The 60948-nt window shown below is 42.4% G+C and overlaps 1 protein-coding gene across 1 annotated transcript; it reads left to right on the forward strand.

The window, feature by feature from the left end:
* The first annotated feature begins 36953 nt into the window (after positions 1-36953).
* Positions 36954-59007, forward strand: SLC45A3 (solute carrier family 45 member 3). The gene is made up of 4 exons (XM_082244549.1): positions 36954-37307; positions 53227-54045; positions 54240-54505; positions 58571-59007. Exons 1-4 carry the CDS (start codon positions 37136-37138, stop codon positions 58964-58966), a joined length of 1653 nt encoding a protein of 550 aa, XP_082100675.1. The 5' UTR covers positions 36954-37135; the 3' UTR covers positions 58967-59007.
* The last annotated feature ends 1941 nt before the right edge of the window (positions 59008-60948 follow it).

A 60948-nucleotide genomic window follows, 5' to 3' on the forward strand; every position in this document is an offset into this window, starting at 1 on the left:
TTGGACAGACGGTTATGAGGGACAAGCTGTCTGACATTTATGAGAAAGCTGTCAATGAAGATGACAGAAACGAGAAGGAGCGAAATGATGCCAAAAATGCAGTTGAAGAATGTGTATATGAGATGAGAGACAAACTGTGTGGCATTTATGAGAAATCCGTCAATGAAGATGACAAAACAGTTTCATCCGGAAGCTTGAGGATAATAGGAGGCTTATCAGTGAGTCAGCAGTGCCTGACACATGCGTGCCTGGAAATATGTGTCCCAACCCTAGGGTTGAAACAAGAGGGGGGGGTATGTGACAGGAAGTCAGCTAAATCTGGGAATGTAGTCACAGGAAGGAGATACATTTCCACCTGATTGAGAAGTCCATTAATTAATTTAGGGTGTTGGCTACAGAGCTAGCCAGCAGGAAGTTGAAAGGCCTTCACCTGTTCAGAATGAGGGAGTTAAGGCTCTATAATTTGTTCAGAGAAATTCCTGTTGTTTGCTGCCTCCAGAAGCTGCATCCTGAAGCCATGTGGGCTGGGAGCAGGAGGACAGTCAGCGTGTGCCTCCCGACAGGATGTGTGGGCCTGGGAGAAGACCCCCCGGAGTGATGTGTGCCCGGGACGGTAACCAAGGGTGAATACGTCTCAAAGGTGAGAAGACGAAGTGTTTCTGTGTGAAAGAAACAAAAGGACTGTGTTGCCCTGTGAAGCTATAGGTCCACTGTAGGACAAGGAAGTCTGCCCGACGGTAGGTTGGAGACAGACACTTAGGCAGGTTCCAGTTGTGAGAAGGTAGCCGCCCACAGAGGCAAGGATTTATTTTCTGTTTTATTTTATTTTGGATGTTTTGCTGCATACAGCCTGGTGAAGAAAACACCATTTAATAAACCACACTGTTTGTTTGCAAGCACTTGTCGGCTACCTCTCTGGGAAAAAACACCCCCCAAGGGGTCATCCACACCCGCCACCGAGCTAATCCCTCACAATATATATATATATATATATATATATATATATATATCACAGAACAAAAACAATTACACAAATACCAGCCCTCAAAAGGGCTTTTGGGGACAATAGATATATATATATATATATATATATATATATATATATATCCAAAAAAAACTCAAATACCAGCCCTAGGAAGGGCTTTTTGGGGTGCTGTCCTTACAGCAGGAGTGTACCAAGAATTAACAAGACCGGGAACTGTCCCCAGCTATAACAGCAGCAGCAGCACCAGCACTTTCCCTGCTCTCAGTAACACAGAAATGATCTAAGATGGATGCTGCCCTTGCTTATTTATAGGAGGTGGGAGGGTGTGGGAGGGAGGTATGCTGATTGGCCTGGAATGTGTCTGCTGACTGTGATGTTCAGGGTCAAAGTTTGCCTCAATGATGATGTATAGGAGGCGGACCGAACATCGCATATGTTCGCCCGCAGCGGCGAACGCGAACATGCGAAGTTCGCCGGGAACTGTTCGCCGGCGAACAGTTCTGTACATCTCTATTTGAGGGTTGCATTCTTTCTCTTGACCACCAATGCAAGGGGCATTTTCCCATTTGACCCCAGATGAATTGGTTTTAGTAAGGGTTCCTAAAATTATTTTAGGGGATCCTGTAGGATAAAAAGAGAAAGGCTGGCCTGGACTGTGGCATTTTAAAAGATATATTTGTTGAAGGAGTAGGTCCATCTAGCAGTATGCAGAGGGGGTTAGATACTGGCCACACTCTTTTCCCCACCTGGGACATAATCTAAGTGGGATGAACAGTGTGCGTGTTGTAGTGTGTGTATTGTGTAATGCCTGGTACACGCTATCAGTTTTTTTTTTTTTTTTTTTCAACCCAGCAGGCAGGAAAATAGAAGAACTCTGGACATCTGATGTTAGTACAACAATCTCCCTGCTGAGCTATTGTGTTCTGCCAGGGGGACTGCCATTGGCTGCCTTTGCTGATCGCATGCTGGTTTTCCAGCAAGCCCATTCAACATAAGCCGGCCATTTGGCTTGCTTCTGTTGGACAGGCTGGTGTACACACGGGCTGAATGTTGGCCAGTTTCTGTTGAACCAGCCGATATTCGGCCCGTGTGTATGGGGCTTTTGAGAGAAACTGCATGCAGGCTATCCTATAAACATCTCCAATGATTATTTCTTCTCTGTGATATAACTGTCCCCATTGCTATGTTCATACATGTGGGTTGTAGCAAGGTGTCAGGCCCCAAACCTCTTTAATGTTGAGAGATACTAATGACTAGGGATGGGCAGAAACCCCCCCCCCCCTCCCCTCCTGTTCTGTTGACAGCAGAACTCCTGAACAGGGGAAATGTTCTAACCCGAACAACGAACCCCATTGAAGTCTATGGGAGCTAAACAGGAAAAATCAAAAGTTCCTATTTTGAAGGCTTATATGCAAGTAATAGGCCATACAAGTGGGGGTCTGGGTACAGCTCTTGGGGACATGGATCAATTAAAAAAAAAAATTATAAAAAACATCTTTTTTCAGGAGCAGTGATTTTATTGATGCTTCAAGTGCAACAATATAAAGGAAAAAATCCTTAAATATAGTGCCTGGGGGTTCCCCTTCATGTGCCTGTAAAGTGGCTCATCTGTAGCATGCATTAAACATGCTACAGCAAAAATGAAATTTCTAAAGAAAAAAAAAAACAAGTCAAATCCCATTTAAAATTACTTGTGGTTACAATTGCCGGCTAAAAGAAAAAAAAGGCATGGGGTCCCCCACAAAATCCATACCAGACCCTTATCTGGGCATGTAGCCTGGCAGGTCAGGAAAGTGGAGGGGACAAGCGATATCTGCCCCCCCCTCCTTAGAGCACCTTGTCCCCATGTTGATAGGGACAAGGGCCTCTTCCCCACAACCCTGGGCTATGGTTGTCAGGATCTTCGGGTGGGGGGGCTTATCGGAATCTGGAAGCCCCCTTTAACAAGAGGGCCCCCAGATCCCACCCTATGTGAATGGGTATCGGGTACATCGTACCCCTACCTATTCACCAAAAAAGTGTACAAAAAAAAATAAAAACAGGTGACAAGTCCTTTATTCAAAAATAGTGTCCCCCGATGTAAATCACCACAGGTCCACAGGTGACGTGGTCCCGCCCCTTCGTGACATCATGGACTGGTGCATGCTGGGTCGGTGATGTCACAAGGGGCAGGGCCGCCAGGTGACGCCCATCACCTTTATAAGAACTGTTAAACTGCGAATGGGCAGACCGCGGAAAGCGTTCCACGAGAGCGGAGCTTTTTTTTTCGACTCGGCGGGTGCTTTGGGCAGCATGATCGATTTATATTGGGGGACACTATTTTTATTTTTTTAATAAAGGACTTGCAAAAACTGCTTTGTGTGTTTATATTTTTTGTACACTTTTTGGTGAATGGGTACCGATAAGGGTCTGGTGTGGATTTTGGGGGGAACTCCCACCATTTATTTTTTTAATAGCTGGGAGCCGGCAATTGTAACCACGAGTTATTTTAAATGGGTTTTGACTCATTTACTTTTGCTTTAGAAAGGTCATTTTGCTGCAGCATGTTTAATGCATGCTACAGATGGGCCACTTTACAGGCACATTAAGGGAAATCCCAAGCACTATACTTAAATACATTTTTTTTTTTCTTTTTAACCGCTACCTAATTTTTTGTGTTCAACTGTAAGCTGGAAAACCCATTGACAGCTGATGACTCGTCGGTTGTTAAGGACACCGTGGACGGCCTCCTGGTCCCGCTTCTTAACAACTAGTTTATACTGCGCCCTGTTTTTTAATTAGTTACAGTGTCAATTAGTGTCAGTGTCAGTGTGTTTTAGGTAGGCTAAAAAAAGCAAAATGCGCACTATTGTTTCTGAGCTGTACTACGGGTACAAACAACAACTAACATACACATATGTGGTATCACTGTGATCATCAGGAGCAGAAAAATTTATTTTGGGTTGTTTTTTGGTGGTAGGTTATAGTAGTAGCAAGAAATATTCAGCTACATTTAAAAAAAAAAAAAACAGTTTTAAAACTTTTTTGGGCCAGCTTTCCTTAGATGATAAAAAAAAATCAGGAGATATCCATTACCATTTACCACATAATAAAAACCCATAAAAAAACAAAGTATAATACACCTGGATGCACAAAGTAGTTGTGATGGTATGTACGGTTTTACTAACACATGTCCATGTTGTTCTTAGGCACGAAGAGGTTAACTACCTTTCTGTGAGTTCTGCATTTGAAGCTGGTCCCTACAATGTACATAGACTTCAATAGCAGATTACTAACGCACCCTATTTTGGGTGTTTGGAAAAGTTTTCAGGTTCAGATTGTTACTGTAGTTTACTTGCAGCAAAATCTTAAATTTTTTCAGCTTTGTCAAGGGTATTGATAGTATTGTGTTTGCTTTTAACTTTTGCTGTGCTTTATTGTAGGTCACACTACATTTATCACTGACTATGCTCAAACATGGTTCATACTTTTTACACATATATATATGTATTTATGTGAACAAGCCCCTTGTAACAGCTTTTGGCATTGACAGGCACTCTTTATTGTGACATTAGGGGTCTATTAGACCCCTTATATCTCTCCTGTCCTTCACAGCATCTGATCAAATACAGATCATGCCAGCCAGGGAATGACAGCACTGAAACTAAAATTGACTAAATCCTTGTCGCTTCTGGCTTCCTCCATCTTCTATGTGGGCAGCTGACCCAAGTGCTTACACTGCAGGGGTGTCCAAACTATGACCCTCCAGCTGTTCAGGAACTACAATTCCCATGAGGCATTGTAAATCTCTGACATTCACAGACATAACTAGACATGATGGAAATTGTAGTTCCTGAACAGCTGGAGGGCCATAGTTTGGACACTCCTGGCTTACAGTGATCCCAGGCTGCCCAGTTTAATGGAAGCATGCAGGAACAGAAGCGGAAGGGTGAACCCCCTTCTGAGCATTTTAAAAGTAATCGGGCATATGTAAAGCTGTAGCCCTGACCCTGGTATAACCACTTGCTGATGTTGAAATATGTACGCTGGGCAGCAAGCACTTATTTAAAGAAAATATATATATATATATAATGCATTTAACATATTTTATGTATGTTATTTACCTATATGTGCCTTCTGTAGACATCCAAAAGCTGTGAGACTGCTGCTGGGTGCTGTCATCATGGATTTAGGGAATTCAGCTTATCTTTAAAAAAGAAGTTCATGAATGAAAAAAAAACATTTATACTCACCTATACAGTACTTACATCAATCTAATGCTGCATCTGTCCCTTGCTGCTTCTACAACGAGAACTGAGCGATCAAAGACCGCTGATTGCTCGGTTCTCAGTGTTCAATAAGCAGAAAGCTGGTTAGTGTCAGTCACTGGCTCTCTGCTCTGCCCCTGTGCAGGGACAGTGCAGAGGGTGGGAGCGGCTGGTTGGCTGGAAGCAGTTTGCTGAGAGGCTGAGACAGCTGCTGGTCCAGGTATCTGGGTGGATCCTGACATTAAAGTTGGGATCTCTCTAGATTTTGGATGGCTGTTGGCTGAATACAAATCACAAGAGTGCACTTGGGTTTATATCCCCAGGAGAAGTAGGACCAAAAAAGCTTTGGCCCTACTTCTCTATTAAGCAGGATTCCAAGGTTATATGCCTGTTCTCACTACCAAAACCTTTATTACACCCAGGTAGTATATATTTATTAAACATAAGTTTCTATAGCAGTGGCAGAACTACTGTGGCAGATGTGGGGCCTGGACCTTGGAAGGCCCCATGGCTGAGGTGCATTGGGCACCTATGTACCTAAATTCCTTATTCAGACCTCTGTCAGTAAAGAACTGCTGAAGCAGTGACAACTCAGGCAATTGGTGCTGTCAACTTTAAACAAAGAGCTGGCAGAGAAGTGCTTCCACTACTTGCCACCTTTGCTGGGCTGTGCATTAGATGGTGTCATCAGTCAGAGACCAGCAGATGAAGTGAGATTGGAAGCCCAGTGTACCTGGGGTGCACTTTGTACAGCAATGATTAGCCTGTTTCCACTGACTGCCATTAACATTACTGTTTCGTTACTCACTACTGACCCCTGCACTCTATGCCCTGGGTTGTACATTACATACTTCTAGACACTGCACTTTATATGCTTGATTGTAAAATACATACTCCTTACCACTGCAATCTACACAATGACATCACTACATTTTTCTTTTTTTAGCCCTTAATCATCTCCTCTGATAATTAAGGTGTTGTACAATGGTGTTTTTTTTTCAGTGGGGGGGGGACTTAAAATTTTTGCTATGGGGCCCTGTGCTTTCTAGCTACACATCTGTTTTAGAGCACTGTAAAGCAGGGTGACAGTATAGAGGCTCTTAGCTGGTCTTGCACTAAGAAATCACTGCCTTGTTCAATGGCTAAAAAATATGTAGGAAAAAAATTTACATTAGTAAACATTTAACGTAAATACGATAGATTGTACAAAGTTAAAGGCTAAGTTCACTTTTGGACCATGTTACACGTTACATCTTTTTTTAGAGTAAAATATATAACATGCTCCAGCACCTTACCCTGCACACCCCACCTTGACAGCAGGCAGGGGCTCCTCATCCCAACACTCACTGTCACAATCAAAATGGGCTTGGCTGTGCTGGACTCCGGGGGAAAATAATAAATGCATATCTTTTTCTGCAAAAATATGTGCGTTTATTATTTTTTCCCCAAAGGTAAACTTGTCCTTTAAATCATATATATTAAAATTCACAGAGGTCTGGTCAGTAACATTTTCTTTCTGCAAAGGTCCGAATCTCATTTTTGTTCTATGACTCCTTTACATCACTGCTCTGCTCCACCCCCCTTTAGATCAGTGTATTTAGTCCTCTTCTTCAAATCATAATCCCCTTTCACATCACAGCTCCCCCCCCCCCAACACCCAATACCCCCATTAAACCATAGTCCCCAATGCAGTTACAGCTCTTCCCCCTTCCTAGTTCTACCACAGCACAGCAGGGTGGAATCCTCTTATGTATACTATGTACTCGCCTGCCTGCTGATCCTGCTGTTAAACTCACATTATCTGGGAGATAAGAAAGATCTGCACTGGGGGTGGGAGCTGGCCAACTCTTTTTGTTAACAAGTGAGTGATTGGTTGTTGGGACTGCCTTGTGTCCTAGCAACCCCTCACTCGCTTGTTCATTTAAAAGGTTGGGTAGCTCCCGCTCCCCCCGTAGACCTGTCATACCTCCCACCTTCTTCCCTGCTCTGAGTTTAACAACAGTGGTGGCGGTAGGCAGGGGAGTACATACAGAAGGGGAGTCCACTGTGCCGTGCCTCCCGCCCTCTGCCATGCTGTGAGTTTTAACAGCAGTCGCGGAAGGAGAGGTATCAATTGAGGCTGCTAAGTGGTGCCGTCGCTGTCTGACCAGGACTGTCATTCAGTCCATGACTGGACCGCAGTCCGCCATTTAATGTTTTACAGCTTGCTTTAAATAGAAGGCTGAGATGGAAAGAAAGATAGATAGATAGATAGATAGATAGATAGATAGATAGATAGATAGATAGATAGATAGATAGGAATTACATCTGAGGCTTTCTTTCTACTGTGGAAGACCAACAAAATGCCTCCAGCAATGTTTGTAGGTAGATACATAATGCTGGTCTTGTCATAATACCTGGCTTTAGTAATTTAGTCATGTAATGCTAAAGGTATCTGGAATGCATGGTATTATCTTTCCATGGGAGGAGAAATACCATAGGCCAGCCCAAAGCTTGAATATCTTTTTCGTTATAGAATGCTCTGTTAATAAGTTTGCTATTATGTTGACAAAACTAAGATTTTCACTGAATTTATTGCTAATATACAGTCGTTACATTTTAGTTTTTGATTCCAGTTTGTATACGAGTCAGTTCACACTGAGGCGACACGACTCCTTACTACTTCGGGGGCGACTTGTGCATTACATTGCACCACGACTTCGGAGCGACTTGCAGGGACTTCACACAATGGAAGTCTATGCAAGTTGCTCCGAGGTCGCCCCGAAATAGTACAGGACCCTTTTTCTAAGTCGGAGCTCCTATTAGAACGGGTCCTGTAGCGGTCAATGGACCGCGAGGGAGCGCGACTTGTCAGGCTGACAAGTCGACTGACAAGTCGCGCTAATGTGAACCGGCTCTTACTGTATTGAGATATAAAAAGGACCAGATCTTCCAGGTGCTATAATGGCATACTTTTACATGTACTTTGGGAGCCATAATAAAATAGTTAATGTAACTGAAATTAGTGGTAATAGTTTGAGAAGGCAAATTAGGCTTGCGTGTCATTTTTTCAGGCGGACCTGATCGGAAGGGCCATGGAGCTCTATGGACAGGCAGATGTAAATGATTTGTGTCCTCCATGTGGAACAGGCCTAAGGTGGACTTTCCCTCTTTTTGTAATCTATTTTTGATCACATTTCATTACATTTTTGTATATGTTTTACTGTATTATGCATAAATTGCTGTGGCTCTGTTTCTAGTAATATTAGAAACTTGAAGAAGAACTTTAGGCAAACATAAAAAGATGTTTGAAAATATATTTGTGAATCGGATCCCGGAACAGGTTTTTTTTATTTTAAATAGCTAGGCATCAGATGAACCTTGGGAATCTGCTACACCTATTTGTATGGAGAGAAGCAGCTTGATAATCCCCATGATTTCACAGAGCGCCATTTAAATATCGTTCTGGTAAGATGCCATCTTGGTTTCTGCACGTATGGTGAAGAGCACGTTTCTTTTGTGTGGTCACAAGGAGTGGTTGTTTGTAAGTAACATTATATATTTTGCACTTACCCGCCCGGTAAGGAGGAATTTCACCAGGTGGAGGGATTTCAACATTATTATTTGAAGCATCACCTTAATTCACACCTGTTTTTGTGTCACCATATTTTATAATCAAAGGAGTTTCATCACTTTGGACTTTGGGACTTTATGATTATATTTGCTTTGGTCACATTAATTTGTTTATGTTTTATTGGATTTAGCGCACCATCCATATTCACAAATAGCTAGGCATACCATTTCTTGATTCCGCATTACTGTTCCCTGAGATGCTTGCCTGCTAATTGGACATTGGTGGAAATGTATTTTTTCCTGTGAACTAGCTGGAGGGGGAGAGAGGCAGAACTGGATGCTACAAAGCTAAATCAGCAAATAAGGTTGCTATCTGCCTGGCTCTGCAAGGTGTCAGGGCCACGTAAATTATAAGACAAGCTGAACAAAATCATATGATGAACCACAAAGCTCAGGCAGCAGCAGGAGAGGTCCATGTGTGAGAAAAGGAATCCAGAAGCACACGGTATGTGTGACAATCCCTCCACCACTAAGATGCTTGCTCGCTCACCTTAAGGAAGGGACTCCTGAACTAACAGAGAGTCAGTGGTGCGTGTCCCCTTTGGGGTCATTTAAAACCAGTGCAGTCAGCAGCAATCTCCCAACAATCCACACAGGCACATGTAATAAAGAAAGACTGCATTTGAGGTTTTCTGATCACCTTTAAGTGTTCAGCTGGCAATCCATTTTTTTATCAATATTTGTAATTGTATATTACTTATCAATAATTATGTGTCTGCGCTAATTGATTATTATTTTTTATTTAAGCTGAACAAAATAACGAAACCTCTGGAAGATAAAACAGTTCTATATATTTGAAGTGTATATTTAGCTATTTGCCTTTGAGTTCTGCTTTAAAGCATAGAATACTTGTGCCAGTAATTAAAACTTACCTTTGATTTTCACTTGTCTCCTTCAAGATACACCGTTTTCCAAAAGTACATTTTCCTGTTTAGGTTTTCTTTGTTAAACCTTGTATACACATAGTTTAAAAAGGGCTTGGCACACATTCCTTACAACCAAAGCCAGCACTCCTTGTATCAATAGTGTATTAGGCTAAATGGCTCAGTACACACAAGCCAAGTGTAGACGTACACTGAAATGTTAACGAAAGGTGTTAAAATTCTTTATGTAATGAAACCTCTATAACCTTATAAGCTGGTCACATAAACTAGTTCGATATTTGCATGTTTCACCTGCACATATTTCCTAAACAGACACCATGAACACTAGTGTTTTCCTAGTTGTTAGCCATTTAACTCCATTTTGTTGATGTAGTTAGTCAAGTTGAAAGAAGACACAAGTCCATCTGGCTCAACCAATAAAAAACAAAGAAAAAACAGTATTGAAAACCCAACCATACAATCCTATATACACAATCCTATACCCGCAGTTGATCCAGAGGAAGGCGAAGAAACCCCAGCAAAGCATGATCCAATTTGCTACAGCAGGAAACAAAATTCCTTTCTGATCCCCCAAGATTCCGTGTATCAACTTTACCTATAAATATTAGTACCCATTTATATTATGTACACCCAGGAAATAATCCAGGCCCTTTCAAAAGCAATCTAGTGAGCTAGCCAGAACCACCTCTGGAGGGAGTCTATTCCACAATTTAGCCCATAGGATGATGGGCTGGTTGTACTATATCTACTTATCTTCTTATGTGGTTTTACTATTTACCTTTCCTTTCAATGCAGGCCATAGACATAAGATTACAGGCACTCAATCCAAAATTCGGAAATTATTTCATGTGTGCGTCAGCATCCAACAACTCCCTGCCAACTGGCCTCAGCAAGTTGGATCTATATCGTTCACTTTCTTCATAAGTGGCAGCAGAAATGAATAATGTAATACACTCCTTTTTCCCTGGTTAAAATATACACACGGGCAAACTAAGTGTGCATTATAGGAGGACCTGCTAGATTTTGTTCCGGGTGTTCGCACTGTGGCTACACAACCAACCACCCACACTATTAAAATCAGAGATGCAAACAGACTTGTGTGATGATTGCAATGGATTATTATGTTGCAGCTACCAGAGGCTCTCCAGGAGAGTTTATTTCCTCACTCACCCACATCTGTTACCTGTAAATCTTTTGCATATCTAGTAGCTGTGAACTTTGCTACTGCAAACAGAAAATGGATAATGCACGAGGAAAACAAGGATGGGCAGGGAAGACGCGTTAAATTATAAAAAAATAAATTGTTTAAACCACACAGATTCACATTGTAGAGTTTACAGTCAGCAGAAGGAAGAATGCTGTGTATTCATCATTGATAGGTAAAGGGTATCTAAACCATAGAACAAAAATGTAATTTATTGAAACTTACTAATCTGCAGATGTGATGGCTGCATTCATTTTCAGGCTTTTTTCCTTTGATTTTCACCTGATGATCCTGCCAATAACAGACTCTCTGCCAGTGGAGGTTGGTTCTCCATCAGTTGGGGGGGGGGTCGGCGGGTGAACCCCCCCAATCACTTCAGCCCGCACCACCATATCCCCCCGTGCCAGTTTATTACCTTGCTCCGCGGGACTGAGAGGTGGCTTCCCCCTCAGTTTCTATGTTCCCTCTCGGCAGCCGTCTCCTCCCTCCTTCTTGGCCAATAAGATGACTTCTTCTTTCGGCCAATCGGGAAACAGGTTTCAGGACCCGCTTCCTGATTGGCCGGGAGGAGAATCAGTGTGGCAATATCGACTATTCATTCGCTTTTGTCACACAACTGGGTGGGCTCAGGGCGCAGTGCTCTGCGCCCCGAGTCCACCCTTTTTTAAAGCCTATTAGAGCCTCTGGCTCTAATCACGTGCTTCAATAAAAAAATGCATGTAAATTAGGGGGCCAGACGCATGGATGGACATGCCGCCACTGCTCTCTGCCCTGAGGTGACAACACTCACATATCTATGGAGGAGCAGCGTTGTCAACCAAGGCTGCTTACTCCTGATTTAGAGTATAAACACCTCCGACTCCCTCAGGAAGGGGGGACGGAGGTTCTGAAGTTCATAAAAAACTGTAAAGGCTGCTAACATTGTTTATTATATTTATTATTATTATTAGTATTATTATACAGGATTTATATAGCGCCAACAGTTTGTGCAGCTCTTTACAACATGAGGGCAGACAGTACAGTTTCAATACAGAAGAAATCAGAGGGCCCTGCCTTTTTAAGCATTCAGTTCAGTGCGCAGAAGGTTACAAGGACACTTGATTTCTATGAGGATTAACATTTTTTATCTGGACTTGCAGAAAATGTACTTAGTCTTAAATAGGAAGAAAAATGCAACTACCACATCTAAGGACTTGTAAGCTGCAATATTTTATATTTTTGTTGTTGAGTTTAGATACACACTTATCAAAAAAATTAAAGGTGGCCTGCGGCCCAGCTCCATCACTTTCTTCAATCCTTGCCAGCCCCGGACCTCTTTAACCGGGAATTAACCCCCTATGAGGTTCTGTGTGAAGGAGAGGGGGACCTGCCCCACACGCTATCTCAAACTTACCGTCTCCTGGTGTCCCCAGAGGACGAATTTACTCCTCATTTTCTTTCCAGATGGGAACGGGACCTTCAAATATTATTTACCCCGACGCAGAAGCTAAACCTATGCACTATTGCACTGAAAACACCAACCTGTACAAAACTCCAGGAATCTAACTATAAACTTCTCACGAGATGGTACAGGGTACCGTCCCTATTGAGCAAGATGTTTCCAGGGACCTCGGACGCCTGCTGGCGGTGTCAGGAAGAGAGGGGTACCCTTCTCCACATATTCTGGTCGTGCCCTAGGCTTCGGGACTTCTGGTCCGTTGTGGGCTCCCTGCTACGGGATCTCACTGATCATGCTATTCCAGACTCGCCAGCCTTCTTTCTTTTGCAACTGTCCAGCATACCGCTGAAAAAATACAAAAAATCGATTGTCCCACACGTCCTATGCGCGAAGTCTTGTATTCCGTTGTATTGGAAAACATCCCGGTCACCTACCATCAAGGACTGCATGCAGAGATTAGTTGAGATAAACAAACTGGAGGATCTGACTCTCACAGCACTCCACAGACATGATAAATACGAGAAGGTCTGGGGATACTGGAAGGTTTTCGTCCTCTCTGATAGAGGGGAGTCCCTGCTGTGTTCCTGAGCCCAGGTGCTGTGACTGCTTGGGGGGGGGGGGGCGCGGGGCCCGACACGGAACTGTTCTCCCTCCCTTTTCGCCCCTTTTGTCTACCCTATCTTGTCCGTCCTTATTTCCCCTCCTTTCTACTCTCCCTACTCCAGTTGCGCCATATGCGATTACAATTGTGGGTTAATTGCGAAGAACCTAATTTTATCATAAATGGTGCTTCCGTCCGGGTGTTTACATAAGCACCTTCGAGTGCCTCAGATACGACTTAGTGCCTTTGACACTTAAGCTGAGTTTGCTGTTATTTCAATGAAGTTGATGATGCTACAGTTTCTAATGGACTTTCTGTGTTGGCATTTTCCCTACACGAGGTTGTAGTTTCTTTGATTGGTGAATACCTTTGTAACTTGCCTGTTTTGATTACCCTTTACTGTAATTGTCTTTTGTTCAACTTTAAAATAAAATATTTGAAAAAAAAAAAAAAAAATTAAAAGGAACACTTTTTATCAGAGTATAGCATCAAGTCAATTAAACTCCACTCAACTCATAGGATATTGATCTGGTCAGTTAAGTAGCGGAGGGGGTTGTTAATCATTTTCAGCTGCTTTGGTGTTAATTAAATTAACAACAGATGCACTAGATGGGCAACAGTTAGACAACCCCCAAAACAGGAATGGTTTTACAGGTGGAGGCCAATGAAATTTATTTTCCCTACTCATTTTTTCGGACTTTTTTTCACTAGTTTTGCATTTGGCTAGGGTCAGTGTTACTACTGATAGCATGAGGCCATACCTGGACCCTATGGAGGTTGCATAGGCAGACCAGCTCCTCCAGGATGGCACATCAATACGTGCCATTGCCAGAAGGTTTGCTGTGTCTCCCAGCACAGTCTCAAGAGCATGGAGGAGATTTCAGGAGACAGACAGTTACTCTAGGAGAGCTGAACCCATCAGCAAGACTGATATTTGTTCCTTTGTGCACAGAGGAACAGGATGAGCATTGCCAGAGCCCTACAAAATGACCTCCAGCAGGCCACTGGTGTGAATGCCTCTGACCAAACAATCAGAAACAGACTTCATTGGGGTGGCCTGAGGGCCCGATAACCTCTAGTGGGCCTGTGCTCACGGCCCGGCACCATTGAGCTTGATTGGCATTTGCCACTGAACACCAGAATTGGCAGGTCCGTCATTGGCGCCCTGTGCATTTCACAGATGAGAGCAGGTTCATCCTGAGCACATGTGACAGACCTGAAAGGGTGTTGAGAAGCTGTGGAGAACATTATGCTCCCTGTAACATCCTTCAGCATGACCGGTTTGGTCGTGGGTCAGTGATGGTCTGGGGAGGCATATCCATGGAGGAATGCACAGACCTCTACAGGCTAGACAATGGCACCATGACTACCATTAGGAAATCCTTGAAATCATTGGACCCATTGTCAGACCCTACGCTGGTGCAGTGGCTCCTGGGTTCCTCCTAATGCACGACAATGGCTGGCCTTATGTTGCGAGAGTATAAAGCCAGTTCCCAGAGAATGAAGAAATTGATACCATTGAATAGCCCACACGCTCGCCTCACCTAAATCCAATAGAACACCTCTGGGACATTATGTTTCGGTCCATCCGAAGCCACTAGGTTGCACCTCAGTCTGTTTAGGAGCTCAGTGATGCCCTGGTCCATATCTGGGAGGAAATACCTCAGGACACCATCTGTCATCTCATTAGGAGCATGCCCCGACATTGTCAGGCATGCATACAAGCACGTGGGGACCATACAAACTACTGAATACCATTTTGAGTTGCTGCAATGAAATTTCAGCAAAATGGACTAGCTTGCTGCATCATTTTTTCACTTTGATTTTTGGGGGTGTTTTTGAATTCAGTCCTCTGTAGGTTGATAATTTTCATTTTCATCAAACCATGTGGCTTCCTTCCATTCCTAACACATTGCCCAGTCCATATCAGTGTAGATATCCAGCATGATATCTTTCCCCATTGAGATCTGATGTGTTTTGGAAGTGTTCTTTTAATTTTTTTTTTTGAGTAGTGTATTTTAAATCCCATATATTAGCCATCTTACCATAATCAAAGACATATTGTCTCTGTATGTTTTATGATGCATGATGGTATGTACTTAAACTGAGCCTAGACTGACATAAAAATATATTAAACAACATTTCTTGATAGTAGAATGTGTCGGGACATACCATTAGCATCACCAATTGTACCTGTATAGCATCACCAAGAGCATCCCAGATTGGCTTAACAAACACAAGTTATCTCACATGGCAGTGCAAGGGCCTCTTGATAGATTCCTCAGTTCTTGTTAACCACTTGCCGACTGCCGCACGACTATTTATGTCGGCAGTCAGCCCCTCACAGGCAAAGCGACGTAGGGCTACATCGCTAGCCTGTAAGGGTTTTGGGAGCGAGCGCGCGCTGCCGGATGTGCGCTCCCGCTCGGTCACGGACCCCCCCGCGCGTGTGCCCGGCAGGCCCGATGTCCGCCGGGCACTCCCGATCGTCCGTGACAGCGGGAGAAAGGCAGGCGGCTAGTGTAAACAAAGCCGCCTGTCATTCTCCCCTGTGTAAGAATGGAGATCAAACGGTTCTGCTATGTAGGACCATTGATCACTGTTCTTACACATCAAGCCACAGCCAATCACAGTTAGAAACACACCCCTAGGGACACACTTAACCCCTCCCTCTCAAAAAAAGTTAACCCCTTCACTGCCAGTGTCATTTTTACAGTAACAGTGCATATGTATAGCACTGATTACTGCAGTAATGTCACTGGTAACCCCAAAAGTGTCAAAAATGTCAGTCAAGGGTCCGATCTGTCCGCCCCAATGTCGCAGTCCCATAAAAAAAAAATCGCAGATCGCCGCCATTACGCGTTAAAAAAAAACAACAAAAATGACAAAAATCTTTCCCTTTGTTAGTAAACGCAATAACTTTTGCGCAAACCAAACAAAATACGCTTTTTGCGATTTTTTTACCAAACATATGGTAAAAAAAAAAAAAAAATTGGCCTAAAATGTTAAAAAATTTAGATTTTTACATTTTTTTTGGGGAATTTCATATAAAAAAAAATGTGAAAAATATTGTTATTTTTGCAAAATTGACGCTATTTTTTTGTTTATAGCGCATGATCAAAAAATCGCACAGTTGATCAAATACCACCAAAAGAAAGCTCTGTTTGTGGGAAAAAAAGAAAGCCAAATTCGTTTAGGTACAGTGTTGCACGACCGCGCAATTGTCCGTTAAAGTCACGCAGTGCCGAATCGCAAAATAGGCCCTGGTCAGGAAGGGGGTAAAATCTTCCGGGGCTTAAGTGGTTAATGGCATTGTGGCCAGGAACATGCTTATGCACCTGCTAATAATGAAATCACTATTAAATAATGTACTTTCTCCCTGGGTACTCGAAGAAATTTTTTTTGTCTGCTGTAGGGGTAGATGGTGAGAAAACCATCTTGGATTCTCTGTCAAATTTTTAGACAGGAACCGATAAACCAACTGGCATGTCTTTGTAGTGTGGGAGGAACCCAGAGGACAACTACACAAGCAGAACATGGAAATTCCATACAAACAGTGTGCTTCATGGGACTCAAACCAAGGATGCAAAGCAGAAGTGCTAACCACTAAGCCACTGTGCTGCCCTTTTATGAGCTTCTTACGACAGCAGACTGGATTTGGCTGGTAATAAAACAACAAGGACAATAAAGGTTATATTAAAGTAAATCTAAACTCTAAGCCCCCGTTCACATAGGGGCGACGCTACTTCGCACCGCGACCTCCGAGGTCGCGGTGCGAGCAGCGTGCCGCGATCTCGGAGCGGCCGCCACGGACTTCATAACATTGAAGTCTATGGCGGTCGCCTCCTGGTCGCCCCAAAGAAGCTCCGGACCCTTTTTCTAAGTCGGAGCGATTTGTGTCGCTCCTATTAGAACGGGTCCGCAGCTTCCCTATGGGAGGCGTCCTACGGCGACCTGTGAGGCGACCAGGTCGCCTCACAGGTCGCCTTAGTGTGAACGGGGGCTAAATGGATGACATATAGACAAAAATCGAAAAAGGAAGTTAGTATAGTTATAATGCCAAATATAAACTATAGTTATAGTGCCAAATTTTAATATTCTAAAAAAAATATGAAAACAAATCTTCATGATGTTCAAAACTCAATGGGTAAAATGTTAAAAAAAAAGTCCAATATATGTTAAACTAAAGTTTCCAAATCCACCATGAAAAGTGCAAAATAACGCACACTTGTGGCACCACCTCTTAGAAAGTAGTTCACTGTATAATTTTTATCTCCATAAATAGGTATGCCTAAATCCACTTAAATAAAAACAGGACGACGATCCAAAATATAGAATTTTAATAGTTGGTGTTTTTTCCATGTCTGGATATACACAACAGTGAAATGCGATTTGCAAAATGTATTAACCACTTCTGGACCGGAAGGATTTTCCCCCTTATTGACCAGGCCATATTTTGTGATTCGGCACTGCGTTATTTTAACGGACAATTGCGTGGTCATGCGACGCTGTACCTAAATAAAATTGATGTCCTTTTTTTCCCACAAATACTAGTGAATACTATTAAAAAAAAAAAAAAAAAAACAATAAAAATGACAAATCTTTCCCGTAGTTTGTAAACGCGATAACTTTTGCGCAAACCAATCAGAATACGCTTATTGTGATTTCATTTTACCAAAAATATGTAGCAGAAAACAAATTGGCTTAAAATGTTTAAAAATTTTGAATTGTACATTTTTTTGGGTAATGTTATATAGCAGAATGTGAAAAATATTGTTTTTTTTTTTCAAAATTGTCGCTCTTTTTTTGTTTATAATTAATAAATTAAAAATCGGCAGGTGATCAAATACCATCAAAAGAAAGCTCTATTTGTGGGGAAAAAAAGACATCAATTTAATTTGGGTACAGAAATAGATGGTTGGAATTGAGGCCCCACCCAGAGAACACAGTGATTACTGCTAGTAGCTAAAATCGACCCCTGGCTGGAGGAATGAAAAATCGCTCTATCTATGGCCTGCTTTTTTTCTGTGCTGCAATTCTGTAACACTTACAGGTCTCCTCCCCACCCCTTACTTATGATTTGACATGGAAAGGAGAAGCATCAGACTGAGGAGCTCCTCTCTCATGACTGGCCATGCAGAGAGCCGCCAATAGCTGTGGCACTCGGTGACCTGTCATTATAGTAAACAGGGTCAGCGGCTGCACCTAGCCGCCCATATCTGCAGCTGTAAACATAAGATTAATGCCGCTACAGTTCATGTGAATGTAGCCTAAAGCCTTGTACACACTTCTAGTTTCCTTTTATTCAACCTAGTGGGTTGAAGAAAATAAAAAATGACAGCTCAGGTCAGCGCTGCTGTACTAACAATCCGACATTAGTACAGCAATCTCCCCTGCTGTGCTATTGTGTTATGACGGGATTGGTTCCCCCGCCAGAACACTCCGGTTAGCCTTTTTTGGTCATGTTTGGTTGTCTTCCGTCAGGTGTGGCCGGCTTCTGTCGGACCACTCCAGTACACACGGGCCGAATGTCGTCTGGTTTCTATTGAACCAGCCGATGCCGCCCAACATTAAGCCTGTGTGTACTAGGCTTAAGGATGTCATTTTGAATACAGAACTGCATTCATTTGTGAATTTTATATTTACATAGAGTTCAGCATTTGGACCACATGCATACAGCTCTAAGAATGTTACTGATCATATAGGCAAGGTTTTTCTGGAACAAAAGTTGCGTAAATGATCAGTAAACATTTTTTTGCCTTTAGATATGGTTTTAACCACTTGCCGACTGCTCACAGTATATTTACTGCGGCAGTCAGCCCCTCACAGGCAGAGCGACATAGTACTACGTCGCTAGCCTGTGAGGGCTCTGGGGAGCGAGCGTGCGTCGCCCGAGGCGCGCTCCCACGCCCGCGCGGTCACGGACCCCCCCGTGCGCGTGTCGGCGATCGTCGGTGGAGAGGGAGAAAGGCAGGCGGCTGATGTAAACAAGCCGCCTGTCATTCTCCCCTGTGTAGAAACAGTGATTATACGGTTCTACTATGTAGGACCGTTGATCACTGTTCCTACACCTCAAGCCACAGCCAATCACAGTTAGAATCACGCCCCTAAGGACACACATAAACCCTCCCTCTCAAAAAAGTTAACCCCTTCACTGCCAGTGTAATTTTACAGTAACAGTGCATATTTATAGCACTGATTACTGTAGAAATGTCACTGGTAACCCCAAAAGTGTCAAAAATGTCAGTCAAGGGTCCGATCTGTCCGCCGCAATGTTGCAGTACCGCAAAAAAAATCGCAGATCGCCGCCATTATGCGTTAAAAAAAAACAACAAAAATGACAAAAAACTTTCCCTTTGTTAGTAAACGCGATAACTTTTGCGCAAACCAATCAAAATACGCTTTTTGCAATTTTTTTTACCAAACATATGTAGCATAAAACAAATTGGCCGAAAATGTTAAAAAATTTTGATTTTTACATTTTTTTGGGGGGGAATTTCATATAAAAAAAATTTGAAAAATATTGTTATTTTTGAAAAATTGCCGCTTTTTTTGTTTATAGCGCATGATCAAAAAATCGCACAGGTGATCAAATACCACCAAAAGAAAGCTCTGTTTGTGGGAAAAAAAGTACGTCAAATTTGTTTAGGTACAGCGTCGCACGACCGCGCAATTGTCCGTTAAATTCACGCAGTGCCGAATCGCAAAATAGGCCCTGGTCGGAATGGGGGTAAAATCTTCCGGGGCTTAAGTGGTTAAATGCACACAATTTTAGTTCTACTGTATATCCTCCTGATTTTTTTGCAATCCCAGAATGCACTTTTTGCAACTCTGTATATGTATAAATATGCGTTCACACGCATTTACATGCATATGCACGTGAAGTGCATGTCCTCAGATGCATTTTTTTTTATTTTTGTTTACGGATCTGAACGCAGTGCATGTTTACGCGCTTGTGTGCATATCCATGTGGAAATTCTGCTTTGGTTCATACTGTAATCAGTCTTTATCATTTCTGATACTGCAAAATGTATTGTACCATGACTTGAGAAAGACGACATCTTAAAATTTCCTGCTATGGTTTCCTGCACTTGTCATAGTATGACATACAGTAGGTGTGTTTGGGAGTAAAATTTCTTTAAGTGTTAAATAAACATAGGTGCAGTTATAGAGACATATAGAATGACTGACATTAGTATTGTGAATTTCAAAGGGAAAAAAAAAATCAAACATGCATGACTAGAAAAGTAACTAAGATTAAAAGAGTGATTTGTGTTATAGAAAAGCTTCCTCCTCTCCAGCAAAGTTTAAAGAACAGACTGGGCGATATGTGCATGGCAGAGGAATGCAGAAATACCTGCCGCTCTAAAAAAGAATAGAACAATGCACCCTCCCTTTCAGGTTCAGGTGCTTTGTCACATACACCCAGAGAAAATGGCAGCTGACCTGCCCTGAGCCTTTCTGTATTATAGGGCTCAGGGTGACATAGCAAATGTATTCAATAGATAAGCTATTGTGTGATGTGAACAATTCAGTAAGGAGCCTGTGCCAAAGTAATAGATCCTGGAGTGTAGACAAAGATATTTACTTTTCTCTCATCCTGGAAAATCAGTGAGGTGTTTCTAAGCACAGACATTTAATAACACGTTTTTTCCTCTGAAATATATTTTTACCAGTGGAACAAACTTCAGTCTCATATGATGAAATATGTAGCCATTCCGCAAGCAGTTGTAGATCTTTAGTAGAGAATTACCAGATGAAGCCAGTCATATAGTCTTCTATCATAAGGCTTGCTGAGGCATACAAAAAAGTGAGGTCGTTTTTTTTTTTTTTTTTTTTTTTTTTTTTACCAAATCAGTCGATTTTCATTTAAATGATGACTTTTATCAGTTCTGGTTTCCAAAGGATGGAAAACCACAGTATTGTTGCCAGTGTTGGGGTAGTTACTAAAAAAATGTAACTAGTTACTAGTTACTTCTGTAAATTGTAACGAGATTACTTTACCAGTACTGTATTCAGGCATAGGCCAACAAGGCCCAGGCCTAGGGCGGCACTTTGCAGGGGGGCAGCAAAAAAATATTTAATTATTTGTATAATGACTATGGGCTTCCTATTTAATATACAAATAAGTGAAATAATCCTATAATTACAATCAGTGGCAGCAAACACAAGTCCAAATATCTTAAAAGAGTAATGTTACTAATCCCGTGACATAAGGCTGTACTAATGGGCACTGATAAGGCTGCACTGGTGGCCACTGATGGGGCTGCACTGGTGACCACTGATGAGGCTACACTGAAATGCTGCACTGATGGGCAGTAAACAGGTGGCACTGATAAGGCTGCACTGATGAGGCTGAACTTATGGGAACTGATGAAGCTACACTGATGGGCACTGATAGACTGTGGTTATGGTCTGTGGTTTACAAATGACAGGGTGGGTCATAATCAGGAAAGGGTGTGGCCTTTACAGGAAGGGGTGGGTCATATTTAAATTAGGGAGTGCACAAGTTTAGTCAGGCCTAGGGCAGCATAAAACCTAAATACGCCACTGTACTTTACTAGTTGCTGCATTTGAAAAGTAACTTCACTACTTATTGCTTTAGAGCCTGTTCAGACCTCGGAGCGACTTGCATAGACTTCCATTATGTGAAGTCCCTGCAAGTCGCGCCGAAGTCGCGGTGCACAGCGGTGCACGCGACTCCACAGGTCGCCCCCCGAAGTCGGATCGTCTCAGTGTGAACCGGCTCTTACTTTCCTCTTTTTTAATTGACCGTGTAGAAGAAGATACATGACATTCTTTCTGCATAGAGTTTATTGTATAAACACAGGCTTTGGGAAACATGAGAACAAAACCTGAAAAAACAGAATAAAACATAAAGTGCAACAAAAAGTCATAAACTTCATCCCTCTCTATTCTTCGAAATAACAATTGTATCGCACAGCTTGGGTAACGCAGGAAAGCTACATAGTTACATAGCTAGTGAGGTTGAAAAAAGACATCAGTCCATCCAGTTCAACCTATGATGTGTGTGTGTGTTTGCTTTTAACCGTACATTGTATACCCCTGTATGTTGTGGTCTGTAAGGTGCCCATCTAATAGTTTTTTGAAACTATCAATGCTCCCTGCTGATACGACTGCTTGTGGAAGAGAATTCCACATCCTTACCGCTCTTACAGTGAAGAACCCCTTACGCACTTTAACCACTTGCCGACTGCGCACAGTATATTTACTGCGTCAGTCAGCCCCTCACAGGCAGAGAGACGTAGGTCTACGTCGCTAGCCTGTGAGGCTCTGGGGAGCGAGCGCGTGCCGCCGGAGGCGCGCTCCCGCTCCCGCGCGGTCACGGACCCCCCCGCGGGTGTGACCGGCGGACCCGATGTCCGCCGGTCACTCGGCGATCGTCGAGGGAGAGGGAGAAAGGCAGGCGGCTAGTGTAAACAAGCCGCCTGTCATTCTCCCCTGTGTAGAAACAATGATCACACGGTTCTACTATGTAGGACCGTTGATCATTGTTCCTACACCTCAACCCACAGCCAATCCCAGTTAGATTCACGCCCCTAGGGACACACACAGCCCCTCCCTCTCAAAAAAAGTTAACCCCTTCACTGCCAGTGTAATTTTACAGTAACAGTGCATATGTATAGCACTGATTACTGCAGAAATGTCACTGGTAACCCCAAAAGTGTCAAAAATGTCAGTCAAGGGTCCGATCTGTCCGCCGCAATGTCGCAGTACTGCAAAAAAATCGCAGATCGCCGCCATTACGCGTTAAAAAAAAACAACAAAAATGACAAAAATCTTTCCCTTTATTAGTAAACGCGATAACTTTTGCGCAAACCAATCAAAATACGCTTTTTGCAATTTTTTTTACCAAATATATGTAGCATAAAACAAATTGGCCGAAAATGTTAAAAAATTTTGATTTTTACATTTTTTTGGGGGGGAAATTCATATAAAAAAATGTGAAAAATATTGTTATTTTTGCAAAATGACGCTCTTTTTTTGATTATAGCGCATGATCAAAAAATCGCACAGGTGATCAAATACCACCAAAAGAAAGCTCTGTTTGTGGGAAAAAAGGACGCCAAATTCATTAAGGTACAGCGTCGCACGACCGCGCAATTGTCCGTTAAAGTCACACAGTGCCGAATCGCAAAATAGGCCCTGGTCAGGAAGGCGGTAAAATCTTCTGGGGCTTAAGTGGTTAATTTCTTATTTAATCAAGGCTGTAGCAGACAAGAGAGCAAGGGCAGCACAGCTGTTCCTTTTAGGAGAGCTTTCATCCAATAAACTGGCAAATACAGTTACACTTGAATGTTCTTCAAATCCATTTCTGAACAGTGAGGAACTATTAATAGCACACATGTGTTCAAGACAAGGATATAGTTCTTATGTACAAAGCCTTCACAAAGCATACCCTCCTTAATCTCTTGAGAAACTGGTTTGATTTCCAGACATAACCTTGCTAATAACTGAACAGCTCTTCTGGTGGGTGGCAGTAGAATAGTCCTCTCATAAGATATCCAGCACCTCAACTCAGAGTTCCCAGGACTCCAACCTGCTCTCAGCTGAGGGGATGAGACCTAGCTATTCCTAACAAATGGCTTCTTGTTCCTGTCCACTTACTTCCCAACCCGGGGCCCTTTTATGATGAAGATTGTGCTACTTTTAGTACATGTGCACCCAAAATGTCCACCAAAATCTCACAAGAGTTCAATATCTAAACTAGGCAATGGCTCTCCCAAGATGCCAACCAGAGCCCATGACAGAGGACACATTGCTTCCCTTAGTGCTAGTAGTACATAGGAAGGAAAAGGGAAAGTGACTTGAACTCAGTGGATTGCTGCATCACTTTCCAACAGTTAACCCGAGGGAGCTATTTCTTCACTGCTTGAGTATAGCGATAGGCCGAGTCCGAACCCTGCCTACATACAAGGCTCAATTTTATAAAGTATAAACTCTTTATTTTATCAACAAAAAGTGTTCCCGTTTAGTCCCCGTTCACATTAGGTCGCTCCGACTTAGGGGGCGACCTGTGAAGCCACATGCAGCGCGACTTCGGCGCGACTTGCACAGACTTCACATAATGGAAGTCAATGCAAGTCGCCTCCAGGTCGCCCCGAAGTAGTACAGTTCCCTTTTTCTAAGTCGGATCGACTTGTGTCGCTCCTATTAGAACGGCTCCTGTACTACACAGTGGGAGCGGGAGGACCACGACTTGTCAGGCTGACAAGTCACCTGACAAGTCGGATCAATGTGAATGGACTCTTAAGAATATTTTGTTTTTGTTTTTTAGAAATATTGTTCATTTGTTGACATTTAAGGAGGGGAAAGTAAATTGTGCTTATTTTTTCATAAGTTGATTTTTAGTTAGAAATACAGTTATGATCATAAGTTTACATACCCTGGCAGAATTTATGATTTTTTGGCCATTTTTCAGAGAATATGAATGATAAAACAAAAACCTCTCTTTCACTCATGGTTAGTGTTTGGCTGAAGCCATTTATTATCAATCAACTGTGTTTAATCTTTCTAAATCGTAATGGCAACAGAAACTACCCAAATTACCCTGATCAAAAGTTTACATACCCCAATTCTTAATACAGTGTATTGCCCCCTTTAACATCAATGACAGCTTGAAGTCTTTTGTCGAATTTGTGGATGAGGCTCTTTATCTTCTCAGGTGGTAAAGCTGTCCATTCTTCCTGGCAAAAAGCCTCCAGTTCCTGTAAATTCTTGGGGTGTCTTGCACGAACTGCACGTTTGAGATCTCCCAAATGATATTGAGTTCAGGAGACTGAGATGGCCACTCCAGAACCTTCACTTTATTCTGCTACAGCCAATGACAGGTATGCGTTCCTTGATGAACCAATCGAGGGCGAATACTGCTGTGCAAGATGTGAGCGACTTGTTGCTCTGGTAGACCAGATCCTGGACCTACAGAACACAGTGGCAACACTGCGTGGCATCAACAACCTAGAAAGGAGCTTGGACATTACCTATCAGGCGCTGGCAGGGGCCAGCATAGAGGAGGGAGGAATAGAGGGGACGCAAGCAGCAGAGGTACGCAGCTGGGTGACTGTTAGGAAGGGTAGAGGGAGGAGTGCCAGGGAGGCCAATCCTGAGTTGATAGACCCTAACAAATTTGCCGAGTTGCAGGTTGAGGGGGATATCAAATCAGGGGTGGCAGAGCTGGAGCATGCACCCTCCCCCAGCTGCCAGGGGAGGGACGGCTCCAGGAAGAAGGGGGGCCGTAACTCAGGAAAGGTTAGAAAGGTTGTGGTAGTTGGGGACTCAATTATCAAGAGGACAGAGAGGGCAATCTGTAAAAAAGATCTCGTGAACCGAACAGTATGTTGTTTACCGGGCGCCCGAGTTCGGCACATCGCAGATCTGGCAGACAGATTGATGTGGGGGGCTGGGGATGACCCAGCGGTCATGGTGCATGTGGGCACTAATGACAAAGTTAAAGGTAGGTGGAGGATCCTTAAGAACGATTTCAGGGACTTAGGTAATAGATTGAGGAAAAGGACCTCCAAGGTGGTTTTCTCTGAAATACTGCCTGTACCTCGAGCCACACAGGAGAGGCAGAAGGAGATTAGGGAACTTAACAAGTGGCTGAGGAATTGGTGTAGGAAGGAGGGGTTTGGGTTCCTGGAGAACTGGGCTGACTTCTCAGTCGGCTACCGGCTCTTTAGTAAGGATGGGCTGCACCTTAATGGGGACGGTACAGCTCTTTTGGGGAGAAAGATGGCCACCAAGTTGGAGGGGCTTTTAAACTAGGAGACGGGGGGGAGGGCTCAGAAGTAGAATCAGTCAGGAGGGAGCAGAGGACTGAAGGCAGTTGTAGGGTCAGCAGCGACAGTAGGTCCACAACGCCAATCGGTAGGTCTGTGCGGGAAAACCTCAGACCAAACAGGAATAAACATAACCACCAATTGCGCTCAACTTCCGTAAAAATAAGAGGGGTATATGCTAATGCCAGGAGCCTAGCTAATAAAATGGATGAGTTGGAAATATTAGTACATGAGGAGGACATAGACCTTGTGGGAATAACAGAGACTTGGTTCGACCCCTCACATGACTGGCTGGCCAATATCCAAGGGTATTCGGTTTACCGGAAGGACAGGGTAGGAAAAAGAGGGGGAGGGGTATGTCTCTATGTCAAGAACAATATAAAGGTGATAGAAAGGAGTGACATTACGGAAGGGATGAGTATGGAGTTAGAATCGGTGTGGGTTGAACTCCATAGGGAAGGAGAAAAGGGGAAAGTAATTGTGGGGGTTTGCTATAGGCCACCTAACCAAGGGGAGGAGGTAGAGCTGGAATCCTTAGCACTAATGAGTAAAGTGGCAAAATTGGGATCAGTCATCATATTGGGGGACTTCAATTATCCTGACATTGACTGGGATGAGGGGACTGCACACTCACAGAAGGCCCGCCTATTCACAGAAACCTTACTGGATAATTACATGTCACAGTTGGTGGATTCTCCGACTAGAGAAAATGCAGTCCTGGATCTATTTATCACTAATGACCCAGACATAATCTCGGAGGTAGTAGTCCAGGACAATCTGGGCTCTAGCGATCACAGGATGATCACATTTAGTATAAATAACAATATAACAAGGCAAGTGGGGATCATAAGAACCCTAAACTTCAGAAGGGCAAACTTTCCAAAATTGTACTCATTGATGGAAAGGGTAAACTGGGACCAAACCCTGGGATCCCTGACCACAGAGGAAAAATGGGAATGCTTTAGGAACATATTAGGCAAAGGCATCTTGCAGTGCATTCCTATGGGAAATAAATTTAGAAGAGACAAAGCCAAACCTGGCTGGCTAAACCGTAGCGTTAAAAAACTTATTAGGGGAAAAAAATTGGCCTTCAAGAAATATAAATCAGAGGGCACTGTATTGGCTTTCGAGCAATACAAGGAGGCAAATAAGAAAAGTAAACACGAAATCAAAATGGCTAAAATCACTTTGAGAGACAAATAGCGGAGGATAGTAAAAAAAACCCAAAGAAATTCTTTAAATATATCAACAGCAAAAAAACTAGGGCAGAGCATATTGCACACATAATTAGCGATGATGGGGGGAATGAATGCTTTTTTCTCGTCAGTCTTTACACAGGAAACGGAGGGATACACTGACCATGACTGTATGGTTAGTAGTAATACACAGGACTTGCAACTATGGCTAACAGAGGGTGAAATCAGGGAAAGGCTGGATAAACTTAACACAAACAAATCACCAGGCCCGGATGGCGTACATCCGAGAGTACTCAAGGAACTCAGTAAGGTTATATCCAGACCACTGTTCCTGATCTTTGCTGACAGTATTAGGACAGGAGATGTACCAGGGGATTGGAAGAAAGCTAACGTGATTCCAATATTCAAAAAGGGCCAGAGGCATATCCCGGGAAATTATAGGCCTGTCAGTTTGACATCAATAGTATGTAAACTTCTGGAGGGGATGATAAGGGACTATATCGTAGAGTTTGCTAAAGACAACAACATCATCAGCAGTAATCAGCACGGGTTTACAAATGGGCGTTCTTGTCAAACCAATCTCTTAGCATTCTATGAGGAGGTAAGCTGTGAGCTAGATAGGGGCAGACCAGTGGATGTGGTGTACTTGGATTTCGCTAAGGCGTTTGATACAGTTCCCCACAAGCGCTTAATTTATAAATTAAGGTCTGCAGGTATCGACAGCAGAGTTTGCTCTTGGATACGGAATTGGCTTAAAGGGCGTGTCCAAAGGGTGGTAATAAACAGCGCATACTCAGACTGGTCTGAGGTTGTAAGCGGGGTGCCCCAGGGCTCAGTCCTGGGACCAACCTTGTTCAATTTATTCATAAACAGCATTGAGGACGGGATCAGTAGTGCGTTATCAGTTTTTGCAGATGACACAAAATTGGCCAGGGCAATAACTGCACAGCATGAAGCAGATATCCTACAGAATGACCTGGACAAAATTACAGAGTGGGCAACGACATGGCAAATGAGGTTTAACGTGGAGAAGTGTAAGGTTTTGCACTTGGGGACTAAAAACATAAAAACACAATACACGTTAGGAGAGGAACCCTTGGGGGAATCAAAAATGGAGAAGGATCTGGGAGTCTTGGTTGATGATAGATTAGGCAACAGCATGCAATGTCAAGCGGCAGCTGCCAAAGCCAGCAGAATATTAGCATGCATAAAGAAAGGGATGTATTCCAGAGATATGACTATAATCCTTCCACTTTATAAAACTCTGGTCCGACCGCATCTGGAGTATTCTGTCCAGTTCTGGTCGCCAGTCCTCAGGAGGGATGTGTTGGAGCTGGAGAGAGTCCAGAGAAGGGCAACTAAACTAATTAGGGGATTGGAGGACCTTGACTATGAAGAGCGTCTACAATCGCTCGATTTATTCTCCCTGGAGAAGAGACGTCTGAGGGGGGACATGATAGCAATTTATAAATATCTTAATGGGGATCCCAGCTTAGAAAAAAAGCTGTTCATTCGAAGGGATTGCATGAGGACTCGAGGGCATACAATGCGATTAGAGGAGAAGCGTTTTAACCACAGGCAACGTGGGGGGTTCTTTACTGTTAGGGCTACAAGATTGTGGAATTCTCTACCACAAGAGGTGGTTTCTGCGGGTAGTATGGTGGCTTTCAAAAGACTCTTAGACTTACATCTCAAGGATCAGAACATTCAGGGGTATGTGAGATGAGTACAGCCACACTCACCTACACAGGTTGAACTGGATGGACTATTGTCTTTATTCAACCTCACCTACTATGTAACTATATGTAACTTGGCCTTGTGTTTAGGATCATCGTCATGTTGGAATGTTCAAGTAAGTCCCATGCACAGCTTCCGGGCTGATGAATGCAAATTTTCATCCAGTGTTTTTTGAGAACATACTGCATTTATCTTTTCATCATTTCTGACCAAATTTCCTGTGCCTTCGTAGCTCACGCATCCCCTAAACTTCAGTGACCCACCTCTGTGTTTCACAGTAGGAATGGTGTACCTTTCATCACAGGCCTTGTTGACTCCTCTCCAAATGTAGCATTTATGGTTGTGGCCAAAAAGCTCAATTTCGGTCTCATCACTCCAAATTAGTTTGTGCCAGAAGGTTTGAGGCTTGTCTCTGTGCTGTTTGGCGTATTGTAAGCGGGATACTTTGTGGCATTTGCATAGTAATGGCTTTCTTCTGACAACTCGACCATGCACCCCATCTTTCTTCAGATGCCTCTTTATTGTGCATCTTAAAAAAGCCACACAGAGAGTCCTGTATTTCACCTGAAGTTATTTGTGGGTTTTTCTTTGCATCCCGAACAATTTTCCTGGCAGTTGTGGCTGAAAATTTAGTTGGTCTACCTGACCGTGGTTTGGTTTCAGCAGAACCCCTCATTTTCCACTTCTTGATTAGGGTTTGAACACTGCTGATTGGCATTCTCAACAACCTGGATATTTTTTTATATTTCTTTCCTGTTTTATACAGTTCAACTACCTTTTCCCGCAGATCCTTTGACAGTTATTTTTCTTTCCCCATGACTTAGAATCCAGAAACATCAATGCAGCACTGGATGAAAGATGTAAGGGTCTGTCAGGAGTCCAGAAATTCATTGACCTTTTATACACACACACTAATTACAAGAAAACAGATCACAGGGGAGGATGGTTACCTCTTAAAGCCATTTAAACCCATTTGTGTTAACTTGTGTGCATGTTATCAGGCCAAAATCACCAGGGTATGTAAACTTTTGATCAGGGTCATTTCGGTAATTTCTGTTGTCATTATGATTTAAAAACAGTAAACACAGTTGATTGATAATAAATCACTTCAGCCAAACACTGACCATGAGTGAAAGAAAAGTTTTTTGTGTTAATATTCAATTTCTCTGAAAAATGGCCAAGAAATCATAAATTCTGCCACTTATGAGCACAACTGTATGTGATGGGGTGGAAGAGACTGCAGAGGGAGAATCTGCATGCTAGAAGAATAAACTTCCATTTGCTTCGAAGGAAGCTTGTGCTGGGACAAATGAAGAGGTTGCCATTCATAATCTATTTCTAAAAATGTTATTTTCCTGATAACCATGAATATCCTTAGTATTAGAACCCAAATTAACCCTAAGCCCAAATATAAAAAATTGAAATCTGCGTTTAGCAAAATCAACCCCCCCGGTAAGTCAGACTTGTAGCTATTCCATCAGCAATGCTTGTAAAACGAGGAATTTGGAGAAGGCTGAGAGCAAAAGAAGGTACTTTTTCACTTAAAGCGGAGTTCCAGCCATTTACTCACCTGTCCAACGGTCCAGCGATGCGGCCGCCGGAAGCCTCGATCCTCTCCCTCGGCGCCGGCATCACTGCTGTGGGCACCCGGCTGTTACAGTTTGCGGCTTCACAGCCGGGTACCCACTGCGCATGCGCGAGTCGCGCTGCGCGCCGTGATTGGCCGGCAATCTTCTGGGACCTCTGACGTGTCCCAGAAGATTGCAGGGAGGGAGGGGGAGAGGAGAACTTCCGCTCAGGGCGCCGCGGCGCTCCGAGCGGAAGTGGGAGCGGGTACCTGTCAAAACTAGGTACCCGCTCCCCCCCCCAAAAAATGACATGCCAAATGTGGCATGTCGGGGGGTCAGGACTCCCTAAAGCGGAAGTTCCACTTTTGGGTGGAACTCCGCTTTAAAATATAACTAAAGGCAAAACGTTTTGAATATAAGGGAGAGGGATTAGAATGTTTGTCAGTTTTGTATTGCTGTCCGTGTCCCTGTTAAGGAGATTTACCCTCTCTATTTGTCCTGTTTATCATTCGCATTAAAATTTAAAGTAAAAAAAAATCCTAACTTTTTGGGTTGTCCCTAGAAAAGTAATAGAGGGACACTAGTTCTGGTGACCTGGGGGGTCCCAAAGAAATTCCATTAATTTGCAGATTTCATCTAACTTCCTGTTTGGCTGTGGAATAGGAAGTGAAGGGAAATCTCCGCTATAAGACACAGATGGCGAAAAAAATCTGGCAGGGGTTATAACTGTCCTTTACTCTATCCAAAGTGAAAAAAAAAAATTGCCTATAGTTCTAATTTTTTTAACCAGTTTAGTGTCACTTTAATGATGTACACAGATACACACACACACACACAGTCAACTGCTGGATTGTTGATCATTGATATTACCTGTATAAATAATTAAAAAAGCATTAGTATACATCTTCTGGCACCAAACTGCATTACTTTTATGGCTGTTATCTGGAGGATCACCACTAGGAGGCAGTTGTTCACTTTGCAGCACACAGGTTAGAAATACTTTGAAAAGGCAGATGTGAATGGAAATAATATAAAACAGGAAAAGAACAGACTTTGCCCATAATAATGGCTCAGGATTAACCACTTAAGCCCCGGAAGATTTTACCCCCTTCCTGACCAGGGGGTTTTTTGCGATTTTTTTACTGCGTGACTTTAACGGACAATTGCGCGGTCGTGCGACGCTGTACCTAAACGAATTTCACGTCCTTATTTTCCCACAAACAGAGCTTTCTTTTGGTGGTATTTGATCACCTGTGCGATTTTTTGATCATGCGCTATAAACAAAAAAGAGCGTAAATTTTGCAAAAATAACAATATTTTTCACTTTTTTTTATATGAAATTCCCCCCAAAAAATGTAAAAATCTAAATTTTTTAACATTTTCGGCCAATTTGTTTTATGCTACATATGTTTGGTAAAAAAAATCGCAAAAAGCGTATTTTGATTGGTTTGCGCAAAAGTTATCGCGTTTACTAACAAAGGGAAAGATTTTTGTCATTTTTGATGTTTTTTTTTTAACGAGTAATGGCGGCGATCTGCGATTTTTTTGCGGTACTGCGACATTGCGGCGGACAGATCGGACCCTTGACTGACATTTTTAACACTTTTGGGGGTACCAGTGACATTACTGCAGTAATCAGTGCTATACATATGAACTGTTACTGTAAAAATGACACTGGCAGGGAAGGGGTTAACTGTATTGGACAGGGAGGGGTTAAGTGTGTCCTAGGGGCGTGATTCTAACTGTAGTGGGACATGGCTACTAGTGTAAAAACAGAGATCAACGGTTCTACATAGTAGAACCGTCTGATCTCCATTTTTACACAGGGGAGAATGACAGGCGGCTTGTTTACATAAGCCGCTCTGCCTTTCTCCCGCTCTACCGACGATCGTAGTGTGACCGGCGGACATCGGGTCCGCCGGTCACACGCCCGCACTCCTCCGTGAACGAGCCGAGGCGGGCGCGCGCTTGCCCGCTATTGGCTCAAAACCCAGTGATAGGCGAGCGACGTAGAGCTACGTCACTCTGCCTGGCCGGGGCCAGTCTTTATTTTTTGTCTGTGGTGGTACCTGGCCTTATTATTTGCCATAGGGACTATTGCCATCATTTTCAGCAGTCACTGGAACAGGGGGTAGAGAGGAAATCTCTAAGTGGCTACTGGAAGATTTTCCCTTGCAGTGACAATTGTCAAAGCAGTGATTTCGCAACACATGAAACTTCCACTCAATCGCTGTGGCCCTAGGCCGTGTAGATTGGTTTAAAAATCTAAATGCCAGCTACTCACCATCTAATCATCTTCAAAACCACTTCCATAATATGAAGCTGTCCATTGATTGGAGGCTTCACATACACAGTGGCCCAGATCATCCCTCTGTTCCATATCACGTCCTACCTGTTGTTTGGGACATAAAAACATGCAGGAAATCTGTCACAGCATTAAAAAGCTACCCATACATGGTTTGATTTTTATTAATTAGCCCATAAAAGCTAAAGCTATCTCCTACAAGGAACTTGTTTGGGATAGCATGATGGCAGGACAATATCTTCATTTTGGTGAAAAGAAGACATCATCCTAGGAAAGAAAAAGGACATTATGTGAAGCACAGCTTGTTCTTATGCAAAACCAAAAATGGATGCTAGCAAGACAGGACTATCTAGGAAAGAATCAACAAAGTGATGTCAAGAGGGCTGTATATAGAATAGGGTCCAGTTATCATCTAAGGCCAGATGAACTAGGCCTGTTTACCAACCCAACAACACCGGAATGACCAGAATCCCTTTGACTTTGACTCTGCAGAGCATTGTGGCTAGAAGCTTTATCGGAGAAAAAGCATAAATCAGAGATTAACAATCCCAAAGAGACACCAATGCCTTGTTGCCCCTGCCCAGGGATCCTTAGTCCTGGCTACAAATCTGTCCACTGTGCTGTTAAGGCAAAACACAATCACGTATGTGCGACTATCCCCACCACAGACATAATTAGAGAAACATTTTCTAGTGGAGAGACCACTCTACTTGATCTAGGCCCTGGGAACTTAGATGGTCATACTGCCCAAATTTCATACCTACATTGCATAACATGGGAGGAGTGATTTTTATACCCAGTGTAAAATGCCTACATCTCCAGGGATGCAGTCACCCTTTGTTCCTCCATGCTGGTTGATGTACACCACCACCATGGTGTTGTCAAACTTCACCTATACTGGATGTCCTTCCCAAGGACTTTTCCAGTGCAGTGGTGACAATCTGATTGCACACTGATAGTAAAGTGAGCCTCCCTCTGAGACCAGAGACTCTTAATAAAGAGATGATCTAGTACACCTTCCCAACCTAGTGGTCTGGCATCCATCCTCACAATCTTTCATCAAAATGGAAGGCAGGCCTTCCCAGCACTCAGCAGCGGTGAGCAAAGCCACCAAAGTGGAGATGCATTTGATAATATGGTAGAAAACTTGGCTGATCTCCCTGTTCAGGGAGTATGTAGACTTGTTCCACTTGGAGAAAATCTCCCTGATAGATTCTAGTGCGGAGTTGTGTTTACGGGTTTGCCTTGAACAAAGAGACCATGAGACTCAGAACTTGCATGCATCAATAAATAGATGTCAACCTACCTACGTTCAGGAGCTGAACTTCAGACTGAAGCTTCTCAAAAAGGAGAAATACTTTGGCCAACCTGATAGGCAGGAGCAGATCCATGTACATGCATGTGACAAGAACAGATTTCTTGAAAAGCCAATTCCCCAAGGTCCAATGAATCGTGAGTTTCATTCCAGGGCTAAAACAGACTCGAGATATTATATCTTATATATATTTTCGGTGAAGCCAGAGCCTGGGTTAACACCTTGATTATTATCCAGGGGTTAGACATCAAGGTAAAAAGAAAGACCACAATCTGATCATAGTCCTCTCCATTGCAAAATGGAGGATGCACTAGTGACCGGGGCAAATGAGTACAGTCAATTAACCAACCTTGAAGCTGATTAGGGCAAACAGGTCCTCCTGATGAAGAAAGAGGCCACCGCCGATCAGACTCTATCCTGAGTTTGCGCACTCTAATGAAGTAGTTGAGTCCTTTGAGGTCCAGGAAGGGCCAAACCCAATAGGCACGTTACTCTGTGTCTGTCATCAGATAATTTACATCTTCTTGTCATCATCTTTTCCTTTGTCCTCTTTTCTCCCTCTCCCCTCCCCCTCTATCTCCCCAGCAATTTGGTGGCTACACACATCCCCCCTTCAATCTCACATGGCCTGCTCTGCTCTCCGGCTGGCTGCACAGATATCCTCATTCAGTCTCACATGTCCCACTCCATCTTCCCCACTAGCAGCACACTCATGTGGACAGCTGACCCCAGCTCCGATGTCACCCCCTCTGATACTTATGTGAACAGGCTCCCCTCCCTTTGCTATAGTGAATGACAGCCCCCTTCTCCAGGGGAGCCTGCTTCAGCACTTCTGGGTTCTACAAGATATTCACAGCGTTAGTGAGCGTTGGCTGGCGCCGGCTGGCGTCAAGGAAGCGCCAACGGGCATTTTCAGGAGTAACGTCCCACATGTAATTAGTTCAAGCCTCAGTGCCTGTTCACACTTCCGCGTGTGCGGCGATCGCATGTAATATCGGAGCCCACTGCTCCTTCATTACATGCGATCGGATGTGCAGTGCAAATTCAGCCATACACTTTGTATGGCTAAATTCGCACCGCACCCGCACAAAAGTCGCACATGAGGCATTTTTTCAGCCGCATCAGGATCGGATCGCACAGTGGTTCACACTTGTGCGATCTAATCCTGTGCGAACTGTCAGATCGCACTGCGATATGCGATCAAACTGGGGGTGTCGTTAACATTTCATTGACACCCCTAGTGTATTGCATATGGCAGTGTGAACTGCCAGATGTGCGTTTGCGATGCGGGAACAGGCTGCGAATTCGCAGCCTTCCCGCATCGCACAAGTGTGACCCGGCACTCAAGGAGTATCCCACTCATTCCCTTCTCCCATCCCCTTTAAACCAAATAAAAAAAACAATAAACAAAGTTGCCGGAGTTGTCGCTGCTTCAGTTATCTCACCGAGGGTCGCAGCTCACATGGGCTGGAGAGAGTTACGGTACTAATGGCAGACCCACATCAGGTCACAGGCCTGGAAACCTTGCTACATGTATATTTGTTAATTTTTTGGGGTTTTGGTTGAACTTGCATGTTTATGGTTTGAGCAGACATCCATGCTTTAGGCCAGTGCCATATTAAACTCTGTGGAGGCCCTAGGCAGTCAAAATCTTAAAGATTCCTTGCAGGTTTTAGGAGGTTTTTGAGCTTTTTATGCTCTAATGAGATAACATTGGATTAAGTAGTATGCACGTCAGTCACTAGATGGAGATGACTATCGCTACTGTACATTACACGTATGTAGATTGCATCAAATTTTTTTTTACAAAGTTACAGCTGAAAGTAGATGAGCTTTTAAGAGACAAATTGTAATGTCAACCTGATGTGTATGGTTTATTACTGTAAGTTGTTATTGGGTACATTACATTAATACAGTATTTTCTCTATAGTCTTTAACGTAGAATTTTTGTTTCTTTGAAATGATTCATTTTTTCTATCTTTTGTAAACAATTTAGGAAAGTTTTGTTGTAATTTTATTTCAAGATCAAAAAGTATTTTGATTTGTTGTTGTGGAGCCCTTAAACAGTGTGGAACCCATAGGCCAATGCCTGCTTTTCCTATTTGGTAATCTTGCACTGCTTTGAGCAGACATTTATTATGGAGAAGAAACAACAACTGTTCTAGAAATGTATTCTGTTCAAGTGTTTTTCCCCAGGATTATTCAGACATAATGCAGCTGCAGAGCCTGCAGTGCTTCCATAGACCCATAGACATGCATAGACATTTAATCTGAATGAGCAAATAGTGGTACTGCTGCCAGGCTGTGTGGATGGCTGGTTCATGGACCAGCTTTGGGTGCAGAAGGTTCAACAGATACACATCTTACTCCTGAGAAGCACAAAGCACGAGATGTGGGCTGCACTACTGATGTTGGTGTGATTTCAACAATAAAAAATTACTAAAGAAAATAAATGGCAAAAGTGCAGCCTGCAGCTTGTATCTAAAGCTGAAGTTAAGGTATGGATATTTTTAAATAGCTACATTGGTCCAGCTTGAACTAATGTATTTAGGAACTGTTTGCGCCATACCTGGCCAATCGCTGTGGAAGCTACAAATTACTGTAGTAGACACTGCTACAACAGTGGTAGCTGCTAGCTTCCAGTTCATGAGTTGCCCTGACGCTTAGTGAACACTGGATTCTGCTCCCACTACATGAGCGCACATTTCTGAATGAATGCAAAACGTCCTCTGATTAGACAAAGTGGAGAGATGGGGGCAGTGACATCATGATCTCCACCCCATCTAATCAGAGAATACTTTGCAATTACTGAAAAAATGCAAAGCGTTCTCTGAATGGCATCGTATCAAGCAGCTGCCATGCTACATAATAACCACTGGGGGGTCACTCACTCAGCATGGGTTGGCAATAGTCAGAAAATGATCATCTCATATTTACACTGCATTATTTAAAAAACTGGCATATCTGTTTTTGTGAAAAACATATAGAAAGTTTACAGTTATAAGGTTTCTCCTTCTTTCTTTTTTTTCAGGTGATAATGTTGCATATGAGCTTATGAAGATTTGCAAAAACGTCTCACTTCAGGATGGTAAACTGCATAAGAAACAACCAACTTTTAATGTGTGGATTCCTGCATTAGAAATGGGGTTATATCAGGAAGAACACAGCTGCAGAAGACTTGTGAGATGTGTATTTAGGGCTCTAAGCAGAATTAACATGTAAAAACCCCCTACGGTAGAAGACATGATGCATATGCCGGGTTTCAGGGACTACCTAAAGGGTCCTCAAGCACAACTATTTCTGGTGAACTCTCTAACATGTGGTCTGGAAGTTTGTTTGGCAGCTGGGGTCTCCTTTGTGCCACCATTGCTTCTTGAAGCTGGAGTGGAGGAAAAATTCATGACCATGGTACTAGGTATGTATACCAGGTAACCTATGCACAATTTGTAATTGTAGAGTGAAGTCACACCCACCTTGGACAGGCGTTATCACAATAAAAAAGGAGGATTTGTTTGGGACTTTTTATGTGTTATCTCAAGTAGATAAAGAACATTCTTCTTGTTAACCAATTACTTTTCACTGCTTATTAGCTACAACAATAAACAATGAAAATGCAAAGTAATGTAAATGAAACATTAAAGGGGAGTTCCAGACTCAAAACGAAAATTTGACATCCGCTTGCTCTAAGCAACCTGAAAAAGAATTGGATAATCACGATTTTTTTTTTGCTTTACTTACCTTGTTTTTGAAGAAATTATACTTACCTTCCTTCCTCTTCCTCCCTCTGCGGCGGCGCCGTGACTTCCTGCTTGCATTGACTCCTGGGAGCTGAACGTCATCGCTCCCAGGAGTCAATGCGCCTGCACCGGCCCCGCTCGTCACTTCCGGTGCAGGCGCGTCATTCCCTGCTAAATAGCTTCTGGGCACGCCCAGAAGCTGTTCAGGGATGACGCGCCTGCACTGGAAGTGACGAGCAGGGCATTCTGGGACTCCGACGTCACCGAAAAGGACGCTCTGGCTTCAGCTGCCCACACCTGAGATGGCAGTGCTGAAAAAGACATTTTCAAGGTAAGTATTTCTTCTAAAAGGTAAGTGAGCCCGGGGACGGTTCAGAGGCTATCATTGTGAAATGCACTAGCCCAGACTGTTGCGGGGCTTTTTTATCGGAGAAAATTTTCTGAGGCCGGAACTCCGCTTTAAACAGGTCCAAATGTTGCAATCTACATTCATTGACACTCAAAATCCAGGTAAAATGCAAAAGTTCCTTAAATAAAGATTAAGCTATCCTTATCATACTTAGAAATCTCAAACTTGTAATTTCTAGTTAAATTACAAGTCTGCACAGCAGAACGTTACCGATTCCTTTCTCGTCATTTACCTATACAAAAATCCTGTATAATAATAATCATCACGTCACTGTGTCCAACTTAGCAGAGGAGTTGTTGGCCAACAGATACTTTACTTGCTGCTTTGCCGCTACTCCTAGCCTCTCAGCATCAATAGATCCTGCCAACTGCCCCCACAAGAAGAAGAGTAATAAAGGTTTCTGTGCTCACGTGGCAATAATGAATGGATTCAAAGTTATTTACAAGGGTTTTCTATATGTAAATCATGGATAGCTGAATACCAGTACAAATTGCAAATTTAGTGATATATTGATGGAATGGAGTTTGTAAAAGCCTATCTTCTACTTTAACTACTTTAGTCCCAAAAGGTTTTGCCCCCTTAATGACCAGGCCAATTTTTGCGATTCGGCACTGCGTTACTTTAACGGACAATTGTGTGGTCGAGCAATGCTGTTCCCCAATAAAATTGATGTCCTTTTGTTCCCACAAACAGAGCTTTCTTTTGGTGGTATTTGATCACCTGTGCGATTTTTATTTTTTTCACATTCTGCTTTTTAACATTCCCAATAAAAAAAAAATGTAAAAATCAAAATTTTTCATCATTTTAGGCCAATTTGTATTCTGCTACATATTTTTGGTAAAAAAAATCCCAATAGGCTTATTATGATTGCTTTGCGCAAAAGTTATCGCGTCTACAAACTAGGGGAAAGATGTATGTCATTTTTATTTTATTTTTTTTTTTTTTTACTGGTAATGGCGGAAATCTGCCATTTTTTAGCGGGACTGCAACATTGCGGCAGACGGATCGGACCCCTAACTGACATTTTTGACACTTTTGGGGGGACCAGTGACATTACTACAGTAATCAGTGCTAAAAAAATGCTCTGTTACTGTAATAATGGCACTAGCAGGGAAGGGGTTAACCCAGGGGCCTAGGGGGTGTTTTCTAACTGTATGGGGGAGGGACTTGTGGATCCAGCACAGAGACCTGTGATCCTAAATAGGAGGATCACAGGCGCTCTGTGTTCATTCCAGAGAGAACAATGGTCTGCTGTGTTTACAACAGCAGACCGTCACTCTCTCTCCATAGGGAGTGATCGCGGGTGCCTGACGGCAATCGTGGCCACTGGCCCTGTGGATCGGCTTCCCCGCTGCCTAATGGGGGCGCGCACATGCCCTCAGGAGCGCTCCCGCGAACCGATGTACCTATACGTCGGTTCGCACAGCCGAGCCAGCCCGCCGCAGTATATCTGCGGCGGGTGGTCGGCAAGTGGTTAAATAAATGATTTGCTGACTGTTTGTCTATACTAAACTACTTAATGTGTTGTTTTATACATGGAGGGGTTAATTTACTATTCTTTTAAACAAACTGATTTTAATATATTGTGTGATAAAACTATGAATTTACTATACATTACAATGATTCAAACCCCTAATACTATACAGCATCACACCAACAGGGCACACCAGCAGGCATTCATTACAAGCAAACTACTTTATGAATAAAAGCAAAAAGTACTATTTTCTCCTTTTTCAATTTGGGTCACATGCCTTTTTTTTCCCCCTGCAGCACAAACCAGCTTGGGGCAGGGCTAAGCTAAAGCGGGTCAAAAGTCTTGCAATGTCACCAGGTTCCTCCCCAGGCCATGCAAATCCAGAGTGGAAGTTGTCAGTCAAGGAACTAATCCACCCACCATTGCCTTACGGTGGTGAAATTCTTGACTGACAGTTCCAATCCACTTTTCACAGTCTGGGGTGGAGGGCCTGGTAATGTCACAGGACATGTGACCTGCTCCAGCTTAGCCCGGTCCCCAGCTCGGCAATTGTGAAATGCAGTTAGTGGATTTTCTTACTAATTTAAAGAAAGGAAGAATGCAAACTAGCTGTGGCAACGGCCGCTCTACACAATCACAGGCTGCCGAAGGGACACAGATGGGTGGGAGGGACAGCAAACGGCATGATCAACAATTTTTTTGCAGCATAGAGAAAAATAATTCTCTAGTACCTGAATGAGTATGAACAGAATGTAATGCAGCATATATTGACAGTCTTTTATTTATTTGGTTTTATTGACACTTTAACCACTTGCCTACAGTGCACTTTCACCCCCTTCCTGCCCAGACCAATTTTCAGCTTTCAGCGCTCTCACACTTTGAATGACAATTACTCAGTCATGCAACACTGTACCCATAAAAAACTGTGTCCCTTTTTTCACACAAATAGAGCTTTCTTTTGATGGTATTTTTTCACTACTGTTTTTTTCTTATTTTTTGTGCTATAAATAAAAAAAGACTGAAAATATTGTGAAAAAACTAATTTTTTCTGTCATAAAATTTTGTAAATTAGTAATTTTTCTTCACAAATTTTGGCCAAAATGTATACTGCTACTTATCTTTGGTAAAAATAACCCAAATAAGTGTATATTATTTGGTCTTTGTGAAAGTTATAGAGTCCACGAGTTATGGCGCTAATCATTGAAAATTGATCACACTTGATCACACCTGATTTACTGTACTCATTTCTTGAGACACTAAAAAGTCAGGAAAGTACAAATACCCCCAAATGACCCCTTTTTGGAAAGTAGACATTCCAAGGTATTTAATAAGGGGCATGGTGAGTTTTTTGAAGTTGTAATTTTTTTCCCACAATTCTTTGCAAAATTAAGATTTTTTTTTTTACAAATTGACGTATTAACAGGTTATTTCTCTCACACAGCATATGTATACTTGCAACTACACCCCAAAACACATTCTACTACTCCTCCTGAGTATGGCAATACCACATGTGTGAGACTTTTTCACAGCCTAGCCACATACAGAGGCCTAACATTCAAGTAGTACCGCCCGGCAAATGACCCCATTTTGGAAAGCAAACACTGCAACGTATAATTTTTGAGGCATAATGAGTCTTTTGAACGTGTCATTTTTTTCCACACGTTTTTGGAAACTGTGGAAAGAAAATGAAAATGCATTTTTTTTTACACAAAGTTGTCCATTTATGAAATATTTTCAACACATAGCATGTACATAGCAAAAATTGCACCCCAAAATACATTCTGCTACTCCTCCTGATTATGTCAATACCACATGTGTGAGACTTTTTCACAGCCTGACCACATACAGAGGCCTAACATCCAAGTAGCACCGTCCGGCATTCTAGGAGCACAAATTACACATATAATTTCCTGACAACCTATCGCACTTTTGAAGGCCCTGTAGCACCAGGACAATGGAAACCTCCATAAAATGACCCTATTTTGGAAAGCAAACAGCCCAACGTATAATTTTTGAGGCATAATGAGTCTTTTGAATATGTCATTTTTTTTCCACTAGTTTTTGGAAAATGTGGAAAGAAAATAAAAACGCATTTTTTTTTACACAAAGCTGTCCATTTATGCAATATTTCTAACACATAGCATGTACATAGCAAAAATTGCACCCCAAAATACATTCTGCTATTCCTCCTGAGTATGGCGATACCACATGTGTAACACTTTTACACAGCCTAGCCACATACAGAGGCCCAACATCCAAGTAGCACTTAACACAAAGTTGTCCATTTATCCACTTTAAGACTGGGCCTATTTTTGACACTTGGTGTTTACAAGCTAAAATCAATTTTTTTGCTAGAAAACTACTTAGAACCCCCAAACATTATATATTTTTTTTTAGAAGAGACCCTAGAGAATAAAATGGAGATCAAAATAATGTGGGTTTGTGGCGCGCTTCAGAAGTGAAAATATAAATTATTTATAAAACGATGTGAATATATATATTTAATAATTGGGTAAAACCGTGTTCTTTTTTGCTGGGAGTAGGTGGTCACTTAAAAGTATAAACGTGATTATATATAGTGCAAAATATAAATAAATAAATCCAATATGCCTCTATATTGTGTTGACTATATATGACAAAGTGCTGGGTGCTTGTATTTCTTAAAGATGTCAATAAATAAATAAAAAAAATGTAAATATTTCTTCAGAATCAATCAAAGGTGCTGTGTGCTTTCACTCTTCAATCTAAATATTTATAAATTAATAAAGTGCAGTGTTCATAGTGTCCATATAAAAGAATCCGAAATAAGGTGCAATTCCATTCAATGTCTTCAAAGGGAATAAAAGTGCTCTCATGCAAAATAAGGGTGTTGTGACTTGCTGCCTCTACCAGGTGTCACATCTAGGTGTTCTAGACTCTCACCTTAATAAGGTGTATATTGCGCCTGTTATATAGCTTAGCCTCCGGGTAAATGGTTAAGGGCTTTCGCTCATTCCGATATCCTGTTATAGCCTCCGGGTATTTCCTGTCCTGTCCGTTGTTCCCTGAGGAAGTCACGTGACGTGACGTGACGTAACGCGTAGGAGGAGCCGTCAGACTACCGGAAGTGACGTTAGAGATCGGAGCGAAGCACTCCCAACGCTGCATTTGTACATTCTTTGCGAACAAAATACCTGCTAAATGTAAGTGCAACTAACTTTTTTAACAATAAACTGGTTTGATATACTGCACCATGATGTCCCTTTATGCTTACTGAGCCCGAGGTACGATAAGGAGTTAAGGACGCCATAAAGTGTTAACACCCCAGAAACGGACAGGACAGGAAATACTACCCGGAGGCTATAACAGGATATCGGAATGAGCGAAAGCCCTTAACCATTTACCCGGAGGCTAAGCTATATAACAGGTGCAATATACACCTTATTAAGGTGAGAGTCTAGAACACCTAGTAGAGGCAGCAAGTCACAACACCCTTATTTTGCATGAGAGCACTTTTATTCCCTTTGAAGATATTGAATGGAATTGCACCTTATTTCGGATTCTTTTATATGGACACTATGAAAACTGCACTTTATTAATTTATAAATATTTAGATTGAAGAGTGAAGAGTGAAAGCACACAGCACCTTTGATTGATTCTGAAGAAATATTTACATTTTTTTTATTTATTTATTGACATCTTTAAGAAATACAAGCACCCAGCACTTTGTCATATATAGTCAACACAATATAGAGGCATATTGGATTTATTTATTCATATTTTGCACTATATATAATCACGTTTATACTTTTAAGTGACCACCTACTCCCAGCAAAAAAGAACACGGTTTTACCCAATTATTAAATATATATATTCACATCGTTTTATAAATAATTTATATTTTCACTTCTGAAGCGCGCCACAAACCCACACTATTTTAACCTGTATTAACTGGTTCCTGGTACCAGTACCGTGGTGCAGCAGTAAGAAGAAAAATACACACTACCTCAGATAGCGCAGGAACCACCCATACATATAATAAAATGGAGATCGTTTCAATATTTTTTATCACACTATATTTGCGAAGCAGTCTTCCAAATGCAAAATAAGGGTGTTGTGACAAATGCAATTTTTTTGAAAAAAATTCACTTTTTTTAATTAAAAAATAAGAAAACAGTAAATTTAGCCCAATTTTTTTCCATAATGTGAAAGATAATGTTACGCCGAGTAATTAGATACCCAACATGTCATGCTTTAAAATTGCGCATGCTCACAGAATGGCGCCAAACATTGGTACTTAAAAATCCCCATAGGCAACATTTTAAAAATTTCTACAGGTTACCAGCTTAGAGTTACAGAGAAGGTCTAGGGCTCAAATTATTGCTCTCGCTCTAACGAACGCGGCGATACCTCACATGTGTGGTTTGAACACCGTTTACATATGTGAGCGAGACTTGCGTTTTCAGTCGCTTCTGCGCGTGAGCTAACGGGGACAGGGCGCTTACATTTTTTTTTCCCCTATTTATTTTATTTATTATTTTTTTATTTTTACACACTTTTAAAAAAAAAAATGTTTTGATCATTTTTATTCCTATTACAAGGAATGTAAACATCCCTTGTAATAGCAATAGGCATGACAGGTCCTCTTTATTGTGAGCTCTGGGGTCAAAAATACCTCACACCTCACAGCTACACTAAAAAAGAGAAAAAAATTGTTGAAAAATAAAAAAAAAAAATTGCCCTTTTAACTGGTTGCTAGGCAATGACTTTTGACGTAGCTCCGGTCCTCCAAGACCATAGAGTCGAGTGAGGGCCATCTTGCCCTCACTCGACTTCCTGTCTCTGAGGATCCGGGTCCGGATAGTTTTCCCCGCTGCCGGCGGGTCCGGTAAGCTGAGAAAACATCTGGGACGTGGCGGGAGGGGCACCTTTTCCCCTGCACCGTAAAGGTAATTCCGCGGCGAATCCGCCACTGGGACCACCCTTATCTGAAAGCCGACCGCCCGCCGTTTAAAAAAATACCGGGGTTATGGCAGCTATCTGCTGCTATAACCCCAGTATTTAGCTTTTAATGGCCAACGTATATAGTCGTTAGGCGGTCGGTAAGTGGTTGCATGTATATAGCAAAAATTGCATCCCAAAATACATTCTATAAAGGAAAGTGTACAGGAATAGTCCGAGTCCATCTCCGATCCGCTACTATTAGCGATTTCAAATTCCGTATCGGATTCGGAATTGGATTCGGATACTGATGAGAGCTCCCCGGTGCTCTCATCAGTCATGGAGAGGACCTGAAGGGCCTCCTCGCTGCTGTACATCCTTTTTGACATGCTGGCTGTGATGGCCTGTGCGACGGGTGACGGTTGACTGCGGATGATCACTGATGGGTGGAAGGTGACTGATAGGTGGCAGGTGACGGGCACCTAAAGGGCTGACAGATGACGATGACTGATGGGTTGACAGATGACGATGACTGATGGGTTGACAGGTGACGATGACTGATGGGGTGACAGGTGACGATGACTGATGGGGTGACAGATGACGATGACTGATGGGGTGACAGATGACGATGACTGATGGGGTGACAGGTGACGATGACTGATGGGGTGACAGGTGATGATGATTGATGGGCTGACAGATGACGATCACTGATGAGGTGACAGGTGACGATGATCGATGGGGTGACAGATGACGATCACTGATGGGGTGACAAGTGACGATGATTGATGGGGTGACAGATGACGATCACTGAAGGGGTGACAAGTGACGATGATTGATGGGGTGACAAGTGACGATCACTGATGGGGTGACAGGTGACGATGACTGATGGGGTGACAGGTGACAGTAATTGATGGGGTGACAGGTGACGGGTGATGGTCACCGATGGGTGACAGGTGATGGGCGATGGTGCACGGCGGTACTGATGGCAGTCTCTGGTGACAGGTGCACTTTAGGCTACGTTCACATGTGAGCGTAGCGATCGCAGGCAGAATAACTGCGATTCTGCCCGCGATCCGGAAATCATTGTAAATCGTGGGACGCCTGTGCGTTGCCCGTGATTTGCAATAGCACCCCAAACGCTGTGCGATGTTGCCGCGATTTCCGCCTGCCAAATCGCAGTAACATCGCGCAAACAACGCATGATGCCCCAAAGAAGCTCTTGTACCTTTTTTGAGCATCATGCGTTGTTTGCGCGATGTTGCCGCAATTAAGGTTAATAAAAGGATTATATTTATTATTTGTAGAAAATAGTTTGTAGCAGCCTTCTAGTCAGGTGCCAGATAGGCAGTATAGTTTTTGGTTCTGGCTGCTTATAAGCAGAATAACAGCCTAAAGGTATGTGCTTTCTGCTTATCAGGGAGCAAGATTTACATTTAGGCCTGTTCCATGTGCCCTGTGTGGGATTCAACTGGGCTGAGGGAGTGTCCCCACTGTGTCCAATAGTAAGGCACGTTGGACAGTGGAGGAAACCCAACCAGTGACACAGGCTTTAATATCTATCCCATGAGGGATAGGGTAATAAAAGCCAAGGGCACATGTGGCAAGGCGTCTTTGGGCGGAAAGCCAGGTCCCAGAAGGAGGGTGACTGCTGTCTCTCCTTCTGTAGCTGTAGATGGTGGTCACAGGCAGTCGGTCTGGTGAACCAGAGTGTAGGGCTGAATCCAGAGGTCCAGAAAAGCTGACTGGTGGAGTTGGAGGCAACAGTGACTCTGGAAAAACAGTGTCCGTGAGTACAGAACAACTTGCCCGGGGGTCTGCCCAGGAAGGGGACCACTCCAGAGGATAGAGTCAGTGGACGGGTGTCAGCACACACAGTGAGAGAGAAAGGGGTGCCGAGTTTAGAACCCTGAAGAGAATGGGGGGAAAAGGGGATATGCCTGTATTAGGCTCCCCTTTTCCTTATGGGATCGTGGCAGTTAAATAATAAGATGATAACTCAGGTAGTTAAAGGTTTGAAAATAGCAGTATTTGATTGGCTAAATTTAATTACTAGTCTAGGATAGGGCATTAAGAATTAGCCAATAAAATCCCAAAAAATTCCAATAATTTCCCTATAAATATGGGCAGCACTCCAACGGTTTTTTCAGTTATCCTGGAGAGGACATCACATCAGCACTGCCTACGATCCCATTACAAGCAGGAACACTTAAAGTATCTTCATTTCAGTGCAGAGTGAAGCAGCAGCCTTGCCGCATCTTAAAGTCAGTTGTCCTAAATACTGTGAATAGTTATTAGTTGGAGTGTCTCACTCATCCCTTCTCCTATCCAAGTTCTAAATAAAACTACAAAACAACATCCCCTGGACTGATCATTGACTGAGCAAAGTACCTAAAGTGATACGTTTCTGCAACCAGTTGCTACGGGTAAGCCAGGGGAATCCAGAAAGTGTTATATCCAGCATTTCTTTAGGGGGCAGTGCTACATAATAATACATTTATTTTCCAGATTCATCCATAAATATATTTGATACTGTTCCTTATATTACCCTGACATAGAAGCTGACAATGCAAGGACTAGGGAAAAATCCAAAATGAGTAGTGATCTTCCACCAGCAAGGGTACTCAGTTTATTGAGTCTAGTTGAAAAAGTAATATCGAGTTTTTACTGATAACACAAAATAAAACAAACGTTTTACAATTTAAAAATGTCTAAATAGGTAGTTAAAAGGCAAGCAAAGTGAATGTTGAAAAATGTAAGCTTGTGCATCTTGGTCACAGTATATAAAGTAATCCGATATGCATTAGATAAAATACAGTTAGACAAAAAACCTTGAAAAACTGGTTAGAAGTTAGCTATGCACCACCGCTTACTATCAAGTAACAGCTGCAAACATAGACAAAATAATAAAAAGATATAAAATATAAAGATAAGCAAAATCAGTCATGGATTTTAATTTGAAAATATGTCCCGTTGGCTGGTTTTGATTTGTTCTTACAAAAAAAAAAAGCTATCAACTTTTTTTTAAGTGATTGTAGAGTCTCTGTTGTTTTTCATGTTATAGTTACCTGCTCTGTGAAGTTGGTTTTGCACAGAGCAGCCCAGATCCTCCTTTTCTTGAGTTCCTAGGCTGGCTCTCTTGGCCCCTCCCTCCTATCGAGTGCCCCCACTGCAAGCAGCTTGCTATGGGGCACCCGAGCCGAGCCACAGCTCTGTGTGTCCAAACACCTTCACCGCAGCTCCTCTAAAAGATCTGGCAGAACAGCACATAAAACAAAAGAAGAGGGTGCAGATTCAAATGTACTATACTCGAATATGCACCTTCTTCTTTTGTTTTATGTCATCTGTACCCTGCCAATCATTAGCAACTGAGGCATTCACCATCCCGGAGCCACATACATAAAGAGTATGTGAATGCTGCCCTGAGACACTTATGATTGGCCAGATACAATAAATCCTGGTGGGATCTCTCAAGTGGGTTTGGAATCAGATCTGAACATGTCTGAGCTCATCCCTACTAACCAAATACACTTAGGTTACCTCCCGGCTCAGAACCTGTGACTGAACAGTTTAAGGCAAAGTTTACATTTTTACCATGTTCAGGAAGGAGAGGGGGGAAGGGGTCAGTAAATATGTCATGAACGACATACTTAGTGTTCAGTACCGATCAACCACTGTTTTAATTTATAACTGAAGCATAGAAAACTGTGTTTACTATGCTTTAGTTTGTTAATAAAGCTGTGTACAGAGCTATTCCTGTTTATTAATTCTGTGCACCTGTGTCCTCAATCTCCTTTCTCTGTCTCAAAGGTTCTGTTTACACACCTGATATCCCACCAAAGCCCTCCAAATTGTAAAAAAACATTATTTTAAAAAATTAAAATAAAGAACTACTGACACTACCCTCTGCCCTACTAACACCAACCTCTGCCCTACTAACACCAACCTCTGCCCTACTAGTAGCATCCACTGCTCTACTAACATCATCCACTGCTCTACTGACTGACACCATCCACTGTCATACTGATATTGTCAACTGCTCTACTGACACTGTCCTCTGACCCCACACACCATTCACTGCCCTACTAAACACTGTCCACACACCATCCACTGCCCTACTGACACTGTCCACACATCATCCACTCCCCTACTGACACTGTCCACACACCATTGACTGCTCTACTGACACTGTTCATACACCATCCACTGCCCTACTGACACAGTCCACACACCATCCACTGCCCTACTGACACAGTCCACATACCATCCACTGCTCTACTGACACTGTCCACACACCATCCACTGCCCTACTGACACAGTCCACACACCATTCACTGCCCTACTGACACTGTCCACATACCGTTCACTGCCCTACTGACACTGTCCACATACCGTTCACTGCCCTACTGAAACTGTCAACACACCATCCACTGCCCTACTGACACTGTCCATACACCATCCACTGCCCTACTGGCACCATCCACACACCATCCACTGCCCTACTGACACTGTCCACACACCATCCACTGCCCTACTGACACAGTCCACACACCATTCACTGCCCTACTGACACTGTCCACATACCGTTCACTGCCCTACTGACACTGTCCACATACCGTTCACTGCCCTACTGAAACTGTCAACACACCATCCACTGCCCTACTGACACTGTCCATACACCATCCACTGCCCTACTGGCACCATCCACACACCATCCACTGCCCTACTGACACTGTCCACACACCATCCACTGCCCTACTGACACTGTCCACACACCATCTACTGCCCTACTGACACTGTCCACACACCATCCACTGCCCTACTGACATGGTACGCACACCATTCACTGCCCTACTGACACGGTCCACACACCATTCACTCACTGCCCTACTGACACTGTCCACACACCATTCACTGCCCTACTGAAACTGTCCACACACCATCCACTGCCCTACTGACACTGTCCACACACCATTCACTGCCCTACTGACACAGTCCACACATCATCCACTCCCCTACTGACACTGTCCACACACCATTGACTGCTCTACTGACACTGTCCACACACCATCCACTGCCCTACTGACACAGTCCACACACCATTCACTGCCCTACTGACACTGTCCACATACCATCCACTGCCCTACTGACACTGTCCACACACCATCCACTGCCCTACTGGCACCTTCCACACACCATCCACTGCCCTACTGACACTGTCCACACACCATCCACTGCCCTACTGGCACCTTCCACACACCATTTTTATTTTACCAAAAATATGTAGCAGAATACAAATTGGTCTAAAAGGATGAAAAAATAAGATTTTTACATTTTGGAGGGATAATATATATATTAGAATGTGAAAAATATTGTTTTTTTTTTTCCAGAAATGTCGCCAATTTTTGTTTCGAGCGCAAAAAATAAAAATCGCACAGGTGATCAAATACCAGCAAAAAAATCTCTATTTGAGGGGGGAAAAAACATCAATTTTATTTAGGTACAGCGTCGCGTTATTTTCCGTTAAAATAACGCAGTGCAGAATCACAAAAAATGGCCTGGTCATTAAGGGGGCAAATCCTTATGGTCCAGAACTGATTAAATAAAAAAGAGGTTTATACCTACAGTATCTCGCAAAAGTGAGTACTCCCCTAACATTTTTGTAAATATTTAATATATCTTTTCATGTGACAGCACTGAAGAAATTACACTTTGCTACAATGTAAAGTAGTGAGTGTACAACTTGTATAACAGTGTAAATTTGCTGTCCCCTCAAAATAACTCAACACACAGCCATTAATGTCTAAACCACTGGCAACAAAAGTGAGTACACCCGTAAGTAAAAATGTTAAAATTGGGCCCAATTAAACATTTTCCCTCCCCGGTGTCATGTGACTCGTTAGTGGTACAAGGTCTCAGGTGTGAATGGGGAGCAGGTGTGTTAAATTTGGTGTTATCGCTCTCACTCTCTCATACTGGTCACTGGAAGTTCAACATGGCACCTCAAGGCAAAGAGGATCTGAGGATCTTAAAAACAAATTGTTGCTCTACATAAGAATATATAAGAAAGTTGCCAAGACCCTGAAACTGAGCTGCAGCACAGTGGCCAAGACCATGCAGCAGTTTAACGGGACAGGTTATACTCAGAACAGGCCTCGCCATGGTTAACCAAAGAAGTTGAGTGCACATGCTCAGTGTTATATCCATGAGTTGTCTTTGGGAAATAGACAAATTAGTGCTGCCAACATTGCTGCAGAGGTTGAAGGGGTGGGAGGTCAGCCTGTCAGTGCTCAGACCATATGCCGCACACTGCATCAAATTGTTCTGCATGGCTGTCGTCCCAGAAGGAAGCCTCTTCTAAAGCTGATGCACAAGAAAGACCGCAAACAGTTTGCTGAAGACAAACAGAATAAGGACATGGATTACTGGAACCATGTCCTGTGGTCTGATGAGGGCAAGATAAACGTATTTGGTTCAGATGGTGTCAAGCCTGTGTAGTGGCAGCCAGGTGAGGAGTACAAAGACAAGTGTGTCTTGCCTACAGTCAAGCATGGTGGTGGGAGTGTCATGGACTGGGGTTGCATGAGTGCTGCCGGCACTGGGGAGCTACAGTTCATTGAGGGAACCATGAATGCCAACATGTACTGTGACATACTGAAGCAGAGCATGATCCCCTCTCTTCGGAGACTAGGCTGCAGGGCAGTATTCCAACATGATAATGACCCCAAGTACACCTCCAAGATGACCACTGCCTTGTAAAAAAAGCTGAGGGTAAAGGTGATGGACTGGCCAAGCATGCCTCTATTGAGCATCCTCAAACGGAAGGTGGAGGAGTGCAAGGTCTCTAACATCCACCAGCTCCGTGATGTCGTCATGGAGGAGTGGAAGAGGACTCCAGTGGCAACCTGTGAAGCTCTGGTTAACTCATTGCCCGAGAGGGTTAAGGCAGTGCTGGAAAATAATGGTGGCCACACAAAATATTGACACTTTGGGTCCAATTTGGAGGTTTTCAATTAGGGGTGTACTAAGTTTTGTTGCTAGTGGTTTAGACATTAATGGCTGTGTGTTGAGTTATTTTGGGGGGACAGCAAATTTAGACCGTTATACAAGCTGTACACTCACTACTTTACATTGTAGCAAAGTGTCATTTCTTCAGTGCTGTCACATGAAAATATATAATAACATATTTACAAAAATGTGAGGGGTGTACTCACTTTTGTGAGATACTGTACCTGCTTTGTGTACTGGTATTGCACAGAGCGACCCCAAACCTCCACTTCTTGGTTCCCCACTGGCGCTGTCCACTTCTTCTCTTTTGTCTCAGCTGCTATGGGGGCAGACATGCGGGCTCACTCCCTCCATAGACAAACAGAGCACAGTTCAGCCCTGAACGCCACTCCCTCCCTACTGGATTTAATTGACAGCAGCAAGAGCCAATGGTTCCCACTGGTATCAATCTGCCCTGTGAGACTAGGGAGAAAGAGCAGTGCGCTGTAGACAGGCACAGCGCTGGATCAATAAAGGACTCAGGTTAGTATTTAGGGAGGGAGGGAAGCAGACAGCGAAAGGTTTTTTACCTTATGGCATGTTTTGCATTAAGGTAAAAACCTTGTGAATTTAGAAGCACTTTAAAGCGACCCAACCACTCTAAAAGTAACTCTGAGGGATACACATAAAATGTTAATAAGACAACCTATAATGTCAGTTATGTTTGGATTGACTGCCTAAATTTAAAGTTCGTTTAAATTCAAAACCCTTTTTTTTTTTAAACAGCGTGGGAGGGATTAAACCCATGTGGTTTTTTTTTTCCTATCCCATTGGGAAAATTTCTTATCACTTCCTGTACTTCTTGAGCCAACTCCTTTGTTGCCTTGGCGGTATGTTTTGGGTCATTTTCATGAGGAAATACCCATCCAGGACCCTACTTTAGAAGAAGGTTCTCATCCAAGATTTTACAATACATGGCCCTGTCTATTGGCCCCTCAATGCGGCAAAGTCAGGCCTGTACCTTTAGCAGAGAAACAGCCCCAAAGCATCATGTTACCACCACTGTGCTTGAGTGCAGGGATGCTGTTCTTAAGGTCATAGTCAACATTTTTCTTCCTCAAAACAAAGAGTCGAGTTAATGCCAAAGAGCTTAATTTTGGTCACATCCAACCACAGCGCTTCCTCCCAATCCTTCTCTGAATAATTCAGATGTTTATTGGCATGACTGTGCAAGTGAACTCGACGTGTTTGGAGGAAGAAAAATGCTGATTATGACCCTAAGAACACCATCCCTACAGTCAAGCACGGAGGTGGAAACATTATGCTTTGGGGCTGTTTCTCTGCTAAAGGTACAGACTATTGTAAAATCTTGGATAAGAACCTTCTTCCCTCAGCCAGAACACTGAAGATAGGTCCTGGATGGGTCTTTCAGCATGACAATGACCCAAAACAATGACAGCCAAGAAACCCTAAGGATTTAGAGAAGATCTGTAAAAAAGAGTGGAACAAAATCCCTCCAGAGATGTGTGCAAACCTGATCACCAACAACAAGAAACGTCTTACCTCTGTGCTTGCCAACATGAGTTTCTCCACCAAGTACTAAGTCATGTTTTGCTTAGGGATCAAAATACACCTGTAATAAAATGTATAGACCCATTTCCTTTTAAGTGGGCAAACTTACAAAATCTGCAGGGGGTCAACTATTTATTTTAACCACTGTATCTACAGTATATATTGGCTTAGTTGTGACAAAGTGATGCATGTTCATATGCCTAAATAATATGATGAATGTTACAATTTTCTTTTTCAGGTATTGGCCCAATTTTTGGTCTTTTAGTTGTACACCTGATTGGTTCAGCCAGTGATCGGTGGAACAGCAGATATGGCCGTCGCCGTCCCTTCATCTGGATTCTTTGCTTTGGAGTTATGTTGAGTCTCATTATTATCCCATATTCCAGCTATCTGGCCAGTTTTACCGGTCGCCATCATGCTGGCATGGAGGTGGCCTTCCTAGTGTTTGGAATTGTCCTCCTGGATTCCTGTGGACAGGTCTGTTTTACTCCTTTGGAAGCCTTACTGTCTGACCTTTTCCCAGAAGGAGAGGCTTGCAGGAAGGCATTCTCAGTCTATGCATTAACAGTTGGACTAGGTGCATGCATCGGTTATTTATTACCCTCTGTGGACTGGAGTGGCAGCTGGCTGGCACAGCAGTTAGGAGGGCAGGAACAATTTCTGTTTACACTCCTGCTTATTATATTTTCTGGATGTGTATTTGCTACATTCTTTGTCTCAGAAGAGATCTGGACGAATTCAGTACATCAGGAAATCTCTTTGGAGCACACAGGAAGATGGGGGACTTGCCTGAAAGTGTGTCAGCCTTGGACTCTGCCATCCAATCTTTGTCGTTTGGTTGTTGCATTCAGAAGTACATGTGCTTTGGTTCCACGATTGAGGAGATTTTGTTGCGGGGTGCCCATTGCTCTGTCGCGCCTATTTGTGGCACAACTATGCTCTTGGATGGGCCTTATGACATTTATACTGTTTTATACCGATTTTGTTGGAGAAGGACTGTATCATGGTGTACCAATAGCAGAACCAGGCACAGAGGCTAGACTTCGTTATGATGAAGGTCAGTAAAATGATAAATCAGAAACAAATATTCACAAACCAAAACTTTCTTAATCTATTTTATCTTTATTGCGTATTTCCTCTTCATCCTGCAGCATTATCTTTTCTAGAAATTGCTCTTAAATCGGTATATATTAATTCTCACAAGCAGCATGGCATTTGCTTTATTTTTGTTGTTTTTCTAATCTCAACTAGGAGTCAGGATGGGAAGTCTGGGCCTCTTTCTTCAGTCTGTGATATCAATAGTCTTTTCAGCCTCTATGGATTACCTGGTTAGGACATTTGGAACAAGATTTGTCTACCTAGCTGGTGTCTCTTGTCTACCTGTTGCTGCAGTCGTCATATGCTTTTCTAGTAATGTTATCATGGTAACCGCATCAGCTGCCATAACAGGAATCCCATTCTCTGTGCTTCAGATCCTGCCCTATACTCTCACTTCATTATATCACCATAACCGTCAGGTAAGTCACCAACATGTTACACCAAGTCTCTGTGCATGAAGCTATACTTTTCAGTGTCCAATAATTCATGGTTTGCCTTTTAAATAAAGTTCATACAATCATCATCAGTAAAAACAATCCCAGCACCATTTAAGAAAACCTAGACATGTAAATGATTGTTATAGCTCATAGAGTTTTAACCTAAGAATTCAAAACGCTGTGGAAATCTGTCATCTCCCATGCTTGATATATCCCATCTACAGGCACATTTGATCCATCCTTATACCTAATAAATTTTAAAGACTGGTAGTTCAGAACATTTAAATACAGCAAAAGTAATTTCTGCTAACAATATTGCAAACTACCAAATGAGCATCATGCCAGGGATGTTTTTAATAATATGAAGGATATTAGCTTAGTGATGCAATAAGACAGCGCAAATCAAGTAGGAAATATAAATCAGGATGAAGAAGTCAAAGCCCAACCTTTTAGTTTTGGTAATAGGGAAGATATAAGGCTCATGTCAAAATTTTGTTCCAGTGTTTATCTATTTGGGAGATTTAGCCTCACTTTCCTTCAGGACAGGAAGTGATGGGACATCTCTCCAGTGAGAAGAAGTAAAGACTGCAAAAGAACACATTTTTTCAGTAAAAAGTGAAAGGATTGGGATCTCTGTCAGATTTTATATTTTTTTCTGCCTGAGGTTATCGTCTCCCCTTTTTTCTTTTAAAGCTGTTAAAGGGACAGGATGGAAGGGGAAATCTTCCCATTTGGGAAACAGGCAGCAATAACAATTTTACATAATTATTTACTTTTTCTAAGACTATCCAGATCCCAAAAAATAAATACATAAATAAAAAAAAATATTTGACTACAGTTATAAAAGGTCAGTTCACCGAAATTTGACTTATTAGTTGTTGGCAAAGGCTGTTGAGCTGTTCCTAGAAATATTTGCATTCTATCTTTATTTCAGCTCTTAGAAGTTCATATCACCTTTGCACGTTCCAGTAAGTCTTGTAGGAATTTCCTTTAATATAAGCTAAAAAAAACATCCAGTGGGAAGAGTGGGATCGCCCTCCAATGGTCAGCACAGACACATAAACTTAAAACGAAACCAGCTTTAGTTTCAGTTTAAATAGTTTGTTTGGACCAAGCTGGCCCAAACAAACTATTTCCCTCACTAGCATGTGCAGGCCACTGGATGTGCTGTATGAACTGTATGTAGCTGAGGCTACATACAATATACATCACTGTGTTCCGGGTGCAAAAAAAGACCCTTCCTATCTCATACCTGGAACAAAATAGTGTTGTTCTGGGTGGTGCTTAGTTTATAGGCAGCTTTGTATTCTATCAATGAGTCAGAGAGATGTGCTGATGATGTCACAATCTCCAACTAACCAATAATCTCAACAAGTCCTTGGGAGATTTAAATAATGTCATATGTTTTAAACCTTCATCATCAAGCAAAAACTTAAATACTTTTGGGTGGACTGATAATTTTAATGTTTAGGATTACATTTTTAAGATGAAAATACCTATTTATTAGGTTTCTCTAAATGGTCTATTTTTTTTAAATATTGTTCTAGTGTATATTTCTTTATATATATATTATTCTTCATGGTATATTTTCTTCTTTCATGCTATCTTTGGACAACCTCTAATGCTGGAGTGCAGAATGTTTCTTCTGTTCTGTAATTGTCCCAGGTACTGAACTGCATGTGCTTTATTTTGGCATTTATGAAGAAATTTACACTTAGGCACCTCTTCTCTATGAAGAATACGTTTAATTGTTGTAGTTGTTCCTCATAACTGAGGTCCTCCAGCCCCTATTGCTTTTGTTGCCATTCTCTGCACTCTCTCCAGTTCAAGGACATCCTGCCTGAAGTTTGGAGATGAAAATTGGACTGCATACTTACAATATGGCTTAAAGTATCAGAAGTCCTACTTCTTCCATTTTAATAACCAGACTTCTAGCATTTGTGTGCAAAATGTGCATAAGCACATATTATTTTATCCTTGGTTGCTCTTGGGTTAGTTAGATTTCGCAAACCTGCTTCGGTTTTTGATGTTTTAGTTTCTCTTCCATCTTTGCCCACATCTACATTAGGTGCACACGTTGATCCTTGTGCGATGCACGGTATACCTCTCCCACCCCAAGGATGTTCAGGGATGCATAGATCACTGAAAAAGTTTTCAGGGCACTAGGGAAATGCTGGCATATGTGTTCAAAAGCCGTTTTAAGCCATACCACAGTGAACAAGAACATAGAAGTCATGTGAAACACATCTACTGTCCTACCCTGCTGTACCTTGTACCACTTATGTGAATAAAGGAACTTTTCTTCATTGGATTCCATGGTGGTGTGCGACCATTTTCTTCTTTTATGAGGAATTTAATATACAGTGCCTTGAAAAAGTATTCATACCCCTTGAAATTTTCCACATTTTGTCATGTTACAACCAAAAACGTTAATGTATTTTATTGGGATTTTATGTGATTAGACCAACACAAAGTGGCACACAATTATGAAGTAGAAGGAAAATGATAAATGTTTTTTAAATTTTTTTTTACAAATATCTGAAACGTGTAGCGTGCATTTATATTCAGCCCCCCTGAGTCAATACTTTGTAGAACCACCTTTTACTGCATTTACAGCTGCAAGTCTTTTGTGTTTGTGTCTCTACCAGCTTTGCACATCTAGAGATTGACATTTTTGCCCATTCCTCTATGCAAAATAGCTCAGGCTCTGTCAGATTGGATGAAGAGCCTCTGTGAACAGAAATTTTTAAGTCTTGCCACGGATTCTCAAATGAAATTAGGTCTGGTCTTTGACTGGGCCATTCTAACACATGAATATGCTTTGAACTAAACCATTCCATTGTAGCTCTGGCTGTATGTTTAGGGTCTTTGTCCTGCTGAAAGGTGAACCTCTGCACCAGTCTCAAGTCTTTTGCAAACTAACAGGCTCTCTTCTCAGATTGCCCTGTGTTTGGCTCCATCCATCTTCCTATCAACTTTGACCAGCTTCCCTGTCCCTGCTGAAGAAAAAAATGGTGTGTTCAGGGTGATATGAAGTGTTAGTTTTCCCCCACACATAGCGTTTTGCTTTTATGCCAAAAAGTCAAAATTTAGGTCTCATCTAACCAGTGCACCTTTTTCCATGCTTGCTGTGACCTCCACTTGGCTTCCTGCAAACGGGACTTCCTTTGTCTTTCTTTCAACAATGGTTTTCTTCTTGCCACTCTTCCATAAATCCCAAATAAAATACATTTACATTTTTGGTTTGTAACATGACGAAATGTGAAAATTTTAAGCGGATGAATCCTTTGTCAAGGCACTGTATAGCACAGTATACAGTACATACAGCAGCAGTTTGTTATATGTGGTGTCCTGTTTCAGTTGTGATGCTTATTGGAGAATTGTATGGGTACAGTGATGGTCAGTTGAAGTGCATGGGGGCAGTGGAAGTGCGTGGAGAAGTGCAGAGTGCAGTAGAGGTGAATTAAGGAGTGCATGGGGGATGAGTAAAATTGTAATATTCAGTATCTGCCATTGAAGAAGTACACGGACCCAGTGGTGGTCAGGCAAGAAGTGCATGGGTATAGTGGCAGTCAGTGTGGTGCACATGCGTAGTGGTGAAGTGGGGACACATCATGTTAGTCAGTAAGCATTGCATACTTATAGTGGTGGTAATGTAATTGACATTTATCTCTAAATAACCCAGTCATCCTCCATTTTACTGGGGACAATGTGTTGGCAAAAAAATAAAAACCTCTATGTCCAGCCTGTGCCCTACACTATGTTGTGTATTTAAAACAAGGAGCCATAAAAAGAGTGAGCGAGCTCTGCCTTTGGCTATCACCAGAGTGTGTGGCAGGATTTGTACCTCTGCTTTCTGCTAAAAGCCCAAAAAGTTAATGAAAGTGCAGAAATAGCTTTCTCACATGTCCCAATTCTCGGTTTAAATCATTATAGAAGATATATTTGACACTGCTCTATAAAATGCTAAGGAAAAATGTATTGTTAGTCTTATACTGTGCTACTTTATAATATGCAAATGAAAACATGTCCTGTTCTATTCAACAGGTGTTTCTCCCCAAATATAAGGATGTGGCAGAGGATGAGACAGTACAGAAGGAAAGAAAGCCTGCATTCATCAAAGAAGCAATGGACAGTAATGGTGTTTTACTTTTCTCTGCAAATCCTTCTTCTTTGTGTCTTGGTCCTTCCTGTGATGGGTCTCTTACAGTTGGAGAATCACTTGCACCAAACCACGGGATCTGCCTAGACATAGCCATACTTGACAGTGCCTGTCTGCTCTCACAGGTGGTCCCTTCTCTTCTAATGGGTTTTATTGTACAAAAGACACAAACAGTCACAGCTTATATTGCCTTTGCAGCAGTCTTTGGATTGATAGCTGTATATTTTTCAAATAAGGTAATATTTGACAAAAACGATATGGTGAAAACAACGGCTTTGTAACAAGAACATCAAAAATTACTTAAAACAGAACTATAGGCAAAACTTTTTTTTTTTTCATTTTGGATAGAGTAATGAAGGGTTATAACAGTTGACAGATTTTGTTTTTTTTTGGCCACCTGTGTCCCATTGCGGAAATTTCCCTTCACTTCCTGTCCCATAGGCAAACAGGAAGTGAGAGGAAATCTTTGAAAATTAAGGGAGTTCCTTGGGGATCCTTAGGTCACCAAAACTAGCGTCCCCATTGGAAGATTATCTCTCTATTACTTTTCTTGGGATAACCCAAAGTTTTGGATTTTCTTTTACTTTTACTTTCAATGATAATTGTAAACAGGACAAATAAAGAGGGTGAATCTCCCCAATGGGAGCACAGACAGCTTCAAAAAACCTGAATCTCACTGCACCAAAACTAAAGAAAAAGTTGTGCCTTTAGTTATACTTTATGTATGACAGGTTTGAAATATGAAATATAAATGTAAAGGTATAAATGAAGGCTGGATATTTACATGAAGGCTTGCTTGAAAGGAGAATCTGTGTTTTTACTGTGAATATTAAAGTATGTTACATATTAAATGAATGCCACTTTGCAGATTTAATATATTATTAAAAATTTCAACAACTATATGTTTACCAAGTTTTTATTTTGCCATTGGTAATAAGAATTTATGATGTGTTGAAGTAAACACCTCCTTCTAAAGTATTAATAAAGTGGAATAATTATTGAATACTGTTATGGATTGCAGTGAACCCTCTGTATCTCCAGCAGATGGCTCTTCAAAAAGCAGACTCAAGTAATGTCTGGTCTTCTTCAAAGCCATTGACCTTGCATGGCAGACAGCACCACTGTGCAACCCTCAGGAAAGTGGAGGTCACGTCAGGAATGGCTGGAGATTCAGCTTGGTAGCAAACAAATATATTCACAGAGCAAGCAGAAGGTCAAGACAAAAGAGTTGTAAACAGTGGCAACCAAATAAAAGCATATATATAAAAACATAAGCGGTAATAAACCTAAAATCAAACATTTCATATATTGCAGCTTGTGGTGGCTGCAATAGTTTTCTTTCTTTCCTTTATATTCACCTGATATAACTGTAAGAAAAAGTAAGTTGTTTTTTACCAGAATAAGCTGTTCGGGAGATGTAGCAGTTAGAGGGTTGAGACAAACCCATTTACTACCGAGAAGGGTGCTTACAATGATCAGCCTTTATTTATGAAAATCTTTTATCTAAAAAGGGAAAAAAAAAAACCTGTTGTAACTGTTGGACCAATGCAAGTATGTACAGTATGTGCCATTCCTGTGCGATCCCCGTAAAAGCTGTAAATCACTGTAGTAGGTTCTGCTACTACAGTGATTCCTACTAGTTTCCAGGTTCTGTGCCAAGCGACTGCCCTGCTGCATCGTGAACACAGGAGGCTGGTTGCTCGTGATGGGCGGGGTTCTGGGAACACATTGCATTTTCTCAATAAATGTAAAGCCTTCTTTGATTGGACAGGCTAGAGAGGTGGGATGGTGACATCATAATCTCCACCTTGTCCAATCAAAGAACACTTTGCATTCATTGAGAAATGCAAAGTGTTCTCTGCAAGGCTCTCCTGCCGCGCAAACAACCTCCTGTGTTCAATGAGCCCCAGGATAGCCGTTCAGGCACAGGACCCAAAATACCAGCAGCAATCACTGTAGTAGTGGTTCCATTACAGTAATTTCCATCTTCCTTGAGGATCTCACAGGTATGGCATATACATATATACATTGGTCCAAGCTTGAGAAATGTAACTATGTATAAATTGCCATACCTAAACTTCAGCTGTAAGGCCTCATTTAAGCAGGTGTTCCTATCCATGCACCCAGGTGAAGGGTACAGTGTCTGCATTAGGGGTCACGAAAAAAAAAAATCTGATAAAATTTCCGTTATTGGGAGATTCAGATGTATCCAAATTTCCAAATCACAATGGAAACAAATTTCAACGAATGCAAAATAAATTAT

Source organism: Pelophylax lessonae (assembly GCF_965119305.1).
Source record: "Pelophylax lessonae genome assembly, chromosome: 2".
NCBI classification, from domain to species: Eukaryota; Metazoa; Chordata; class Amphibia; order Anura; family Ranidae; genus Pelophylax; species Pelophylax lessonae.

Bases quoted from the DNA above. Each gene is read 5' to 3' on its own strand.
- SLC45A3 (XM_082244549.1), top strand. From the start codon at position 37,136: ATGATGCATATGCCGGGTTTCAGGGACTACCTAAAGGGTCCTCAAGCA. The intron at 37,308-53,226 runs GTATGTATACCA...TTTCTTTTTCAG, and splicing joins ATTCATGACCATGGTACTAG to GTATTGGCCCAATTTTTGGT. The intron at 54,046-54,239 runs GTCAGTAAAATG...AATCTCAACTAG, and splicing joins TAGACTTCGTTATGATGAAG to GAGTCAGGATGGGAAGTCTG.